The sequence below is a fragment of the Quercus robur genome, chromosome 2, assembly GCF_932294415.1.
Source record: "Quercus robur chromosome 2, dhQueRobu3.1, whole genome shotgun sequence".
Classification (NCBI taxonomy): Eukaryota; Viridiplantae; Streptophyta; class Magnoliopsida; order Fagales; family Fagaceae; genus Quercus; species Quercus robur.
Window position 1 is genome coordinate 1,726,110 of NC_065535.1, and position 70,830 is coordinate 1,796,939.

General features: G+C 33.6%; 7 protein-coding genes across 10 annotated transcripts; 3 read left to right on the forward strand and 4 right to left on the reverse strand.

Moving 5' to 3' along the window:
* Positions 1-5,199: 5,199 nt before the first annotated feature.
* On the reverse strand, positions 5,200-6,390 carry LOC126708836 (photosystem I reaction center subunit N, chloroplastic). The gene is made up of 3 exons (XM_050408803.1): positions 6,042-6,390; positions 5,668-5,793; positions 5,200-5,463 (listed from the first exon to the last, which is right to left on the reverse strand). Exons 1-3 carry the CDS (start codon positions 6,345-6,347, stop codon positions 5,374-5,376), a joined length of 522 nt encoding a protein of 173 aa, XP_050264760.1. The 5' UTR covers positions 6,348-6,390; the 3' UTR covers positions 5,200-5,373.
* Positions 6,391-6,438: 48 nt separating this feature from the next.
* Positions 6,439-14,264, reverse strand: LOC126708808 (uncharacterized). 4 transcript variants are annotated; one of them, XM_050408785.1, is made up of 8 exons: positions 14,099-14,264; positions 13,941-14,000; positions 12,309-12,351; positions 10,819-11,149; positions 9,850-10,507; positions 9,566-9,765; positions 9,217-9,461; positions 6,439-9,085 (listed from the first exon to the last, which is right to left on the reverse strand). In XM_050408785.1, exons 4-8 carry the CDS (start codon positions 11,085-11,087, stop codon positions 8,292-8,294), a joined length of 2,166 nt encoding a protein of 721 aa, XP_050264742.1. In that variant the 5' UTR covers positions 11,088-11,149; positions 12,309-12,351; positions 13,941-14,000; positions 14,099-14,264; the 3' UTR covers positions 6,439-8,291. The 4 variants fall into 4 exon arrangements, with proteins under 4 accessions (XP_050264742.1, XP_050264734.1, XP_050264726.1 ...); XM_050408777.1 differs by having other exon boundaries at positions 12,279-12,351; XM_050408769.1 differs by lacking the exon at positions 12,309-12,351.
* Positions 14,265-16,103: 1,839 nt separating this feature from the next.
* LOC126708844 (glycosyltransferase BC10) lies at positions 16,104-22,429 on the reverse strand. Its single transcript, XM_050408815.1, has 3 exons — positions 21,914-22,429; positions 20,859-21,741; positions 16,104-17,025 (listed from the first exon to the last, which is right to left on the reverse strand). The coding sequence occupies exons 2-3, from the start codon at positions 21,378-21,380 to the stop codon at positions 16,387-16,389; spliced, it is 1,161 nt and encodes a 386-aa protein (XP_050264772.1). The 5' UTR covers positions 21,381-21,741; positions 21,914-22,429; the 3' UTR covers positions 16,104-16,386.
* Positions 22,430-25,112: 2,683 nt separating this feature from the next.
* On the reverse strand, positions 25,113-29,956 carry LOC126708851 (uncharacterized). The gene is made up of 4 exons (XM_050408827.1): positions 29,779-29,956; positions 28,591-28,698; positions 27,228-27,395; positions 25,113-25,453 (listed from the first exon to the last, which is right to left on the reverse strand). The coding sequence occupies exons 1-4, from the start codon at positions 29,878-29,880 to the stop codon at positions 25,331-25,333; spliced, it is 501 nt and encodes a 166-aa protein (XP_050264784.1). The 5' UTR covers positions 29,881-29,956; the 3' UTR covers positions 25,113-25,330.
* A 1,334-nt stretch (positions 29,957-31,290) lies between these two features.
* On the forward strand, positions 31,291-34,336 carry LOC126716169 (uncharacterized). The gene is made up of 7 exons (XM_050417199.1): positions 31,291-31,461; positions 31,981-32,067; positions 32,204-32,329; positions 32,743-32,904; positions 33,189-33,242; positions 33,357-33,503; positions 33,956-34,336. Exons 1-7 carry the CDS (start codon positions 31,291-31,293, stop codon positions 34,334-34,336), a joined length of 1,128 nt encoding a protein of 375 aa, XP_050273156.1.
* A 1,801-nt stretch (positions 34,337-36,137) lies between these two features.
* LOC126716170 (uncharacterized) lies at positions 36,138-48,911 on the forward strand. Its single transcript, XM_050417201.1, has 13 exons — positions 36,138-36,287; positions 38,192-38,278; positions 38,622-38,741; positions 39,739-39,903; positions 40,019-40,072; positions 40,364-40,510; positions 40,873-41,139; positions 46,554-46,640; positions 46,777-46,902; positions 47,316-47,479; positions 47,765-47,816; positions 47,931-48,077; positions 48,531-48,911. Exons 1-13 carry the CDS (start codon positions 36,138-36,140, stop codon positions 48,909-48,911), a joined length of 1,947 nt encoding a protein of 648 aa, XP_050273158.1.
* Positions 48,912-51,396: 2,485 nt separating this feature from the next.
* On the forward strand, positions 51,397-58,397 carry LOC126716171 (uncharacterized). The gene is made up of 7 exons (XM_050417202.1): positions 51,397-51,546; positions 55,163-55,249; positions 55,596-55,715; positions 56,702-56,866; positions 56,982-57,035; positions 57,519-57,665; positions 58,014-58,397. Exons 1-7 carry the CDS (start codon positions 51,397-51,399, stop codon positions 58,395-58,397), a joined length of 1,107 nt encoding a protein of 368 aa, XP_050273159.1.
* The last annotated feature ends 12,433 nt before the right edge of the window (positions 58,398-70,830 follow it).

Below are 70,830 nucleotides of genomic sequence, written 5' to 3' on the forward strand. Positions count from 1 at the left end.
AAACAACTATGAATAAAAATAAATTTTTTTTAAAAAAATACTTATTCAGATTTATCGCTTAGTACATAAGGTGACAGTGACGACACACCTAGAGAAATTACATGTGCCATTATGTGTTTCAGTTTTTGTTGCAGTTTTAATTATCCCTTGTCCTACTCTCGATAAAGACAAAAATCGTTTCGAATTCATAAGGCAGAACACGTGATTCTCTTTGAATGATTGGTGATAGGTGAAGGGGCAAATTTGTACATAAGCGTAAAAGACAATTAACTTAAGAACTAAGAAATTTGATCAAATTAACAAAGAGGACCCAAGAGTGACAAGTGTTGATTTTGGTTTGAAATTATTCTCAAGCATAAAATCCATCACTATCCGGACCAAAACGAAAGCGATGGGAACCCAATACCATACTCCCATACACCATGCTTTCATTATTCAAATCAGGAAGGCAAAATTAACCACCCCACTCAACATTATTTTTTTATTTAAAAAAATTACACGCTAAGAATTGCTGATCTTCAATAACAGTTCCAAAAGTTTGTTAGTTTCAAATCTATTCAAATCCCAACTTTTCAAAAATTGGCAAATCCATTAAAATTGGTTCAATTTAAAATTTTCAGAGTTAAATGAACTAAGGATACCATAAAATTTAAATTGAAACTATCAATATAAGATGGGGTTTCAATTTACCAATTACTTTATTTATTTTAAAAAAACGTATATTTGTTATTTACTTCATTATAGGTTTCAAAGGTAAATAGAATAAACCGTTTATACTTTTAACCGCGAGAGTGAAAAAATAGGAACCGCATAATTAACAGAACGAGAAAAACACAAACACAGAGAAAATCTCAGATCTAAAATAAGATATAAGAAGAATAATCAATTATTTACTACAAATGATAACATAGAGTAATAATCGTCTCAAACCATAGCCAAAATAAAATCCATCACGACGCATTATATATTTTCTACCGTCTGTGCATCACTACCAAACTCTCTCACCTACATAAATATCATATCACTCCCTAATAAAACCAGACCAAAAAAAAAAAAATTAAAACCCTAAAACATACCAAACTAAACATATAAGCAGAAAAAGCCATAAGCCATACGACGACTCAACATCGCGACCAATGATGCAAATGACACGTCACGATCGCGATCGCCATCACGAACGAACGAGCACCTCAGATCCTGAGAGAAGATCCGAAGACGAGAGCAGCAACGGCGGCGAAGAGAGCGGAGGCGACGGATGGAGCGATGGCGGCGGCAGGGGAGGTTGGGCTGGGCGCGGGAGCCTCGACCTGAGCGTGAGCAGCTCCGATGAGAGAGAGAGCTGTGAAGAGGAGAGCCATGAGAGCCATCAACGAAGCCTTGGAGAGAGCCATTGATGAATGAGTGAATGAGCGAAAATCCCTGCTTAGGGTTTTGAGTTTTTGAGAGAGAGAGAAAGTGTTTGTGTTTGGGTTTGTTTATGTGTGTGTTGGTAAGAAAAAGGAATTGTTGTAGCGAGTGCTTATATAGGGAGAGAGGTTACGGGTAGCTCAGCGGTTTACAGGCTGGCGATTCTTCTGAGTTGTGACAGCTGGTTCCCCTTTGTGGGCCCCCCACTACTCTGATTTCTAACGACTCTCTACCACTACTTTTCTTGTGCGCGTGATCGTGAACTTAATAAATATCGTCGTTTCGTGTACAATACAAATACGTGGTTTCGGTTTTAACTAGTCTATTACTTTTTTTTTCTTTTCCTTTTTTTTGGAATAATAATTCAATAATCTTGTTAAGAAAGTTTCAATTTATAGTATCCATAATTAATGTAAGTAGAAATTGAATTCTGAATCTATTATTCAATTATAAAAACTTTATCAATTAAACTAGCTAAAAGCCACAATAATTTAATAATTTCAATAAAATAGATTAGAATTTGAATTATGTTAGTCTCCATTTGAAAAATGTACAGATTAAACTATAATAAGATTCTTTTTTATTATTATCTTCTAAAACTTTTGGCCCATTTGGGAGCACTTGTAATAAATGACTATAAATCAATCAAGATGTTTAAAAAAACCTTCTAAAAAAAATATGTTTAGAAGAAAAAAAATTGTTTTATATAGGTAAGGTTTGGGTCTGATGCCTAGTTGCATTGGACTTGTTGAAATAATAACAAGTGTCGCCATCTCAACGGGTTCAATGCACTGGATGCACTGGACCTAAACCTCACCCTATTTATATTTATATATTTAACAAATAATTTAAGTTTAAATTTAGTTTAAACTCAGCTATTGAATGAGGTTTAAAGTATGTTTTGTATATTCAAAAGTTAGACCCTTAATGTATTCATAACTCATAAGTTTAGATGTTTATATATTTCTTAAAAAAAAAGATGTTTATATTCATGTATGTGTATAGATATATTTACATATAGACTTTATATTGAATTGTATAAATTTGTAAATAAACTCTTAAATATATATATATATATATATATATATATATATTAACAACCGTTAAGACATTAATAATTATATATATATAAGAATTATTATATAGATTTACAAAGAGGTAAAAATTTTAGTACTTGTAATTTTACTAATTTGTGAATAAGCTCCAAACTTGTTTTCAATATGATAATAAACCAAATTTGGAAAAAATTATCATTTTGATGATGAGTTCAAACTCCCTTTTTATTATTATTATTTTAGAAGAAGAATATTTTATTTTTTATTTAAAAATATGAAATAAAATTAAATAAACATTCTTAATTTTTAAAAACTCTATCCCATAAATAAATATTTCCTCTTTCTCAAATTATTAATAACGTGTTGATTTGATTGATTGTTTTTATCGATTCACAGTTCACGCGCTAGATAGACGCGTACGTAGAGATTGTATGGCACTTTTCCGGGAAAAAAGGCTGATTTAACCAAAAAAAACGGCCACAGGGCGCAATCATAGCGATTCCGTAAACGCATAGATATTAGAGTCTCTCACATTCACAAATACCGACCTGTAAATGGACACGTTGATTGTGCAAAACAACAGCTTGTTCAAATTGAGGCAAAAAGATCTATCTTTCACAGCTTACAGGTGTAAGGTTCGGATTTTGTTGTGGGTATTGATTCCTGAGATTCTTTTTATATTATGGTTTCGAGAACCTTCTCTTGGTTTCTATGCCCTGCCTGTGACTTGTATAATGTGTGACAAGTATTTTTTTTTTTTTTTTTTGCTAATTAATGTGTGACAAGTCAAGTACGCAACAATGGTCCATGTTAGCATTATAAAGTAATCTTAAATATGATTCTCAAAAAAAAAAAAAAAAAAAGTAATCTTTAAATAAACCATAATGGCCTTGTTGTGTGTGTGTGTGTGCGTGGGGGAGAATATTTCTATTTTCTAGTGCGCTTATTTTTGTTCCCAATGTTAACTTTTAGACAACAAAAAATTTTTGGCCTAACTCTTCCAATGATCTGTTTGAGCTAATTGGAAGACATTCTAGTTAATAATCACAGTGATAACACATTTTTTACTATGGTTTATTTATTTTTAATCTTTTTTAAGTTTAGCACTTTTATTTTTTAATATTATACTTTACCCCTAAACTTTACTTCTTTTTATACTTACTCCTTGAACTATCCGAATGTACACTTAATCTTCTCTAAACTATACATTTTTCTACCCTTACCCTCATAAACTATACATTTTTTACACTTACTCCCCTAAATTAAACAATCTTTTACACTTACATTCTTAAACTATAAGAATACACATTTACTTCCCTAAATAATTATACATGTGATGGGTTATAAAGTGTTTCACAGGTAATAGTTTAGGGGGATAAATGTGCATTCTCATAATTTAGGAGGGTAGATATTACATGTGTAATAGTTTAGGGGTTTAAATGTGCATTCTCATAGTTTAAAAAGCTAAGCCTAAAATGGAGTGTAGTTTAGAAGAGTAAAGTGCATTCTCATATACGTGTAATTCTCTTGTTTATACCGGTAATCCTTTGAGGGTGGTCTTAGAAATTTTTTTTGATTTATTGTCAAGTTTTAATTTCGTTTTTTCTAATTAATAAAAGAGTAGGAGGTGATTAGTCCGTAAAAACACTACCGAAACTTTCCCAGGTCTGTTTTGATGGGTTTGATCTAAGTTTTTTACTTTCAAATTAAATGAGGTATGTGAGTGCCTGAGTGGTATTATTGACAAACCAGTGTACCATAACCATGGCCTAGGCTGGTGTTGATTTGGGGTTTTGAAATTTGAAAACTTTTTGCAGGTGAAAGAAAAGGAAATGACAACTTTAGTCTGCAACAATATTAGATACATATCTAGTAGTACCTTTTTTTTTTTTTTTTTTTTTTTTTTCTGCTGAGATAAATTTTATTGTACTCAATTTATTGCCTTCATGAGTCATGACCACCTATCATGTGCCTTTAAGCGGATAGTTAAATATTTAAAAAGGGTTCATTCACTTCATTGTCGCAAACATTGCTTTAAAGCTCCCTCAATCAGTGCGTTGGCGAGTCATTCACTTCATTGTACACTCATTTTTGCATACAGAAATCACTGAGATTAAACAAATACAAATCTAATTGAATTTTAGTAAATATGAACCCTTTCAAAAGGTTATAGTGCCTGCAACAAAAGATGAATTCAAATTACGGTGGTGTTCAAAATTGACTTTAAAGTAAAGCTCATTTCTTTAAGCGTGGTTGGCCTGTCAGCTTACAGACCAGCACATTCATTGCCTGAATGAACGGTGAGGTGGGGGATTAGCCATGATGATGATAATGACAACTCTAACAAGGTATGACCATGATAGTTGTTCTATCTGCTAAGATACCAATGCCTGACAGGGCATAAAATGGTAAGGAGACGACAAAGTTTCATATTCAAAATGTACGGTTGAAATGAGTTTTTCTACCATGTTTCTTTAAAATTAGGGAAGTTTTGGTAAAGAACTCTGCAGAGATATACTTTGTTTTAGAGTCACTCATTGTTTAGCAGAAATCTTTCCTTGGCAGTCAAGTTATGATTAGTGATTGGAGTGCAGGAAAGGGTTATCAAGCTTTAATGTGTAATTGGTTTAAAATGTTACCTCTGAACTAACACTACCCTTAAAATCTCTTCAAAAACTGGATCAAAACTAGTTCTTGGGGTGGTAAAGAAGCAATTAAACATGAGATTATGAACACGAAACCGAATTTAGATTTCTCTGTCCATTCGATTAAACAAATATTGGGTATTTGAAAAGAGAGAAATCTGAATTCAGAAAGATTGCAAAACATGGGATGAAGAGTTATTCAACAGAAATTTAGGTACATGTTTGGAGAAAGTACATGGTATTGAAAAAAGAAAGGACTACCCTCTTCACCATTTCCAGAAAACATTGGAACCACACTTGTATTTGTCCTTTCCTTCACATTCCAACTCCAAATCTTCAGAGAGAAATGGCACTTTCTGCATCAACCCAAAACCAATTAATTAGAATCAGTTAAAGAAATACCATTGTAGAATCAAACCAAGAAATAAGTGATTCTGCATGACGCAGAGATCACTAGTTCAAATTTCTCTTTTCTCCACTTCCCTTAGGATCAACACTCACTCATCAAAGAGAATATATATATTAGAAATAAATCATTCCATGTCATTTATGAGTCAAACCTTTTGTTTGGCAAGATCTTGGCAGCCAGTGAAGTTCTCAGGGAATTTACATGAGCCAAATTGAACTGTATAAGCTCGTGCAAAATTAGCACCACTTGTGGCCAGCCTCTTCTTGTCATTTAGCTCCTATTACAACATTCAAGCATACTGTAAGTCTCATATTACAACATTCAAGCTTAGTTTAAGTCTAATATTAGAAAACAATGATGACAAACAAGTAAGAATGCATAAAAGTAAGACAAATCACAGATAAACAACTAAAATGCACTTCCTTAGTTACAAATAAGCAATTCTATATATAAGTAGCAAAAGCATGATGCTTTTTACGTATATGAGTATATCCAATATATACTATAGCTAGAAACATGACAAACCTTGTTAGCTTTGCTCTTCTCAAGGTAATCTTCAATGACCCCAGCATTGGAAAATGAATTGGAGGCAGCAGCTGTGAAAAGGGTGGCTGTCAAGCAAAGCAGTGCAGCCCTTCTTCCTTCACTCCCCCTTGATTCTTTTGATTCAGAAACTTTAGCCTGTTGAGCCCTGATCACAGGCAACTTGTGACCATGCACAACTGGGTATGCAACAGAAGGTGTGGAAGCAAGTTTTGCATTGAGCTCAGATGATCCAGCACCCGAGATGGCATAGTTGCATGCCAAAACACTAGAGTTCATGGCTGCCATTACAGTAGGAAACCAATATTCACTTTCTAATGAGGTAGTGAACAAAGGTGAAGAGATGGTGGTTAATGGGTTTTTTTTGGGGGGAGGGGGAGGGGGAGGGGGAGGGGGAGGGGGGTTATGGATAATTTGATATGGAGTGATAATGAATGTAATAACAGGTTGTGGTGGGAGTGTGGATAAGGTGAGATTGCCTTACTCCTATTGGCAAACTCTGCTCTTCGTGCTGTTTTGGGGTCTTGAATTTCTATGGTGAGCTATCATTTTGGCCCCACTTGGGAATAGAGTTAAGAGTGACAGACCCAATTTACATCAAGGAATGGATAGAATAAATAGACAAAATACACTTAAAAAAAAAAAAAAAAAAAAAAAAAAAAAGCTAGGAGAAGTAAAGCTCACCCTATGTGTTTTAGTGGGTGGGTAGCCACTAGGCCAAGACCTTTAGCAACGTTTATGTGTTTTAAGATGGAAATAATACATTTAGTCTTTAATGTTATATCTCAAACTTAATCTACTGGTTCTATATAAAATAATAATAATAATGATAATTAATCTACTGGATTTTTAATGGGTTTGTTACATGATCTTATTGTCTAATCTCTTTACAGCCTATGGTTAATGGCCCAAGTTTTAGGAGCGGGTTTAATCACAAGAAGAGAAAGGGGCTTCCAAGACGTGGTGGTGAAGAGCACACATTTAAGATTGATGTCACTTTAAAGGCTACAGAAAGAAGTGTGTTGGAAATAGAAGATGTCTTGCATTATGTCAGAACAGTATGTAATGGTCTTAGCAATGTATCCTTCCATTCTACTGCTAATAAGATTTATAATTAAATCATAAGCTATCGATTTGGATTCAAAAGAAAATCTCTTAATCTAAATATATTAAATGATCCAAGTTTGAGATTTTGAAAGGCATAATTACTAATTAGAGACTTAGTTTCTTTTTTATTATTTTTTTAAATACGATAAAACTTCAACTTATGTACTGATCCACTCTGATAATTATTCGTTATCATCAAACCGAGACCCTAAATCTCTTATTAGACAACAAAATTAAAGGCTCAATTTCAATGACATTTTAGTGCAAATTTTTCTTTTTCTAAAGTTAATTAGAACCTTTTTTTATTAGATAATCAAAAAGACAAAATAGATGTGGGCGTTACAGACTCCGTTAATTTAAATTAGTCAAGAAGAATATGCTTCAAAGTCAAGCTTAGGTAGAATTTCTTCATCTTCCAACTAAAGGCCAACATGTTTACCTCTGCAAACTAAACCCTAAATACAAACTGCATGCAAAACAATCTATGTAATCAAACTATCGTATTAATGAATTAATCAATATACATACTTCTGTCAGTTCTGTGATGTAAATCTACATAAAATAAGATCATAAAGTCGTCTATGTTATTATGGATTTTCAACATACTTCCTCCCAACATATTTGCATAAAGGCACCAAGGAAAACAACAAAAATTGTAAATACAAAAAATAAAGCTTAGGAATGTAACTGAAGATAAGAGATGGTCAAAAGCTCAAAAATTCCTCTCATGTCCAAAGCAATTTTTGTACAGATGCCTTCTTTAGAACGGGGTCCATAAATTTGCTCAACCATGAATGTGCAACTCATGTAAAATTAAATTAAACCTCTGATTTCCTCCAATGTCATCTCTCATGATACCAACCAGTCCATTTTCTTTGAAGATGGCCAAGTGTATATGACCCTTGGTGGATGCATTCAAGAGCTTAACACCACCGGCAATGGAGTAGGAATAATCAATACGTGAAACAATTTAAAATGAAGAAATTTGTAAAGTTAAATCTAGTTTGCTTTGATCTGAACTATCCCAGAAGGAAATCTGTATCTATAGAAATTTGTGAAGTTAAATCTAGTTTGCTTCAGTCTGAACTATCCCAGAAGAAAATCAGCATCTATCAACTCATGCTATTACCTTAGTCGTGATAATCTTTTCCGCTTCCGGTTCTTCTTACGTACAGCTGCAGTCTGCATACCCTTGGAACTAGATGGAAGAGCCAGAGTGGGCGACCGCTTGCCAACATTTGTTCTGCCTTTCTTTGAAACCCATTTCAATGGCAGATTGTTTACCACAGTGCCAATGTCACTAGAACCAGTAATTTCAACTAGTTTCTGAAGTTGATCAAGCATCTGGTGAGTCCAGGCAACCGACAGATCTAGTGAAACTGAATCATCCATTGGTTTTCTCCATAAATTCATCAATATCTCTTTAAATGACTGAAAAGACATAGAAGGTTGATAACTTTGATGATTTGCACATAAAGTATTGACCTTAATTACATGCTTGCAAAGGTTTCCTTGAATTGACCATGCACAATCACAGAATGCAAATTCTGATCCAGGATTCCACACAAGACGTGTTAGACTGCTGTCTTTCTGGCTTAAAACCTTGGCAAAGAGTTGCCCATGATCATCCAAGGTGACGGCAGAATCAGGAATCTGCAATGCCCGGTGCCATGATGTAGAAGCAATATATTCCTCCTTCACATTTTGAAAAGAATCACTTTCATCTGCATAGCGGTCAAGCCAATAGCTTGAATGCAGCTCAGTAGTTAGCTTGTGCACCAGCCAGTCGACTCTTTGAAGTGCACCAAGGTGCGAATCATCAAACAGTTTGGCTTTTAGCTTCACATGATAGGCTTCTATGGCACCAGAAGCCTCTTGGCTAGCTAGAGGAAGAGTTCTGATAGTTGAAAGCCACATTTCTGTCAAACAAAAAACAAGCAAAACTTAGATGCAAACATTCCAAGGAAATTTCACACATTTATCTCTTGTCCAAGTTGTGTGTGTGTGTGCAGGTATGTGTCCCACAAAGAGAGAGAGAGAGAGATCATACCAATCTTAGGCACCCAAGAGGCCTTGAAGTATTCCATGAAAGCAGTTTGATCGACAAAATCCTGGGCTAATTCTTCTAAGGCAGCAAGAGTATCAACTCCACCCCAAATGCTGTACACTATCTTCCCCAGCCGTTTAAAAATTTCCCGCTGAACTTCAATGTTACTGCATTTCCTAACAATATTCCTTAGCCATGATCTACGAACACGCCAGAGGGAAAAAAGAACAGGGCAGCAAAATATATCCCTGAAAACCAGTCAATAATATTCATAAACTACTCTATTTTAAGGTTGCATATTATTCCTCTTTTTTGTTTTTCAAAACATAAAGTTAGAGCAAGTGATTCCTGCCTTATGGGATCAATTTCAGCCGCTGCATCATCAATCAAAAACCCACTGACCTTCCATCCAGGCTCCACACTACGGGCTCGACCAAATAAAGCTTTCATCCATTTGGACACGTCAAGCTTTGCAAAGCTGCGTGTGATAACCCATGCAACGGGCAGCGCATGTTGCCTTGAATCAAACACAAGAAGTGTGCTCAAAGGGTACTGTAATCCAACAAATAATAACATAAATATCCTCTCTAATAATTTTTCTATAGCCAGAAAGAATGTGCATAATGAAGTACTTGCCTTAAGTCGCTTTATGCCAAACGTTGAATCGGCTGCGATTAGACTGCGATGGCCAAAACGGATCATTTGTTGCAATTGCCACTCTGTTTGAATCCCCAAAATGAAAGAATCTGCTTCTGAAGTATCCTGGTAAAAGAATATTGACTTTCTATTGCGTTCAACCCACATCTGGATGCTAGCATGGTCATCCAGATCCAACTCATGGGTAGATCGTCTTATAATCATCCCGAGTTTGTGGACATATTGGGAAGCAAGGCTATTAACTTTTGCATTTGAACCACAGTATCGTTGAATCCCTTCTATGTGTTTCTCTAACACATTCTCCTCCGGAATGCCCAGATAGATCATAGACATTGTCTGCTGTTGAATCTCATTACAGATATATGGAATTTTCTTGGCACCAGGGCCTATGGCATCTCTATCAAGTGGCCCATGGCAGACAAAACCAGAATCATTTACATGGCGCCTGTCATTATCATTATATACAAGAAGTGCAAGTGATGGACGAGCATAAAGGCGTTTCACCACAAAATGACATTTGCAGCCTCGCATGGATTGAGGTCTAGCAGCACGATTGCGGGTGTTAAGTCGATATCTTCGACTAGGTAATATACCCCCACCTTCCCCATAATTTTCAGGACCAAATGAACACCAATACCTTCAAGATCAAAAAAAGAAAATAACATTAGAAACTTGAAAACCTTCAATTGAATAAGGATATCTATCATCTTTTATCCATCTAGACCCTTGCTGCCAACATGTCTTATTATATAAGCCCAACCAGAAGGTTAAATAGGTGGGTTACTTTGTATGTGGTGCTCATAAAAAGGTCTCAAACTTCATTATAAATTGATCTCAAATCTCAATGGTAGTCAGGGGAAAAATAACTCATTTTCTAGAAAACATTTATGTCAAAACAAAAGGAGCGCAAATAGTAAATCTTTATTACCAAGCACACTAGAAACTTACAGCCTGTATTCCAAATAATCATCATTCTTGTACTCCTTCAAGCTGCCAAATGATCGTTTCCGCACCCTCTCAATATGAAACCGTGTTGGGCATTCTATGTTAGAGCATTCACCAATTATAAATGCATCCACGCGCTCATAAGGAATGAGGGCAACATCATCTTCACGTTCAGAAGTGCGAAATTTGGTCCAAGTCAAATCAGCCCAACAGAACTCCTCCTCTTCTGGATCTTGCACTGGGATATCAAGTATGGATTCTACTACAGCCATATGCTCTAAATTTCAAGCCACTGATATACCTTTGTACCAGCTTAAAATTAGTACAGCATCATCTGTGAAATAAAGTGCTCAGTATAAGATAAGTTCAACAATGGCAATGAGTAAAAGTGAACCAGTCAAAGCAGGCAAGTTTGCATAGAAAAGACTTTGATGAGACCATTCTACTTGTTATTCTATGCACGCTTTATAACAAAAATAATTATTTTTGCAATGATTAAAGAAAATTATTTTGAAAAGTTGAAGAAGGGCTATCAATTGATTGAGTTAGTGGAAGTCAACCTAGAAAAATTCATTTTCATATGGACTTCAAAAACGAATGATCAGGTACTTTTCTTTTAACATGGCAATGTTACAACAATGCAGCTCAAAAACTCCAACTTGAGTGTAGCAAGATTTTGTCTCAACAATATTAAATTTGTTGAAACCAATTAACTGGAGTTGCAAATGAGTAGAAAAACTAGTTCATGTGAATTTCCTAATTATGACAATGAGGCTTTCAACCCAAACCAATTCATGGTCAAAATACCCCTAAAATGCCCAAGATGATCCAAATACCTCCTAAACCTCTAAAATGACCAAATACCTCTAGACCTCTAAATTGACCAAAATACCCTTGAAATGCCTAGAATGACCAGATTATCCTAAGAACCTTCAAAATGACCAAAACACCCCGAAATGCGTAGAATGAATTCCCAAAAAGACCCTAGGACCCCGAACATGTCCATTATTTTTTATGTATGTGTGTGTGTGTGTGTGTGTGTATTGAAGATGTCTACACAAGGAAAGGTACAACTACAAACACTTTTGCAAAAAAGAAAAGAGAGGATGATCTCTAAGGATAGCATTTTCCAACTACATCTGACTTCAAACATCTATTCTAGTCATATATACTATTGGGGGTTTATTAATGATTATCATTGAATTTCCTTTCACTTATACTAAACTACTATTTTTTAAAATGATTTGCTGCAAATTTATATGGATTTCAATTGTAGAAATTTAACCGAGCTGGCCAGATGCTTGTTTTGGGCAATTAGAAACAAAACAAGTCCCAAAACAAATTAACCTTAACTAGATGCAGGACAGAAATAACAAAATTATTATACAGCTTAAATTGTTACTACCATTTACCATAAACAGCAATTCTATAATAAAAATGCAAAGAGACTCTATTTTACATACTTAATTTTCTTTTAAAGGTTTCAAAATTACTTTTCTCCCTGAACACGAAGAGAAAAATTCTCAGCTTCAGACCCTCCATAGCCGACATCCCAACAAGCGAGAAAAAAAAATAAAAAAGGTTCAATCAGTTCCAACTATTGAAAGAGAAAAAGAAAGAGAGAGAGAGTCCATGGTTATGCAAAATTGGAAGATATTCAAGCTCTTTGTGCTCAAGGACTGTAGATTAGTAATTAAAATGATTAGGCCTGACAAAACCAACCAATAACATAAAAAATAAAAGTGAAGAACGTAAAATCCATGCTATTGGACCATATAATGCTAATTGAAATGAAAAGTTAGGATCAAGTTTCTGCACAATGCCATCAGAATAGTCACAGCCAATACAAAATGATCTAATAACACGCAAAATTAATCAGATTAGTAAGGAAAAACATGAAGCAATTATTCATGAGACCATAGAAAAAAAAAAAAAAAAAAGGGTATGGAAGGCCTGCCAGAAATCAATTATCCAATAAAACATAGAAAAGTAAAATGAATTAATGTCCATTTGGCTAGAGCTTATAAGCTCAACTTTAGCTTTTATGTACAGTTTCTTTAAAACCTCAATTTTTTAGAATACAAATATACTTTAGCATACTTTTAGCAAAAAACTAGATAAGTTGTTCTCAAATAGAAACGAATCGAACTTATCACAAAAAAAAGAATGACAAATACATCTCTCTCTGCATATTACCATTTGAAAAGCTTAGAAGCATTTGAGCAACATTCTTCTTCACCTACTCCTTTTCTTAGAGGTTAACCCATTTGTTTTTCACAACATTAATCTCAATCCTATCTTATGCTTTTGAAAGTTACTTCTCCATTTCCTTTTGACACAATCTCACGACCATTGATGTAGAAATAGTCAGAATATCAAAGGAATTGCTCTATATATTCAAATTCATAATCTACACCCAATTCAACGTCTTCATAATCTAAACGAATAGTTTATTTTGTTTGTCTTAACTGAAATTCAGAGTTTTTTATTTTTATTTTTTATTTTTATTATCAAAAGCATGTTACAAAAAAACCATAAAAACACATAATAAATGAAATCAGTATACTAACAAAGTAGAAAATACTCCAAACAGCAAAACCCAATACTTGAAAGACTTACCTGTGAAAGCTCCATAATAGAATGAGAGAATCAAAAGCTTATCTGTTTGGTGGCTGGGAAAATTAACCGAGAGAGAGAGAGAGAGAGAGAGAGAGAGAGGGTTTTAAGAGTAGGGTTCTAAGAGTAAGGTTCAGATTTTTTGTTTTTATAGCATTTATTTTTCTCTTTTAATTGGAAATTTGGATCTCCATTTCAAGGCCAAGATTTAGTTTAAATAAAATCTACGGTGTAGAATTTGCCACCTCATTAAAAAAAAAATCACACCATGCTCTGCTCTATGTAAGCGGACAGAATTAACACAGACACAGTAGTAAAAGTAAACAAAGCCATGGTTTTAAAATCACAAATTAATACGTAATTCACAAACAATCCCAGTGTATACAAATAAATCCGCCAACTATGAACACACACAGGCACACGTGTAAACTAAAATGCTCTGTAAACTATAATGCTCTATGATTCATTAATTACCAATAATTGAAAGAATAATTGAAGATAGAAGTTACCAGTGGAGTAGTGGACTGAACTGATTGAAATTTTGAAGGCAAAGAAAAAGAACGGAGAACCTTCAGCAAACAATGAGATAGAGAGAGTCAGAGAGATTCAAATAAAAAAAAAAAAAAAAAATAGAGTATAAAGAAAGAGAGTTCAGTTTAGTGTTTACCTGAGAGAAAAGAGAGGGAAGCGAGAGGCAGAGCCTCGGCCACCGACCACCGAAGTCCGAAAGCAGAGGGCCAGAGGCACTGAGAGGCGCCCAAGTCCGAAGCAGAAGAAATTAAAAAAAAAAAAAAATTTGTGAAGAATGAGATGAGAGAGGCGTGTGAGTGTGAGTGTGAGGGTGAGGGTTTAGCCAAAACGACGTAGTTTTAGGTTGGGGCAAAAATGTCAAAACGGTGCAGTTTTATTTTTCTGTATAGCCGCCAATAACTGGTTCAACCATTCCGGTTTTCATGGTTAAACCGGTCGGACCGGCTGATCTGGTCTGGTTTTTAAAACCAATACTGTTCAATATCAATTTGGTTATAACACAAAATACTTGGAGAATCTTAGCTATAATTTCAGATAGGTTAAGGTTAAAAGTTCTTTCACATAATGTAAAGTTCAATTGGGTTCCTAAAGATCTGAATAGGGTTACTCATGTTCTTGCAAAATGGTCTCTTAATAATTACCTAGCTAGTATTTTTGTTTTAGGCTATACTCCTGATTTTGTTGATGTAATTCTTCTTGAGCAGAACCTTAATCTTGATATGTAGCTTTTGTATTTTTGGTTTTTGTATAAAAATGAATACAAAATACTTGACTAAAATTCCCAGTATATAATGTATAGTCTCTTATCTATACGGGGGCGTTTGGCTTGCCGTAATATTATATTACCCTATAATATTACATTAATGTAATCTCAATACAAAAATACAACATTACATTATTTAGAAATGTGATATGATGTATTTTGTAATTTTAGATTATGATAATGTCAGAGAAAATAAAATAAACCAAAAATCTTAATATCACAATATCATAACGTACATCCCATGTGGTCTAAGGTGTTAGCTCAGAAATTTATTTTGATTTATTGTCAAGTTTTAATTTCTTTTTTTTCTAATTAATAAAAGAGTAGGAGGTGATTAATCCGTAGAAACACGACTGAAACTTTCACAGGTCTGCTTTGATCTAACTTTTTGACTTTCAAATTAAATGAGGTATGGGAGTGGTATTATTGACAAAATAGTGTACCATAACCATGGTCTAGGCTGTTTTTTTTTTTTTTTTTGAGAAGAAGGTCTAGGCTGGTGTTGATTTGGGGTTTTGAAACTCAAACCTTTTTGTAGGTGAAAGAAAGGGAAATGACACATTTTTTATGCTGAGATAAATTTTATTGTACTCAATTTATCGTCTTTATGACCAGGTTGTTAAAAACTTGAAAATGGGTTCACTCACTTCATTGTCGTAAACATTGCTTTAAAGCTCTCAATCAGTGCGGTGGCGAGTCATCCACTTCATTGTATACAGAAATCACTGATATTAAAGAAATACAAAACTATATGAATTTTAGTAAATATGAACCCTTTCAAAAGGTCATAGTGCCTGCAACAAAAAATGAATTCAATATACAGTGGTGTTCGAAACTGACTTTCAAGTAAAGCTCATTTCTTTAAGCATGGTTGGCTAGTCGGCTTACAGACCAGCACATTTATTGCCTGAACGAACGGTGAAGTGGGGGATTAGCCATGATGATGACTCTAACAAGGTATGACCATGATAGTTGTTCTATCTGCTAAGAAGCCAATGCTTGACCGGGCATAAATGATAAGGAGACTACAAACGCTTTGTTAAATAAGTTGAGTCATAACCTAACTTCAATTCCAATTAAAGTTTGCCTGTACCAAGACCCTAATCACTAACTATTAAATAAAAAAAAGTGTGGTGTTTTATAGATGAACGCCTTACTTTTTTTCCCCCTAAAAAAGACGTTCATTACAAAAAACTAAAATAAGTATGCTTGAAAAAGAACTCAAGAGCATTGTGCCAGAGGCAAGAGCAATTTGAGATGAGATACCTCACTTTAAAAGTCCACTATACCAGCACATTTAATTATTCTGTTCAAAGGACTTGGAATTGCTGAGCACAAATATAATGCTAATGCACAGTCGTACACAATAGAAGCAGGCTTTGCTAGATCAAAACTCATAAAAATCATATTGCAATACAAAAATGTGAGCATGATGCTAAATGCTAGTTCTCTGTACATCTAAACTTGTTATTGATAGTAGCATTGTCTAAGAACTCAATGTATAAGGAAAAAAAAAAAAACCCAATATCACAATTGAGGTTAAATTTATACCATTAAAAACATGTATGATGCACAGAATTTAGTCTTGCACTCTCCCTTTGAACCTTTTCTGCTGTGGCAATTTTCACTTCAAGATGTGAAATTGATTGTGGATTTTATAATCAGAAGCCCAAAACCTTTGGTGATAATTGTAATAGAGGTTCCAAGGCACTTGGAGCAAATTTTCTGGCAAAGAGAAAACAAATTGAAGAGGCATGATTATTGTAAGTGCAGTTTTTACCTTCAACAATTCTTTTAAAGAACTCTACCGTGACATCTGATCTTCCAAAAGTGGCTGGGTGGGGTCCACCCCTCGACCAATCCACCCAAGTGATGCTTCTATTTGCTAATAGGTTCCCTGCTTCAATGGTTAGCATGGTGGGGAAATAATGCTCATCCACATAACATGCCGGTCTACAGAATTGTTCAAATTTCGGGTAAAATGTAGTATCTCCGACAATGTAGATGGCAAGCTTCCTGTTAACTTCAAACCATTGGGATCCTTTACGCCACTGGGCAATATCTACCTCAGGTGCCATGTTATCATTATAGCGTCCTCTCCCATATGGCCCAGGATCATCAAATGCACCCATGAAGCTATATCCGGATTTCAGTATATAGTGATATATGACACTGAAATTATAGAGAGGAATGCATGATTCAGAAAGGAGGATGAACCATTCATTGGAGATATCAAGCAATGCGTTAGCAAGGAGTCTTCTCTCAGCATCACACATACTCATCCTTCCCCACTCAGAGACCTGCAGGTCCAAAAAAGAAAATGTCTGTCAACCCTTAATTGAAATGCTGAATATAATGCATAAAATTACAAATTCAAATGGAAAAGATGTTCTATAATTAACAAAAAACAAGATGAGAGTTCATAAGTTTGGCCTGAATATTCAATGGCAATATCAACAATATAAAGTAGTCAAACATGGGGTAAAATTGAATCCTAATACAACTATATCAATAAGACAACATAATGGAATTCTTACTGTTTAGATGAGCTAAAAAAAAACAATTGAATCCTAAACATCTATCTATCTATATTCAAGTGATAGTTCAAATCTCCAAACCAAAACCCATCACAAATAAACTGCCATTCACGTGCTACACTGCCCTTGCAATCAGTTACCTCTAGCTAAGCACTATCTAGCTGCTTTTTCATGAAGGGAACACGGATCAAGTTTTCCCTCAAAGCAGCTTACAAGGATGAAAGAAGAACCTGGCCTAGAACTGAACTCATCAGGTGTGCAGCTCAACTCAACTCAATCATCCAACCATGGTATGGCTCCTCTTATAACCTTCTCTGCCTACTCCAGTTTGGGCAAAACAGAGCATTGTTTGTATAATCTACATAGAAAGCTCATCAAGACGTGTGCTATGCACCAGACACAACTTGTTTTTCATCAAAACCCAAAATGTTGATCACTTGTACTTGTTTTTGCTTTCTGACAAGAAACCATTTGCAAAACTGAACTTAGGGACGTGACCAGCTACTTGAGCAAAAATATGTACCCATAAAGCCCTAAATAGGTGTGCTATTGACTTGAACTTGGAAAGCAAATATGAAATTCAAAAATCATTATGTCAAACAAACTTTGACCACCTATAGAGTAACTACGTGTAAAGCCATACTCTCAACCTTTTTCATAATAGAGTCAAATCTCATTAATGAAGCAAACCAGGGTTTCAGCTAAAAATCATAATCATGATTATTTAGACAGGATAGGTAGATACATCAAGCCCTCTTGTTTCTGAATTGGGAAAAGAAACTGATGCGGGAACTTATCAAAAAAAAAAAAAAAAAGAAACTGATGCGGGAGATGCAAGAAAATTATTATTTAGTATTATTTATGTTTGCAAGTCAATTGTATTTTTATGTTTTAGGTCCTAGTAGTTTATTAGGCTATTAATTTGGAAGCAAGGTTATTTTTGTAATAAGGCAATTAAGGTTTTTTAGCCAACTAGAACTAGAGTTTAGCAATCCTTTATAAGCAATCTATTGTTCTCCTTGAGGAGATATTTGATATTTTGATGAATGAAAAAAAAATGGCCGTTTGGTCTGGTGCTGACTCCAGGTCTACCCTAGATGCTGACTCCTAGTAGTTTCCCACTTGGTGCTGATTCCAAGCCAAGCCTAGGTGCTGATGCCTAGGTCATATCCCTTTATTTTATTGTTGTTTCAATTTTGGTGATGCAGGAGATACAAGAAAATTATTATTTAGTGTTATTTATGTTTGCAAGTCAACTGTATTTTTATGTTTCAAGTCCTAGTAGTTTATTAGGCTATTAGTATTTTAATTTGGAAGCAAAGTTATTTTTGTAATAAGGCAATTAGGGTTTTTTGTTCGGTTACACAACTATAGGACAGCTTTTTGGTACTAAGTAGAAAATGACAAAGACAACTTTCTAGTGGTGGAAAACACGGCCGTAATGGGTTTTTTTTTTTTTTTTGGGTGATATTTTTTGTCTCTTTCTTGCGGTGATGCTTCAACAGATTGGTGTTTGCTCTGATACCAAAATTGACACAGGACAACCAAAACAAAATTGAAACAACAATAAATGGATATGACCTAGGAGTCAACACCAAGCGGGGAAATCACTAGGAGTCAGCACCTAGGGTGGAACTGGAGTTAGCACCAAACCAAAAGAGACCAAATAGCCTTTTTTTTTTTCATTCATCAAAATATCTACTATCTCCTCGAGGAGTACAATAGGTTGCTTATAAAGGATTGCTAAACCCTAGTTCTAGTTGGCTAGAAAACCCTAATTGCCTTATTACAAAAATAACCATGCTTCCAAATTAAAATACTAATAGCCTAATAAACTACTAGGACCTAAAACATAAAAATACAATTAACTTACAAATATAAATAATACTAAATAATAATTTTCTTGCGTCGCCCACATCAGACACTTATAACTCAGAAAAACCTTAATTCAGTAAAAGCTCCAGCAATAACAATAGAGGGATGTTTTACTCAATGAGTAATATAAATTTGAGAGACGTTCACTGTCCTATCCATATCTCCACTCCACTACCTACATGAAAAATAAGCACCCCTGATGGTATATAATCAGACTATTGGAACTCTATAAAACCTAAATGACAATGAGATCCCACAGTAAGAATCTTTGTTGGCATCCTTTCAGACCACAGAGAGGCATAGGAGCTTAATGCTTGTCGTACAACATGTTAAATAAGATTGATCCACTTGGGGGACAATGCAGAACTATGTTTAAAATATAATTTTATATGTAACTTTAGTTCTTCAACACAATTGATTACAATAGATTCCATTTGTTAAAACTGATAGAGTCAAGCTTTAACAGAGAAAAAAAAATCAGCACAATTACGCTTGAGTTGCAATAATTACCCTAGATTCTTCTTCTAGTGACTGGGCAGAATTATTTTAGGTGAGATTTTATGTTTAGCTAGACAAGCATCTGGTCTGGCCTTTTTAAAGCATTTAAAGGTGTAGCTTATTTTTAAATCCTAATCAAATTAAAGAAAAAAACACTTCATAGTGTCCAATTTAAAGAACTTTATTGAAAAAAGAAATAGAAAAGTTTACGGAATTTTCCAGTGGCAATTGTAGCTCATCATAATAATATGAGGCAAACCTAACACTTCCTATCATTGCTTGTCTTATTTTGTACATAATCAGGTATTTGATCTTTTAATCAAATGCCTAAACCATCAAAACCTTCAGCTTTTGAATGAACCCTAACATACATCTCCAATATTCATCTATTGCCCCAGTTTTTGACTTCACCTCACCTTCAAGCCTATTTTTAAGAAACAACAGAAACACCTGCAAATTCAAAAAATAAACTGATTGTGGTTTAATGCCATAACCCAAGCTTACATCTGTCTTAGAGAGATCTCAGCCTTATCCCTTGGCCAATACACAATTCATCATGTAACCCAACTCTCATCACTTTAATAAAATGATGTCCATAACACTTGCAAAGGTGAAGTAGTTTCCACAGGCCTTGACCTCGTTTTTAAATACTAGAGATCTACTATTAGTGGGCAAGGAGAACAATAACATGGTGACAGCCTCCTAAATTAGAAGAAAAACTTAAAATTTCATATTAGAGGTATTTTGGCAGTTGTTTAGTGTGGAATTTAGCAGTCCTTCAGTTACACTTTTTTTTAATCTTAGTTTTATCAAGTTTTGTCAAATTCATTCTCATTTTAACTCAAGTTGGGTCCTGTTAGTATGCAATTTCTTGTGTGTGTCTCTCATGGCGTACCCATAAGACTTCTACTTTCGCAAAATCCTTATGCTAATGGCAATAAGATTTCAACGAATGATATTCAGCCAGCATCAGTCCAAAAAAAAAAAAAAGGCTATATGGAGGCACAACTTTCTAGCCTCTACCTCCATCCTTGAGTGTAAACCATATAAAAACAAATCTAATCTGCTTAAGCAACCTAAATTCATATAAAACAATATCAGGTGGTAAAGTGAACATGATAATGATATTGAATAAGAAAATGTATGATTTTTATATCCAATGGAGAATTTCCAGTAGAATATGCAAACTTTCAAAAAGGAATTCAGCACAAACATCACCATACCTGGCTAGGAATCTGTCTCTGATAAAAAACTGATGAAGATGGAAAATTGGCATGGAATGTTGGCAATGAATGAACATATATCGAAAAAAGCCCTTCGTGTCCCTTCAAAAACCTCTCCCACAGAGGTGCCAGTGGCAATGGTCCCTTAGTCAAAAACATAAATGCAACCTTGGGAACTCTCCGAAAAGGATACTTCTTTCTCCGAGGCACAATAGACGCCCTCCAAAACAGTTCCTTGTCACTCATAGTATGGATTAAATTCGATGGAGGCCTAATCCATTGCTGAAAACTATTAGGTTCCTCATAGCATGGCTGGAATGAAGACTTAACCGTTGTCACTACACTTTGAATACCAAAACGCCGAATTGTATATATACTAATGACCGAGAAGGCAATGCACAGAGCCAAAAACAGCATGAGTATCTGAAACAGCCTTAGCGGCAAGGCTTTAGAGTGGTTTGTTGTCCGGTTTGTAACCACAGGGTCCTTGTCTTCCTCTAATGGCACGACTCTGGATTGCATATTGAAACTAAAAGTACACTAAAATTCAAGTTCCGGGTATTCGTTTTCTTCACAAAACCCAATCCAAAACCGCCTTTTCCTTCACGTTTCCTCTAATGGCACAATTCTGGATTGCACACTGATACTAAAAGTACACTACAATTCAAGTTCAGGGTATTCTGTTTTTTCTCAAACCCCAATCGACAAAAAGCCTTTGGGGATTGAAAACCCTTCCAAGACTCAAAATTTTGGACAATTATTAACCTTTCCTTCACAACTTATATGCATAACACAAAACTGTCTAAATTTTACCACGTGGGTATTTGCCTATTTGACTGACTGACTTTCTTCAATCATCAACGGAAAAAACCGTCTGGCAGATCTAGAACAAAAACTACAGTACTCAGAATCAACTTTGAACAAATATTTTGACAAAAAAAATAAAAAATAAATAAAAACAAGCAAAGAGCACATGAGTTTTTAAGAACTACCAAACACACTTCTTTTTAAAAATATATAAGATCTGATCCAACAAACGAATAGAGCAAACGTACCAAGAAAGAAGAAGTTATTGTTGTCCAATGAAGTGCAGATCACGAAAACAGGAATATGAAGGTTTTGACTTTGATTTTTCAAACCGAGTGCTTCGAATGGTTTGCAGAAAATTGTGTTGTGTTAACGTGAGTGTTGGGTCACAGAGACCTTTGGTCAATACTGAGCAGCATGTGAGGATGGTTAATGCACAAGAAAATAGGAAAGTCTGGTAGAAGTGGCTATATTTGGCTTTTGGATAGTATATAAAAAGAGAGAAAGAGAGAGAGAAGAGTCCAAAAGAGCAGGGAGCCTTAGAAAAAGAGAGAGACAGCAGTGTGTAATAGGTTAATGTTTTTTTTTTTAGGAGACGAACTCTCAGAACATGAATTTCTCGTGGAATCTGATGGGTTTAGAAAGTATATAAGGTAATGTCTTTTTTATTATGTTTTTGAAGGGGAGAGAGAGAGAGAGAGAGAGGGAAGGAATTGCTGGATTTTGTGTCGGGCGTGATTATCTTTCCATGTTTGTTGCTTGCTTGTAATGTGAAGTCAGTATCTTTGAAGTTGGGTAAAAGGGCATGGATTATGATCATGACCTTTTGTTTCTAATTGTTATAATTTTTTTTTATATTAAAATAATTATTAAAGTTTAAGATTGTTACACACCAAATATTATGGTTTCAATATTTTTAAATTTAAATTATTCAATCAAACGTTGAACTAATCCCCAAATCAAACCTGAAAAATATAGTGTTTAAATTAATATGATTTAAAAGTGTAGGGTTTAGAATAAAAAAAAAAAAAGTTTAGGGTTTAATTTAAAACTAAAAATAATAATAAAGTTCAACTTGAAAGTTTTTTTTTTTGAGAGAGAGTTTCAACCTATGGCGTCCGCTCCTGATAATTGCTCTTTATCATCAGACCAAGATACCAATCAGTTTTTGGTGTAGGCGGAGATTGAACCCTAGATCTCTTATACAACCACCAGAGACTTTACCAGTTGAGCTAACTGGAACCCACCAATTTGAAAGTTGAAACTGTGCTAAGCTTCAGAAAAAGCATCTCTAAAATATAAGGTTTATATGTAATTTACCATTTAAAAAAAAAAACAAATGCCTTTGTTTTTGTTTTAATTTTGTTTAGGAGAGAATTTTTTTTAGTTACACCATTTAGAAGTGATATTGAACCTTTAATGACTACGACAAACAAATTGCAATTCTATTTCTAACTCTTTCAAGCAGGCTTTGCCTTTGCTATACGTAACCAATATACTTACCAATCCCGCAAAACACTGGACCTATTCCTCTTTACATTCATGCATCATGCATTGCAAAGTTGGAATTAATTGGTATTAGCTAGGTGGTAGATTTTTAATTTCTCGATTGAGAGAGGGAAGATTTTTTTTTTTTTTTTTGGCCAAGTGATTGAGAGAGAGAAGAAGAAAGAAGAAAGAAGAAAGGACAGGGAAGTGCATAAATGATAAATCATTAATTGAATTAATAGCATTAATAGCACCTACACATTAATGCCTACTTCTTTAGCTTCCTTTAGCATGGAAATCAAATTAATAACAGACTAAGAGTATCCTCATCAAGTGTGCCCAATGCCAAATATTTGGCATTTGGCATACCAAACACCAAAAACAGACCCTCATGAGGTGTGCTAAATGTCTCAAAATTTTGAGACATGCTACAATACTCTTTCAAATATGAGAGCATACAGACAAAAATGCTATAATTTCTTTTGATTATTTTATTTACTTTTTTCTCTCCTCCCAACACATATCTCTCTCTCCGTCGGCAACACAGCTCTCTCTCTCTCTCTCCTCTCTGGTCTCCATCTCTCTATTGCTCCCTATTTCTTTCTTACTTTCATTTTTTTTTTATCTCTCACTCTCTTCCTCTCTCTCTGCATTTCGGTATTATCGCCGGAGATCCGACCCGATTCATATCGACAAGGCTGAGATCAGGCAAAAACTTTGATTTGCTCTCACTAATTCGTAGAAAGTGGCTTCTAAGGATATGAAGACGAGTGAAACCTAGAGCTGCCGATCTCTCCTCTCTCCACACCTCGCTGATCTCTCTCTCTCTCTTTTGGTGGTTGTGGCAGTGTTTCTAATGGTGGTTGGTTGTTTTGATTGATGGTGGTTGGCTATTTTGGTTGAAGGTGGTATGTTGATCGGGTTGTGGGTGTGAGATTCGGGATGGTCTCAGATTGGGTTATGGGTTGTGGGTGTGAGATTGAGTTGTGGGTGTGAGATTTGTGGATGTGGATGGGTCTCATTAGCGCCATCGCCAATATTGGTTGTGGTGTTTTGTGTGTGTGTGTGTGTGTGTGTGTGTGTGTAGAGGCTGATTGTGGTAGGTGGTTGATTTTGTGGGGGTGGTCAGTGGTTGTGGGCTGTGGCGGTTGATTTGTGGGTGTGGATAGTGGAGGATTTTGTGTGTGTGTATGTATATATATATATATATATATATATATATATTTGTAAAAGTTTTTTTTAAGATTATTTTAATGTATTGGATATGTTATTTTAATGTATAGAATTGAAGAATAAAATATCTGATAAATAGTATATTGTAAAATGATGTGCTAAAATGATAAAGTAGGTTTTTGATTTGTCAAAATGACATTTTTTATGAGAGAGCTTATGCGAATGATCAACCAACAAACCAAAGGCTTTTGGAATTTTCTAACAAAAACTATGTTGCTTATTCAACATTTTTGTTGGTTACTTGAATTTGAAAGTCTCGGGAGGCATTTACTTCGTGTCCCATCATTTGTCTTAATTTTATATCATGCTTTTAAGAGAAAAGCACCCATTTTGGTCAAACTTCATTGTTTAATACATGAGTAACAAACATGGCACGTTATGAAGGCAATTAATACTCTTATTCGGACCTCAAAATCATAGCATATCAATCTAATACCTAATCCTTAAAGCTCTTTTTAAGGCTCTCTTTTTTTCTCCTCTTTTTTTTTTTTTTTTTTTTTTTCAACTACAAACAGTTTCTTGACAAACATAGCGTTTTTAGTTGGGAATGTGGCCAGGGCCATTCTCAAATCTCAACAATTTAGGCATTTATATGTTTTGTAAAGAAATCCATTACTCTAGTTAACCCCTGGTCCCCTACCATCACCAATCTAAATCACGTGGATGCCACCTGCTGAACGTAACCATGTGCACAAGTTAAACAATACAACATCGGAACACATTCACTGCCTCCAAAACCATGACCATATGGGGTGATTAATTCACAATCAGTTAATAGCCCTAACCAGTAAATTTATGAACAAATCCAAGTTCAACTCACATCAAGCCAGTTGCGGATATAGATTCATTGCTACTTCGTGTTTAGCATCCAAATGCTTCCACATCATCCAGACAAGAACAATTATATGTACCATGACAAAATGTGAACATTAGAGTACTACTCTCTACTTCACTACATCAAAAGTTGAACGGAGATTGGAAATCATAACTGGGCACTCTCCCTTCTCATCATATTCTGAAAACTCCCCTGCTGACAAGTCGATGTCATCAAATTTAGTCCCTTCAATCTACAAAATGAATAGGGGCAGTAAGTTGACATAAACAAAGAAAAAAATGGATCAGGTAGTTTTAAATTTTAAAAGTCTATAAGAATAATCAAGATTTCTTTGTGGCGTGCAAAATTGCCAAGAGCCTTGTGGCTTAGTGGCACTGCTCAATCTACTCCGTGGGAGAACCTGGGTTCAAATCCCCCCTCCCCCACTTATGCAAGTAAAAAAAAAGAGGCAAGATACTGATAAAGCCATCCAATGAGGTAAGTGCAGTTTGATCACAGCAGAAATCATTTAGTAATCGAAAATTGAAATAAGATATACTCATACAGCCATCCAACGTTAGTGCAGAATCAAAGATGCAAAGACATAACACAGGATGGAATATACAACAACAGTATATTGAAAACTGGGCGACACTAGATTGCCAAGCAGTGCTATTTCTGGTAAATGCCGAAGTCTAGGACCAGCTTGGTTGCATGTCTAGTTCTAGTTTAATTGATTGAAAACTTGAACTAGACATTTCCAAATGGCCTTTGAAGATCACCCACTTTAACATTGTGCGATGTTGGAAACCCTTTTCCTTTTGGAATTTCAAAGTTTCATTAAAGTGTTGCTCAGTAGACCGTTCTAATGAGTAACATTCTCCTGATTTCAAAGTTATTCTTTTTTTTTTTGATAGATCTGATTTCAAAGTTATTCAATCTCTTATTTTTTGCTTTAGTTCTATTTTTCCTTCTTTCTTTTCCCACTGTGTTTCAGGTTGTGGGGGAGGGGGAGTAGAATTGGGGCATAACAGGCCACCTGTGATTTTGCATAATGGCCAAAAGAACCAGCATCAGACTGGCAAATTCTCAAGGGGTAAAATTCATTAGCAAGATCATCAAATATTCAAATGCATAATTGACATTATCTGAGAACGAGCCCAAAAATGGTTTAAGGGAATTCATCAAAATAAATTTTATTGCATACAACGAAGTGTATTTATAAATGCATGGAGTGACTTTTTAGTGTAATTTTTGGTTTCTTATCCATTTGTGACTTTTTCAGTAAACAATTCCACAAATCTGGAATGTGTAATATGAGAACATAAGGAAAGTTCTAAGACATTAAAACTCAAAACCTTAATCAAAATAAGCTACATTTAAGAAGTCAACTTATAGATATGCAAACTAATTCAAAAGTGGAAGAAATTTGGGAAGCAGTTTATGAAAATTTGAGAGAAAAACAGGTTTCCATCCCGAAACAATATAGCCATTAATAAATTTAACAGAATTATGCATAAAAGTTTGGACCAGAAATCCAAAAAAGTGAATAATGCGAAGTGCAAATCTCTTGGAACCAGCTAAAATCACTATAGCGCCCCTTCCCCCCCCCCCCCCCCCCTGGCGGCCAAAAAAAGAAATAAAAAAAAAAGAACACTCAAGTTATGCTTCCTAATTACATAGAAACTCAAATAATAAAATGCTCAACATAACAGCCAAACGGAAACAAGGCAAGTAAGTCTAATGAAAATTTTGTTAGAAAGCCAGAATCAATGCAAGGGAATATTCACCCCCTACAAGGTCTACTTTAATGTTCAACAACAAAGCATTTACCAGCCTTATCTAAACCAAAATATTCTTAATTCTTTTTTTCTTTTTGATTAGTAAGAATGATTTTATTATATAGAGACTACTTCATGTACGAGGAACACAAAGTCGCCTAAAGAATTATTTGCAAAATGGCAAGGACTCTATAAATGATGCAATAGAATGGCTAAGTAAGAGAAAAAAGGGTGACTGAAACTTACAGATTCAGCCTTCCATCCACTGCAAAATACATATTCCAGAGGCTCATAACCCCTGCAGTCAAACTGCATCAAGGGGGCATACTTCCCAGCTTGACTTGCTTCGTCAGTCAGTGGTTTACCTTGACCAGGGATCATTGTTATAGTTCCATCCCTCCCACAAAACTTGCACTGTAGGGAGAGAAAAAGTCACTAAAATATTCCAGCACCAGAAGACAACTGCTTGATAATCAAACAGAAATGGAAGAAAAAGCTAATAACAATTTGAAGCAATGCATTAAAAGCAAACAATATAGCCACTAAGCTATGCAATAAAAATCTTATCTTATGACATGACACAAGCGCAAGTTAATTGTACCAAGTTGATTCAATATATACCAGCTCTTAGACAAAGTTGATCATACCAAGTAAGGCTAGTAAAAATAAAGAAGACAGGAGGAAAAAGGTAAAATATAGAGGCTGCTAAGAAGGGGAAAAAACTAGAGTCTTTAAAAGCTCATTGAGCCACATGCAGCTTATCTTTCTATCTAATCGGCAAAGGGTCTGAGCCCCATGAAGCACCTGTTGTCATCCTTCAATGAATAGAAAGTTATTAATATTTATAGGCAAATGGGTTATTATTCCATGACCTGATATGTGAGGTCTGTGAAAAAGTTATCTTCCAGACTTAGAGATAGAGTACATCGTACAAGAGTGATTTCAAAATTTAAGCAGGAAAGGGAGAAAAATGTGAGGAGAGAGATTATGTGATACAAGAGGAGAACATATCAAAGAGCCACTGGCACCATGACATGTGAACAGACTCAACAGAGGCTGGTGATGGAAACAAGACTATGATTCTCCCCCACATTTATGCATGGAAATCAAATTGATTTGATTCCTCCTCCAATGTGTGGTCATTATATCAACAAAGACAAAATAACACCCCAACACTCACAAACCCACATAATTAAACAAAAAGATTGATGTTTTATAAGATTGAAAGATGAAATAGAGACAGACCATCAGAGCTTTCACAGAATTAATCCTATAGGCCTAGACTAAATGAGCCCAAAAATATGAACTCTAAAGGGGTATGAGAACCAAAGAAAAAAGAAAATCAAGGCTTAGAAAATTAATATTATCATCATATAAGACACAAAGAATACGAAAAAATCCCATGAACTGAGTACATTATTTCTTTCAAATTAAAAATTGTTAAAAGAGAAAAACATTATAGAGCTAGAATTTTTTCATTTTTCTTCCCTTTCCTATAATTGGCAAGCAATCGGTGAGCATCTGGGCTAAGTATTGCAATAAAACCTTTTACAATATAATCCAAAAATTATTTAGAAGAACATATCGTGGATTGAGGATGAGAGATAACCTTCTGCATGAGATTAGTTGTTGCCTTGCCAGCTGGGAGAGCAACAGTTTCACTCAAGGTCACACAAGTTTCTTTCTGGCTCACCTCTCCGCACCTCCCACATTTCACCTACAAAAATTTAAAAATATTAAAAAAAAAAAAAGCTTCATAATAATCTTTTAGGAAGATAGTGATAATTAAGGAATGCAAGAATTACTCATGAAACAGAAAACCACAACAGGTCTAGATCCAACTAATTTAAGCCAAACAGCATCACAAACATCACATAAACAGAACAATGCACACATATAAACCCACATTCATATTTTCTCCCCATGCATACATGCATAAGTTTGAAACAAGAAATCAAAGAAACCCAGCAAAGAAAAAAATGGGATAATGTCAATTAGTGATTAACCACCTATGGTATAGCCCGTTTGGACCTCACATACCTGTGGTTTAAAAAGTAGCATTTTAGTGATTTTACCCACCCGAGGTTAACTCTATTATTAGCTTCTGTAAGCCACCATAGTGCTTGCCATTAAAAAAAAAAATGAGGGATAAATGTAGATCATATATTGACATAACAAACACTAGCTGACTATTGATAATAAGATAACAAGAAGACACACATTACAAGCTGATTCACCATAACGAATGCGTTGCGTAAGTTTGCAACTGATGAACACTATGTATGGATTTGAGTAGCAGTTAATTACAACAACAACAAACAATCTCTAGTCCCAAAACTTTGGAGTCAGCTATGGAGACTCGACAAACTGATCAAGGTCGGCCATATGTATGAGTAGCATTTTACAATGATCTCATATTAACATAATAGTTTTATATTTATGGAATGATAAAAAAATAAAAACCCATACTAATGAAATAATGTAAATGACTATGGAATTCATAAAAATGACAACAATAGCTTTACAAGGTTATGAATATTAAGGAAAAAGAAAACATGAGCCTAATGTGATTGGCTGAATTTACACTTTGAACCCAACAAGAAGGCAATTGTGAGTTACAAGCTAAACTAAAATCTATGATTGTCAATTGTCAATTGTCAAAAGCTAAAGTCCATCAGAGTACATATTTGTAACCATAATTTGTGCATTTGAAGTGAAAGAATTAACACAATGAAGATATTGGACGATTAAAAGTAAAACTAGTCAAGACTAAAATCCCAAAGAAATTGAAGAAGACCTTAAAGAGGTAAGAGAAGTTTGGGTCGTCACAGCCACCTTGGGGCTGAAGGTTTGTGAGATTCTCAAGCTCCGCAGTGATCTTCAGAAGGTAGTTCACCATTTTTGGATTGGGCGTCAATTTCAAGCTCTCTCTCTCTCTCTCTCTCTCTCTGCTCCGGATTTTGTTACTTTATACTGATTACTGAATGGTTCTGTTATGAAAGTGGCTGGAGATTTGGGCTTTTGTTTTGACGGGCAGCACATGAATAGAGCACTTTGGATTGGGCTTTCACTTTCATTCTAGAGCCTAGCCCATGCATACAACTTGGGGTTTGTAAAGAGCCTTTATTTGTTGTTTGATAAAGAGAAACTCGTAGAGACGCGCCTAAATACACTCAAATCTATAACATGCTTAAGTGTCATTTTATAATTGGATGCATCTAAATTTACTTTATGTAAGTGTTGTAATTTAATCACAAATTTACACCCAAATATGTAGTGAAATTTTGGTTGTGTCTGTAGGCAAATTGATAGATAAAGGGTTCAAACCCCAAATACCAAATATTATAGAAGGTGCCAATAGACTCAATAACATTGTGTTATTATTCAAATCTTGATTTACAAAGAGTTTTCTTCTTCAATGACATTCTCTATTTTTAACATCTTGTTATTATTCGAATCTTAATTTACAAAGAGTTTTCTTCTTCAATGACATTCTTTATTTTTAATTTTAGGAGAATTTGAATTTGGATCCCTTGTCATTGAAAATAATAATAAGAAGAATAATAGGCCTTAAGATTATCCTTATACTACCCAAAAAATAGAAAAAGAAAAAAAAAGTTGGTCACCAAAATGTATTAAAGGTTTAATTTTACTATCTAAAAAAATGGGTTTTCAAATGTAAATAGGTACAATTTAGCTTTTAAAATTTCTAATTGTATCAACTTGATGCTTCTATCTATATGCAAGTTGAAGAAATTGTGGACATAACATATGAAGTGTTGACTATTTAGGAACAAAAAGAAAAATTATAAAATTTTGATTCTAAGTCATGACTCATGTTGAATCGTTGTTTTTAATATGATATTTTTCCTTGATCAAAAGAGAGTTTATTATGTGGATTTCAATTAACTCAACTAGTAAAATCTCTTATTATTAAACATGAGATATGGTTGTTAGTTTTTACGTCATTTACTACATGCTAAACGTGCTTCAGGTTCTTTTGTAATGCCTAACGCATTGGACCCTGCTTGTGTCATGTGTAAGCCTTTAAAAATAATGATTTGATACAAACACCTACAATATCTAAGGCCATTGAGGATTCATTCAAATCTTCTTCTAATATTAATGTTGTATTTTGAAATTGGAAGATGTAAATGAAAATTTGATGGTTGGAAGGTGAATCATGCAAACTTTGTGCATGGATACTGGATATATATATCATCTTTTTCCCATTAGCATAATACCACAATGTGCTTCTAAAGTTCAAATCATATTTTACGTTAGAAGTTTATTGCAGAGATAGATAAAAATGAGAACAAGTTTTTCTCATGGTTTGGGATTCAAAGGCATGGTCTTTTTTTTGGGAGTGGCTCTCATTTGTTCTCGAGTGGTGGAGGGTAAAACATTTTCTAAGCAAAAGGTTTTGGAAGTTGAAAGGAAAATAAACCACCTGAGAAGGCATGCATTAAAAAGTATAAAGGTATACACTTTTTCTTGTTAAATCTTCCTTCCTTTGGTGAAGTCTCTCTTAAGTTCATAGACAGACTAGTTGAGAAGTGCTTCTAGAAGCATTCTATGACCTTAATAGTGTTTAAAAAAAACAGAGGGCCACTTTGGAATATGTTCGCTTTATTTATTGTTTCAAAATATGAATCATGCAAGTAAGAAAGAGAAAACATGAAAACAAAAAGAACTAAATTCACAACCATTTAAGTGGAAGGAAAGTAAAGCTATTATTTTAATTTGTAATATTCCTAGCATTAATCTTATGTGGAGTCATTGAAAATATATTTAATTTCAATTTGATCTATTTCATAGTTTAGATTAAATTTGACAATATAAAGGGATACTAAATGTCATGTCATTTAATTTTAAATAACATGACAGTCTGGACACTATTAAATTACTAAAATTAAAATCTTGAGCATGAAATGAAAGTAATAGAGAGAAGAGGTTGAAATTGAGATGATATTGTTCTTAATTAAACTAGTGCATGTAGAGTGCAGATGGAGATATTATTGATTGCATTGACATTTACAAGCAGCCAGCTTTTGATCATCCCGCTTTAATGAATCACACCATCCAGGTATACCAATTTTTTCTTTCTATATTTATATAAATCTCTTACTCTTTTCTAGCTTTGATTTAGATGATATTGTCACATTAAGATTATACACTATTGTTTACACTCAAAGTCTTTAATTCTTTACTTGTTATATCAGATGACACCCAGCTATGATCCAACCGAGACTAAAACAAGAACAAAATGGGATGAAAAGCACTCTTCCATGACCGTGACTTCACAACTATGGCAAAAAAGTGGAAGTTGTCCCAAGGGCACAATCCCAGTTCGAAGGATTCGAAAAAATGACCTACTTAAAGCTTATTCAGTTGAACACTATGGAAGGAAGAAACCAAGCTTTTCGCATCAAGTTGCTCAGTCAAGCGACAGTCAGAATTCAAACTTTCAACAAATGAATCACTCAGTGAGCCTCACTTAAAAATTGTTTGTGGGAAATACTTGTTTCACACATACACCTTGTTGCACACATCTTTACACACTTGAAATTTGCATTGAAATCCTGACCTGAAGTGAGGATTTTGAGCTTGGAAAGCGTGACTTCATGTCACGATTTCAGTGCAATTTTCTCGTGTGTAAAAGTGTGCAACAAGTTGTGTAATAAACATTGACCTATTTTTATTCTACTACTTTTTATTTTTGCTCCTTTGCTTTTCTCACTCAGCATATTATGTGAATCAGAAGGCAGTATTGATTACAGAAGGTTATAGCTACTCAGGAGCTAAAGGAGATATCAAAGTTTGGAATCCTAACGTTGAGGCTGACGATGAGTACAGTACTTCTCAAATTTGTCTCTCCAATGGCCCTTACTATAATTTTGAAAGCATTGAATCTGGATGGGCGGTAATTAGCATAAACACTTTAAATTTCTAGAGCATCTTTCATTGCTATGACTAACTACACTAATGCTACATATATAGTTGTATTATACAAATTACCATGTCACACGTGAATCTTTATATATCTGGAAAATGTTAAAGCAATTATCATTTGAGAATTGACCATAACTTAACAACAAATAAATGTGATTGGTGTCATATCAACAATATAATATACAAACATTTGAATTTTATGCAATAAATTTATGGTATCCACAACTTTAATCTATAAGTATTTTACCTTTTCAGGTAAATCCGAGTATATATGGGGACAGACAGACTCGTTTATTCGTATATTGGACGGTAAACGTACAGCAACCATAAGTTAAAATAACATGAAGCTCTGTAAATTTGAAATGATATATTTTTGAAGGAATTTTCTTTCAATTTATACTTCTTTTCTGTGTGCAATAATAGGCTGATGCTTCAAAGACAACAGGTTGCTTTGATCTCACTTGTCCTGGTTTTGTTCAAACCAGTGATATAATTGCTCTTGGCGCAGCAATATATCCAATTTCATTGCCTGGTGGACTCCCATATCAAATAACCATTTACATATTTAAGGTTAGCAAATGAATGTAATTCACTTTCAAAATTTGGTAAATTACAACTTGATTCCAAAAGTTTGATGGGAAATATAGTGAATTTAATCTTAACCAATCTTCTAACACTTCTCTCATGCATGGGCTTAAACTCCCACTTAATATAAGTAGGGGCCTAACATCTAAGATTTTTAACCATGTTTTGTTATCATGATATATTACCATTTGATTTCAAAAGTTTAAGTTAATAGTATAATATTAATTTAAACACTTGATCGATATTAATTCTATTAGAATTAACATACCAATTGAAATGTGTTCCATAAATTGAGTGGAAACGTAACTCAAATTCATGACTACATGCTCTTATATACCATGATAATTAAATTACTAATTGCGCCAAAAGCTTAAATTATGAAGAATCGTTGAATTTAATCATTTAACAAATATTCTAACGATTGCTTTTGACTTTAGGATCCCAGCACAGGCAACTGGTGGGTGCAATATGGAGAGAAAATCAACATTGGTTATTGGCCACCTGATTTATTCAAATCTTTAAGCTTTCACGCAGAAACTGTGGATTGGGGAGGTGAAGTATACAGCTCCAAATTGCAACATGCTCCACACACTGCAACAGCTATGGGAAATGGAAACTTTCCTCTTCCTTATCTGTGCAATTCAGGCTGCATAACACGAATGCGAATTCATGACAATTCTCCAACCTTGAAGTTCCCAGATTGGGTAGAAACTTATACGGATGAGTACAATTGCTATGATGTTATGTATGTTGGAGATTACATTGAAGATCCTGAATTTTTTTATGGAGGGCCTGGTAGAAATTATATTTGTCCTTAAGGACTTGTAATGACTAGTAGAAGGGAATGGTTAATATAACAAATTTCTTGTGCTGATTAATCATATGTAATATATCGAAGTTGAAGTACAATCAAAATCTAAATCAAATCCAAATTAGCTTCTCATTAAAGTTTAATTTTGCACTAAGCGTCCATTCTATTTTTCTTAATTTTGATACTGAGTAACTCATTTATAATACTCAGTGCAAAAGTCAAGATAATGTACACATTCACTTAATTAGTAAATGTTTCCATATGAATGCATTACAACCTAGCGATTATGATTGTGTTATATCAATATCCAAGACTACCATTTGTAATTTCATAAACATGCATTTAATTGGAAAAAGTGCAACTCTTTCCTTCTCCTACCACATTTTAATTTTTTGGGCGGTAATTGTTCTCTCACACTTCACACATGTTGATGTAGACTCCAAACACATTGTGTGATTTAAGTCCATAATTTCACACATGATTTTCACATTTTTTATTTATTGATATCCATATTTAAAACATGAAATGGGTGATGAGTACAAACAATATACAATAAGAAGTGTGTGAAAATCAATGCCCCTTTTTTAATTCCTAAACTAGTGTTTTTAGAATGCAGCCTAAATTTGTGCCAAGAGCCTTGTAGTTTAATTAATACCTCCTAGTATTTTTGTAGAAAATATTCAAGATTCAAATCTCCTCCCCTCCGTTGTTGTAAGTTGTAACTATCAATTAAAAAAAAAAAAATTGCAACCTCAGTTTCCAAAACCCAAAGCGAAAATATAACTCTCCTAATTTGGAATTTCCTTAATTAAAAGCATAGTGACAAGAAAAATGCTAAAAGCCTAAAAGAACTGCAATCAATTTTAGTATTACAAATGAGTTACAAACTATCATGATAATAAATGTGATTGGTGTCATTTCGATGATATAATAAATGAATGTTCAATTTATATATTTATGATTGGTGGCACATTAGTTTATGTAATAGAGCGTATAGGATCCTAGATTTCTAATATCACAAAACTATCATCAATTGATTACCAAATTAGATTGAGGAGTATTTATTATTTGGATTTTGTTAATGAAATCCTAGATTCATAATATCATAAAACTATCATTAATTGTTTGCCAAATGAAATTGAGTATTTATTATTTGGCTTTTGTTAATGAAAACCCTAAAAGCAGTGATAAATATGCATTTAATGCATTATTAAAGGCCAAAATATACTCTTAGTCCCTCCATCCCATTTTGTTTGGTATGTTTAGAAAAGGAAAAAAAGTTAACAAATGCCTTAAGGGTATTAGTTAGAAACTATTTTAAAAAATATTTAATGGGAAAATGATAAAGCAATTAATTTTTTTGCTGAATTTTTATATTTCCTATAAAAACTATGTCAAAACTTTCCTAAAATTTTCTATTAACAATTGCTCTAAAAGCACCCATTAATAAAATCCTTTAAAAAAATTCAGTATTTTAAGAGCATGTCATTTAATGCATTGTCAATCTTAATAAGTAACTTAATTTAGCAAGGGTCGAAGTTTAAGTCTTCAGAAGAGAGCTTTACATACGTATACACTTAGATTAGACTAGAGTTAAATTCTATCTTAGATCAAAATTTGCCAAAGGAACCCATATGGAAAAATGGAAGCTTTAGAAGGATAGAATATCATCGAAAACTATGCAACATTTCATTAAGAATTAATGTTTTCCTTCTCTAAGCCAAACTGACTTATAAATCTCTTATGGTTTCTTGCTAGACTCCATATGTGTAGTGTTTTTGTTTGAGAGAGACAAAGAAAGAGAGAGTATGGAGAAAAGAATTACTCTAAGGCTTTTGTTTGTGATAGCTTTGCTTGTTTTAAGCAGTGTAGATGTAGAAGGTAAAGTTAGAAAAATTACATCAGAAGTCAATAGAAAATTGAAGCTTCTCAATAAGCCAGCAATCAAGAGTATTAAGGTAAATTTTTTTTTCTACTAAACTTTCCACTATCCTCCTATGCAAAGAAGCAAAGACACCAAAAATCAATTGGTGTCTTGGCTTGATGATTAAGAGAAATCATCACAGAATATATTATATATGTCATGGGTTGAAATTGTGTTGTAATTATCAACCAAAAAAAAAAAAAAAGGAGCATAGACACTTTGAAATTTTCTCTGTGTCTTTGTTCGACACGTCAAGGGAAACTCCTACATGCATGTTCATGTTGTATGTAGGAGGAAAATTATATCTAAATTTTGATTTTATTTCTAAATAATTGGATAATTATTATTTATTTTAAACTTAAAATAACCATAAAATAGGCCTATTAATGTCTAAAATTGAGCTTTTTATAGAAACAATCACACATAGACATACAATAAAAAGGGAATGAGGTTCTAATATAAAGACAAAATAACAAGAATCACTCAAAAGTTATGGTAATAGAACTATCTAACGATACATATTAATTAATTGTGATATTCCCACTGTCTCATACTATTATTTTTCAAGAATTTTTGTGTCTCGTGTCATGGCGTGTCAATGCCTATGTTTCTATTCTACATACCTATTATAAACATTTAGGGCATGTTTGCTATGCAGTAATTAGATCTCATGATAGAATGGTAATTCTTGTGTAATGGCTATTCAGTTATTTAGTTGCATCTTCATTACAATGAATAATTATGACTTAGGATTAGCTATTACATAAATTGAGGAGTATTTATCACTCTCTAAAGAGAGTTATTCCTTAGTGGTGTAACAATTTTTTAATTAATATATTTTAAAAAATACAACATTTCCATATGCATCATCTTTTAAAATATTTCCACATGTACAACTAATTTTACAACCAAAAGTATGAACTATGAATAGGAATTCTACGACATATTTTATTCCCAATAATAAAGATTAATATTATTTATAATAATAATAATAAAAAAGATAAATATTCATATCGTAATCTCCCTTTAATGTACCAAACATGCCCTAAATTATATGTCTAACCTCACTCTCTCACATAGGTTTTGGCCAAAAGAAAATTACTTGGGATAGTTCCATAAATTTCCTTAATTTCTAATCTATGCCAAGATTTGGTCGAACCCAATTCTTTGCCTCCATTTCACAAATTTCCTTCAAAACCATGCCATTTGAACACTATGACATATAAAATTGAAATCCTCCATAGGAAAAATCTCATTCAGGGATATACCCATGTGGCTTTGTCACATTGAAATATCTTATCCATACAATTTTTTTTTTCATAAATTAGAGATTGTAACCTGAAGCAATTCATACCTCATGGTAAAATGTGGATTGTGGCATAGATTATAAATGTCAATAGGCCATTACATCTAGGGCGGAAAACATCAATGGGCCAAAATGCCTATAAAATTTATCTTTTTCTAACCGTATAGTTTGTATAACTATCATATATAATTAGCCATGAAATGCTATAAAAGTCAAATATAGCACTGAAGTAACAAAATGCAGATTGAAAGTCGTCTTGTTGATTAAAGTTTTATGTATGAGATTGCATCAATGCTAGTTTTCATTATCGAGAAATTTTTGTTATTATTAAGATTATATTTCCTTGATCTAATAGTGTATATAATTTCACATCATTTAAAATTTTTAAATGGCATAGCATAAGATACACCATTAAATTTGTAATATTTAATCCAAATCATAATTGGATCCATTTTAAATGAAAAGGATTCTAATGCTATTAACCAAGTATGTTAAGCATTGCCTTAGAAATTTTTCATTTACTTTTTTGTTGCCTTATTGGTAAATGATGTGCTTCAATTTTGAATAAAGCTTTCTATCTTTTAATTTAAAAAAGGGGGTTGCTAAGTATTTGTGGTTCTTACTTCTTATAGAGTGAAGATGGAGATATTATCGATTGTGTTGACATCTACAAGCAACATGCTTTTGATCATCCTGCATTAAAGAACCATAAAATTGAGGTGCATTTTCTTTCATAACCTTATTCTCTCTTCATGTTAGATTATTTATTCAAAATATACTTATATGTGTGTGTGATGCAACAAAATGAACTTATTAGTGAAGTTATAAGAGAAACTCTAGGGCATCTAAAATTATTAATTCCTTCAATGCACTTCTTGAATTTGACTCAATTATACATATTATTCACTTTACTTTCTTTGATTTTCTTCAATACTTAACTAAGCTCACATGCATACTTACCATTCTAATGATTCACCGTTCAAAATCAATCATTTCAACAAGTTGTAATAAAATGTGTGGTTGTAAAAGAACTTATAATACAATGTTTCATGTAATTTGCAGATGAGACCGAGTATTAATTTTCCATCTGACACTACTACAGCTGCTAAAAACGAGTCATCCCAACGAGTTCTATCGCAAATTTGGCACAAAAGTGGAAGTTGTCCAAAGGGAACCATTCCCATTCGCAGAATTACGAGGAAAGAATTATTGAGGGCTGCCTCCATCGAGCACTTTGGAAGGGAAGGCCCACGGTCTTCTTTTGTTGCAAACACAACAAATAACCAAAGTAGTCATTTTGTATACCGTAACAATGGCACAGAAGTCAACGTCTTTCCTTTACCCGACCACTCGGTAATTATAATTTATAAGAGCCTATATATATAACTATATATATATATATATATATATATATATATATATATTCTTTTTCTTTTTCTTTTTTTGCCATAGACATCATATATAGTTCTGTGCACTAGCTTTGTGCTAATGCCTAATGAACATGAGCTCAACACAATTAGATTGCACTTTTTTTTTTATAATACATTTTGATTAGATATTATTTATTGTCATAGATATTTAGTTTATAATTTTAAGGTTAATTTTTTTTTTTAACATTTCATAGATGAAATAGTTATACATAAAAAAAAGTTATTGAGTGTTGTAATATTAACAAGATTTATAGACTAGGTGTAACTTGAATTTGACTATTAATATGTGTGTGAGTAGATTTAAAGATGCATGCAAACACATCAACGAATGATTTTGAATTTTTATAAAGGTTTTCTATGGAAGATATTATCTCGGAAAAATATGTATTATTTTGTAAAGGTGTCTTCCCGATTGCCTAAAAAGATTTTGTCACAGTATCTATTCTAATGTTGCCATAAAAAAAAAATGGAAAAAGAAAGTATTCGACATGCAAGTTTGTTTCAAAATATTTATAACTTTTTTAATAATTGAAATCTTACAATCAGTTAATAAAAATTTTCAGTGAAGAAAGAATCCAACATGCAAGTTTGTTCCAAAAGATTTCATGTTTTTTTTTTTTTTTTAAATTACAATTTTTTTTTATTTTAAATAATTGAAATCTTGCAATTAGTTAATAAATATGTTCATGTTGAAATTTGTCATTTTTTAAAATTATGCTGAATTTTTTTTTTTTGTGATGCTTGTGAACCAGACTTCATATCTTATTACATTGGGATATAGTTACGTTGGTGCTAGAGGAAATATAAATATATGGAATCCAAGAGTTCAATCGCCCGATGAATACACTACTGCTCAAATTTGGCTTAAAAGTGGCCCTGGAGATAGTTTTGAAAGTATTGAAGCAGGCTGGATGGTTGGTTCATTAAACAAAACATTGACCCCATTTTCTAGTACATATTTAATGCACATGGTATTAGTCACATTTTTTTAACCTCAAAATTTGATAATATTGTTTTCTCTTTTTCTAGGTCAACCCAAAGTTATTCAGTGATGCACAACCTCGAGTATTTATACGATGGACTGTAAGTACATTTTTGCTAAGCCAAAGAGGGGAAATTGCAATCTCAATTATATTTTTGACACTTTATGTGTGAGTTTTCATAAAGATTCATGTAGCTCAATTGGTACCCTGTGGTATTTTTAATGAAGAATTCCAAAATCAAATCCCCCTCCCCAATTATAACTATCAAATTTATCCAAAAAACAATTGTGAGTTTACACTAACAATCTTAGTTTTCCTCTGGAAACAAATATTAATTAGTTAACAATATATTTTAATTTATTCTTTTATTCTTTTTTACTTTTTTGCTTAGCTGGATTCGTATCAGAAGACAGGCTGCATTAACCTCATTTGCTCTGGATTTGTACAAACTAGCCAAGAGATCGGATTAGGTTCAGCTATTCAACCTACGTCACAAAGATGGGGAGACCAATATGAGGTCGACATCCAAATTAACATGGTAAAATATATGAATGAATCTCTCTCTCTCTCTCTAAACTTTATAGTTCTATTTATATATAGAGAGAGAGAAGAATAGTTCAATAGATATGATCAAATAAAGCCAAGAGTTTTATATTTTAAATGACACTTTTTGGTATTTCGGTATTTCCAACACAAAACCTACCCCACCTATTGAATTATCAAAAAGGAAAAAAAAAAAAAAAAAGATTTGATCACATAAATGAAGGGAATTATGAAAAAGATTTGTGCTCGACTTGTGTGTACAATTCTTATACATAAATATACCATTTTTTTTCCTTTTCTCTTTGAGTAAATAATGATATGTAATGGTTTGTTTAAAATCCAATGTTTTTGTTTTAGGATCCAAATCAGAGAAGATGGTGGCTAATATTTGGAGACGATGTGATAGGGTATTGGCCGTTCGAAATCCTAACATATATGCAACAGAAAGCCATATTAGTTCAATGGGGAGGGGATGTTTATAGCAAAAACGTGAAGGGAGTGAAACCCCACACTACAACAGCCATGGGGAGTGGAGATCATGCATCTGCTTTGTTGGGAGCAGCTTGTTACATTAATAAACTTAGAATCTTGGATTATTCTCTCCAATTGAAGTACCCTGAATGGGTACATACTGATTCCGAGGAACCCTATTGCTACAGTGCTCTTAATTACCAAAAGAGTCTTGCATTTGAGCCTACGTTATTATTTGGAGGTCCTGGTCGAAGTCATTATTGTCCATGAGAGCAACAAGATATATATGTTGATGCCAACATTTTCTAGCAATAACACATCAATAACTTAGCTGATGCCTTCCACACAAAAGGTGTGGATAATTATATCCTCAATTGTGTAATTGTGTGGCATTAAGCAATTTTTGGCATTTCATCTTAGCATTTGAGAAAAAAAGGGGTAAGTTTCAAATTAGTTTCCAATCTTTTCGCTATGTGTTAATTTGGTTCCAAATGTTTTAAATGTATTATTTTAGTCCCTAATTTTTTTTGATATTGTGTCAAATTGATCCTTGCAGTTAAGTGATAGATAGAAAATATTGATGTGGTTAACAGTTAAAATAAAAAATAATTTTTTTTTCCAACTCAAGTGTCCTTGTTCAGAAAAGAGTTTGTGTATGTTCCAATTAGCTAAACCAATAAAGTTTCATTTCATCAAATAAAAGATCTAAGGTTCGAACCCCATCTACACCAAAAAATGATTAATGTTTTAGCTTGATAATAGAAACATTCATTATAAAGCAGACATTATATGTTGAAATTTTATTGTATCTAAAAAAAAAAAGAGTTTGCTATCAAGTTTCTCATCAATTGTGTTTTTGATACAACAAATATTGAATTGTACAAGTAACAATTAAGGAGAATTCCAAACTTTGGGTATTTTGTTTAGTTTTTTTTTTTTTTTTTTTTTTTTTTTTTTTTTTTGAGAAGATGCCGTAAATAACTTAATATTAATAGATAAATAGACTATGAAAAGGCACAATTGAAAATGCATTATTGAAAAGTTACCATTGAAGAGTCCCAAGACTCAACCTTCAAAATATTATCAAAACGAATGTGCATCTTTTGTCTCAAGGTCTCTATCCCAGTCCTTGCTCCACCACTCAATAGAAGACATGCGCGTCTACTTAGGATTCGTTTGGTACACTAAATGTAGATTACATTAAGAATAGTAATCTTTCTTTCTAAGAATAAAAGATATTGTAATGGAATAACTATTATTATCCATAAGTTTGGTTGTTACATATGGATATGGAAAGCTTGTAAAATATGATGTATAAGGAAACTTTATATTTTTGGAAATATATTAATTTTAAAACTTATTATATGCACCAAGAAATAACAATTACATTCATTTTAAAAAGGAATAGTTATTTTCAATTTAAAGAATAGTTATTTCAATATAATAACTAATCCATGTAATAAATATGCAACCAAGTGATTTTTTTTTTTTTTTAGAGAGTTTCAATCTATGACGTTCGTTCCTGATGATAGCTCTTTTATTATTAGACCAAAATACCAATCGATTTTTGGTGTAAGCCGAGATTGAACCCCAAATTTCTTATTCAACCATTAAAAACTTTACTAATTGAGCTAACTGGAATCCACGCAACCAAATGACTGAATTGCTATTACACATAAATAATTATTCCATTACAGGAACTATTATAACATACCAAACATACCCTTATTGTTTTCTACTCTTAACACACTAACATCTCTGAGTAGGATTAGTTTCCGATTAGTTAGCCAACTAGGAGCAAGTCTAGTGCCACAAAAATTTCTATTACTTTTGCCATAACTTGCCTGTGTGGCATATTGTAAGTGATGCAAATAAAATACTGGTATATGTGAGTCTATAATTCCATCACTCACTCACGAGTCACAATACTGTAAAGTTGTAGAATTAATTCAGGTACTATACTTACTCGCCCACTAGTGGTAACGTTAGTCAGAGGAGATCAAACGTTCCAGTCAAAACTTAAAAGCAAAAATAAAAAAAGTAATAAAAAAGACGTCACAATCACATGGCTCTTTTTTTTTTTTTTTTTTTTATTCAGCCCTTGGTTGTGAATGTCTGATCTGATCACGTGCAAAGCCTTTTCACACCTCTTGCGCTTTTCTTTCAGCTCCAGCTAGTTGTTTCCGTCGTGAATTTGGATATTTTGATTCTTGGTTAATCAGAGCCATATAGCAAAGAGACGTTAACGGGATTTAAATCTTAAAGAGACGTTAACTCAAAATAATATATATATATATATATATATATAGACACGTGTCATTTGTTGAGTGGAGGAGCAGGGACGGGGACAAAGACCTTGAGGCACAGGATGCGAATTCCCTACATCCTATCATGTTTGGCATGTTTTAGAAAATTTATTTTTTTTAAGAGAAGACCATTTAATACATTGAGTATTAAATTTTTTTAAGAGAACACCATTTAATGCATTAAGTTTTTTTTTTATTTTATTACAAGATAGAATTTCTACTATAGCATAATCTAAGTGTATATGTGTGTGAAGCTCCCTTCTGGAGACTTAAACCCCGGCTCTTGCCCTCCACACCCTATAAGCATCTATACTTGTAAAGTAACCACCGCTGCGCAGTGGTATACATTGAGTATTAAGTAACTTAATTTTGGCAAATGTACCTATATGAAAGTTAGTAACTTTTGAAGGATAGAATTAATACGATTGAAAATTGTGCAACATTTTATTAAGAATTAAGGCATATTTGGTAGACTGTAATAGGCACTGTAATGTAACAAGGATAGAAAACATGTAAAATGTTGTTTTCATTTTCTAATTTTCAAAAGTCAATGAAAATACGTATTTAATTTAATGAATCTATCTCATTTAATAAGTTAGTATTAGAGTTCAAATCTTAGCAACAACATATTTTAGTATTTTCAAGCTCTCTCTCTCTCTCTGCTCCGGATTTTGTTACTTTATACTGATTACTGAATGGTTCTGTTATGAAAGTGGATGGAGATTTGGGCTTTTATTTTGATGGGCAGCACATGAATAGAGCACTTTGGATTGGGCTTTTACTTAAATTTCAGAGCCTAGCCCATGCATACAACTTGGGGTTTGTAAAGAGCCCTCATTTGTTGTTTGATAAAGAGAAATTCGTAGTGACGCGCCTATATACACTCAAATCTATAACATGCTTAGGTGTCATTTTATGATTGGATGCATCTAAATTAACTTAATGTAAGTGTTGTAATTTAATCACAAATTTACACCCAAATATGTAGTGAAATTTTGGTTGTGTCTGTAGGCAGATTGATAGACAAAGGGTTCAAACCCCAAATACCAAATATTATAGAGGGTGTTAATAGACTCAATAACATTGTGTTATTATTCAAATCTTGATTTACAAAGAGTTTTCTTCTTCAATGACATTCTCTATTTTTAACATCTTGTTATTATTCGAATCTTAATTTACAAAGAGTTTTCTTCTTCAATGACATTCTTTATTTTTAATTTTAGGAGAATCTAAATTTGGATCCCTTGTCATTGAAAATAATAATAATAATAAGAATAATAGGGCTTGAGATTTTCCTTATACTACCCAAAAAATAGAAAAAGAAAAAAAGTGTTGGTCACCAAAATGTATTAAAGGTTTAATTTTACTATCTAAAAAAATGGGTTTTCAAATGTAAATAGGTACAATTTAGCTTTTAAAATTTCTAATTGTATCAACTTGATGCTTCTATCTATATGCAAGTTGAAGAAATTGTGGACATAACATATGAAGTGTTGACTATTTGGAAACAAAAAGAAAAATTATAAAATTTTGATTCTAAGTCATGTTTAGGGTTGTCCACCGAAACCTGTACCCAACCAACCCAAGGCAAACCGTCTGATCCGTACCCGAAATCAACCGACCCGACACTGATGACGATCGGCAACGGGTCTCAACCTCCAGAAACCGAGACCGGCGAGTCGGTTGACGGGTCTGCTCTTCAAAATCCGATTCCAATCGATCTGACCGCCTATATATCAGAAACACTCACCGATTTTCTTAGGTATGAGGATTTTCAATCATTTCTCGATAGATCCGTTGAGATCTTGTGAGACCTCTTCAAGATTTAGTGAGTACCTTTAGAAATCTTGCTTGATCCGGCCATGTTTCAGCCAGATCTAGCAGATTTCGACCAATTCCGACCTGATTTCGGCATTTTTCGTCTTCCTTGAGTTCGACCGACCACCGACCAATTCGTACTCAATATCTGAGTAGCCCAAACTGACTCATCTTACGGTCGGCAGCGGGTCTGGATGTTGGAGACTCGACATGGTCGGGTCGGTTCTGGGTTGGGCACAAACCCGACCCAGACCGACCCATGGATAGGTCTAGTCATGTTGAATCGTTGTTTTTAATATGATATTTTTCCTTGATCAAAAGAGAGTTTATTATGTGGATTTCAGTTAGCTCAACTAGTAAAATCTTTTATTATTAAACATGAGATATGGTTGTTAGTTTTTACATCATTTACTACATGCTAAACGTGCTTTAGGTTCCTTTGTAAGGCCTAGACACGCATTGGACCCTGCTTGTGTCACGTGTAAGCCTTTAAAAATAATGATTTGATACAAACAACTACAATATCTAAGGCCATTGCGGATTCATTCATATCTTCTTCTTAAATTAATGTTGTATTTTGAAATTGGAATATGTAAATGAAAATTTGATGGTTGGAAGGTGAATCATGCAAACTTTGTGCATGGATACTGGATATATATCATCTTTTTCCCATTAGCATAATACCACAGTGTGCTTCTAAAGTTCAAATCATATTTTACGTTAGAAATTTATTGCAGAGATAGGTAAAAATGAGAACAAGTTTTTCTCATGGTTTGGGATTCAAAGGCATGGTCTTTTTTTTGGGAGTGGCTCTCATTTGTTCTCGAGTGGTGGAGGGTAAAACATTTTCTAAGCAGAAGGTTTTGGAAGTTGAAAGGAAAATAAACCACCTGAGAAGGCATGCATTAAAAAGTATAAAGGTATACACTTTTTCTTGTTAAATCTTCCTTCCTTTGGTGAAGTCTCTCTTAAATTCTTAGCCAGACTAGTTGAGAAGTGCTTCCAGAAGCATACTATGACCTTAATAGTGTTTAAAAAAAAACAGAGGGCCACTTTGGAATATGTTTGCTTTATTTATTGTTTCAAAATATGCATCATGCAAGTAAGAAAGAGGAAACATGAAAACAAAAAGAAGTAAACTCACAACCAGCATTTAAGTGGAAGGAAAGTAAAGCTATTATTTTAATTTGTAATATTCCTAGCATTAATCTTATGTGGAGTCATTGAAAATATATTTAATTTCAATTTGATCCATTTCATAGTTTAGATTAAATTTGACAATATAAAGGGATACTAAATGTCATGTCATTTAATTTTAAATAACACGACAGTCTGGACACTATTAAATTACTAAAATTAAAATCTTGAGCATGAAATGAAAGTAATAGAGAGAAGAAGTTGAAATTGAGATGATATTGTTCTTAATTAAACTAGTGCATGTAGAGTGCAGATGGAGATATTATTGATTGCATTGACATTTACAAGCAGGCAGCTTTTGATCATCCCGCTTTAATGAATCACACCATCCAGGTCTGCCAATTTTTTCTTTCTATATTTATATAAATCTCTTATTCTTTTCTAGCTTTGATTTAGATGATATTGTCACATTAAGATTATACACTATTGTTTACACTCAAAATCTTTAATTCTTTACTTCTTATATCAGATGACACCCAGCTATGATCCAATTGAGACTAAAACAAGAACAAAATGGGATGAAAAGCACTCTTCCATGACTATGACTTATCAACTATGGCAGAAAAGTGGAAGTTGTCCTAAGGGCACAATCCCAGTTCGAAGGATTCGAAAAAATGACCTACTTAAAGCTTATTCAATCGAACACTATGGAAGGAAGAAACCGAGCTTTTCGCATCAAGTTGCTCAGTCAAGCGACAGTCAGAATTCAAACTTTCAACAAATGAATCACTTAATGAGCCTCACTTAAAAATAGTTTATGGGAAATACTTGTTTCACACATACACCTTGTTGCACACATCTTTACACACTTAAAAATTGCATTGAAATCCTAACCTGAAATCAGGATTTTAAGCTTGGAAAGCGTGACTTCATGTCACGATTTCAGTGCAATTTTCCCGTGTGTAAAAGTGTGCAACAAGTTGTGTAATAAACACTGACCTATTTTTATTCTAATACTTTTTATTTTTGCTCCTATTCTTTTCTCACTCAGCATATTATGTGAATCAGAAGGCAGTATTGATTACAGAAGGTTATAGCTACTCAGGAGCTAAAGGAGATATCAAAGTTTGGAATCCTAACGTTGAGGCTGACGATGAGTACAGTACTTCTCAAATTTGTCTCTCCAATGGCCCTTACTATAATTTTGAAAGCATTGAATCTGGATGGGCGGTAATTAGCATAAACACCTTAAATTTCTAGAGCATCTTTCATTGCTATGACTAACTACACAAATGCTACATATATAGTTGTATTATACAAATTACCATGTCACATGTGAATCTTTATATATCTGGAAAATGTTAAAGCAATTATCATTTGAGAACTAACCATAACCTAACAACAAATAAATGTGATCGGTGTCATATCAACAATATAATATACAAACATCTGAATTTTATGCAATAAATTTATGGTATCCATAATTTTAATCTATAAGTATTTTACTTTTTCAGGTAAAATCCGAGCGTATATGGGGACAGACAGACTCATTTATTCTTATATTGGACGGTAAACGTACAACAACCATAAGTTAAAATAACATGAAGCTCTATAAATTTGAAATGATATATTTCTGAAGGAATTTTCTTTCAATTTATACTTCTTTTCTGTGTGCAATAATAGGCTGATGCTTCAAAGACAACAGGTTGCTTCGATCTCACTTGTCCTGGTTTTGTTCAAACCAGTGATATAATTGCTCTTGGCACAGCAATATATCCAATTTCATTACCTGGTGGACTCCCATATCAAATAACCATTTACATATTTAAGGTTAGCAAATGAATGTAATTCACTTTCAAAATTTGGTAAATTACAACTTGATCCCAAAAGTTTGATGGGAAATATGGTGAATTTAATCTTAACCAATCTTCTAACACTTCTCTCATGCATGGGCTCAAACTCTCACTTAATATAAGTAGGGGCCTAACATCTAAGATTTTTAACCATGTTTTGTTATCATGATATATTACCATTCGATTTCAAAAGTTTAAGCTAATAGTATAATATTGATTTAAACACTTGATCGATATTAATTTCTATTAGAATTAACATACCAATTGAAATGTGTTCCTTAAATTGAGTGGAAATGTAACTCAAATTCATGACTACATGCTCTTATATACCATGATAATTAAATTACTAATTGTGCCAAAAGCTTAAATTATGAAGAATCGTTGAATTTAATCATTTAACAAATATTTTAACAATTGCTTTTGACTTTAGGATCCCAACACAGGCAACTGGTGGGTGCAATATGGAGAGAAAATCAACATTGGTTATTGGCCACCTGATTTATTCAAATCTTTAAGCTTTCACGTAGAAACTGTGGATTGGGGAGGTGAAGTATACAGCTCCAAACTTCAACATGCTCCACACACTGCAACAGCTATGGGAAATGGAAACTTTCCTCTTCCTTATCTGTGCAATTCACGCTGCATAACACGAATGCGAATTCATGACAATTCTCCAACCTTGAAGTTCCCAGATTGGGTAGAAACTTATACGGATGAGTACAACTGCTACGATGTTATGTATGTTGGCAATTACATTGAAGATCCTGAATTTTTTTATGGAGGGCCTGGTAGAAATTATATTTGTCCTTAAGGACTTGTAATGGCTAGTAGAAGGGAATGGTTAATATAACAAATTTCTTGTGCTGATTAATCATATGTAATATATCGAAAAGTTGAAGTACAATCAAAATCTAAATCAAATCCAAATTATCTTCTCATTAAAGTCTAATTTTGCACTAAGTTTCCATTTTATTTTTCTTATTTTGATATTGAGTAACTCATTTATAATACTCAGTGCAAAAGTCAAGATAATGTACACATTCACTTAATTAGTAAATGTTTCCATATGAATGCATTACAACCTAGTGATTATGATTGTGTTATATCAATATCCAAGACTACCATTTGTAATTTCATAAACATGTATCCAATTGGAAAAAGTGCAACTCTTTCCTTCTCCTATGACATTGTAATTTCTTGGGCGGTAATTGTTCTCTCACACTTCACAGTTGTTGATGTAGATTCCAAACACATTGTGTGATTTACGTCCATAATTTCACACATGGTTTTCACATTTTTTATTTATTGATATCCATATTTAAAACATGAAATGGGTAATGAGTACAAACAATATACAATAAGAAGTGTGTGAAAATCAATGCCCCTTTTTTAATTCCCAAACTAGTGTTTTTAGAATGCAACCTAAATTTGTGCAAAGAGCCTTTTAGTTCAATTAATACCTCCTAGTATTTTTGAAGAAAATATTCAAGATTCAAATCTCCTCCCCTCCATTGTTGTAAGTTGTAACTATCAATTTTTAAAAAAAAAAAAATTGCAACCTCAGTTTCCAAAACCCAAAGCGAAAATATAACTCTCCTAATTTAGAATTTCCTTAAAAGCATAGTGACAAGAAAAATGCTAAAAGCCTAAAAGAACTGCAATCAATTTTAGTATTACAAATGAGTTACAAACTATCATGATAATAATTGTGATTGGTGTCATTTCGATGATATAATAAATGAAGGGAAATGCTAACGAGTGCCCTAAGGGCACTGGTTAAGAATCCAGTTAACGAAAGTTTTTATGGGAAAAGGAAAAAAAACAATTAATGTTTTAACAGCTTTTTTCATTTCCCATAAAAATGATGTCAAAAATTTTCCTAAAATGGATTGTTAACGAGTGCCCTAAGGGCACTCGTTAGCATGACCCATAAATGAATGTTCAATTTATATATTTATGATTGGTGGCACATTAGTTTATGTAATAGAACATATAGGATCCTAGACTTCTAATTAATATCATAAAACTATCATCAATTGATTACCAAATTAGATTGAGGAGTATTTACTATTTGGATTTTGTTAATGAAATCCTAGATTCATAATATCATAAAACTATCATTAATTGATTGCCAAATTAAATTGAGTATTTATTATTTGGCTTTTGTTAATAAAAACCCTAAGTGCAGTGATAAATGTGCATTTAATGCATTATTGAAGGCCAAAATATACTGTTAGTCCCTCCATCCCATTTTGTTTGGTATGTTTAGAAAAGGAAAAAAAAGAGTTAATAAATGCCTTAAGGGTATTGGTTAGAAACTATTTTAAGAAACATTTAATGGGAAAATGATAAAGCAATTAATTTTTTTGCTGACTTTTTATATTTCCTATAAAAGTTTTGTCAAAACTTTCCTAAAATTGTCTATTAATAATTGCTCTAAGAGCACCCATTAATAAAATCCTTTAAAAAATTCAGTATTTTAAGAGAATGTCATTTAATGCATTGTCAATCTTTTATAAGTAACTTAATTTAGCAAGGGTCGAAGTTCAAGTCTCCAGAAAAGAGTTTTACATACATATACACTTAGATTAGACTAGAGTTAAATTCTATCTTGGATCAAAATTTGCCAAAGGAACCCATATGGAAAAATGGAAACTTTAGAAGGATTTGAAAACAGTGCAACATTTCATTAAGAATTAGGGTACGTTTGGTACACTGAATGAGGATTACTACAAGAATTGTAATCTTTATTACTAGGAATAAAATGTGTTGTAATGTAATAACTAAACATATTCATTAGTTTGGTTGTGAGTTATAAAATTAAAATGAAACTTAACATTTATTTTAGGAAATTTCTTACTTATACAATTATATCTCCTTAAAAAATTTTATTTTTAAATTTAAGAGAGATATGTGTTAGTTTTATGAATTTTTATTTTTATAATTGTTAGATGTATATGGAAAGTTTGTTTATTTGGAAATATATTAAGTTTTGAAATTATTGCACTTACTAAGGAATAGCTAATACAACCTTTTAAAGATGAATAATTATTCCTCATTTTGAAGAATAGCTATTCATAAGGAATGATTATTCCTTGTAATAAAAATATAACCAAACTAAAGAATAATCAAACCATAGGAATAACTATTATATTACAACGCCTATTACAGTCTACCAAACATACCCTTAATGTTTTCCTTCTCTAGGCCAAACTGACTTATAAATCTCTTATGGTTTCTTGCTACTCTCCACATGTGTAGTGTTTTTGTTTGAGAGAGACAGAGAAAGAGAGAGTATGGAGAAAAGAATTACTCTAAGGCTTTTGTTTGTGATAGCTTTGCTTGTTTTAAGCAGTGTAGATGTAGAAGCTAAAGCTAGAAAAATTACATCAGAAGTCAATAGAAAATTGAAGCTTCTTAATAAGCCAGCAATCAAGAGTATTAAGGTAATTTTTTTTTTCTACTAAACTTTCCAATATCTTGCTATGCAAAGAAGCAAAGACACCAAAAGTCAATCGATGTCTTGGCTTGATAATTAAGGCTGTGTTTGGTTCATGTAAAATATTTTCTGGAAAATAAATATTTTCCGGAAATGCTATTTTCTTGAAAGGAAAATATTTTCAAGTGTTTGGTTGTATTATGAAAATTGTTCTAGAAAATATTTTCATGTGTTTGGTAACATTCTGAAAATACTATTTTCCACCACCACCCACACAAAACCCACCACCACACAACAGGAAAACCACCAAAAGACCACCACCCACGCCACCACAACAACAACAAAAAAATCAGAGATCAAAGAGAGAAAGTAAAAAATCAAAATCACCCAGAAATGTAGATCGGTTCGTGGATCAATCAAAATCACAGAGAGAGAGAGATCAGTTCGTGGCGCGAAGGCTCTGGGTCGCCGGCGAAGTCGAAGGCTCGTGGGTTGAAGGCTCTAGGTCAAAGATCAGTTCGTGGGTTCGTAGATCGGTGGGTCGAAGGCTCTGGGTCGAAGATCGGTTCGTGGGTTCGTAGATCGGCGAAGTCGAAGGCGTGATCTGGGCTCTGGGTTTGATGGCGAAGTCGAAGGCTCTTCTCTCTCTCTCTTTGCGCGTGAGTCCGGAAATGGTTTGAAGTGAAAATTTTGACTGAAACCAATTTCTGGGTCATAGCCATTAAAACACACGGTCAACTGAAAATATTTTCCGAAAAATTTATTTTCCATGCGCAACCAAACACCCGCATTTACAGAAAAACATTTCCGGAAGTGATTTGAAGCCAAAACAAACACAGCCTAAGAGAAATCATCACAGAATATATGTCATGGGTTGAAATTGTGTTGTAATTATCAACCAAAAAAAAAAGGAGCATAGACACTTTGAAATTTTCTCTGTGTGTAGGAGGAAAATTATATCTAAATTTTGATTTTATTTCTAAATATTTGGATAATTATTATTTATTTTAAACTTAAAATAACCATAAAATATGCCTATTAATGACTAAAATCTATCTTTTTACAGAAACAATCACACATAGACACACAATAAAAAGGGAATGAGATTCTAATATAAAGACAAAATAACAAGAATCACTCAAACGTTATGGTAATAGAACTATCTAATGATGTATATTAATTAATTGTGATATCCCCACTGTTTCATACTATTATTTTTCAAGAATTTTTGTGTCTCGTGTCGTGGCGCGTCAGTGCCTATGTTTCTACTCTACATACCTATTATAAACATTTGGGGCATGTTTGTTATGCGGTAATTAGATCTCATGATAGAATGGTAATTCTTGTATAATAGCTATTCAGTTATTTAGTTGCATCTTCATTACAATGAATAGTTATGACTTAGGATTAGCTATTACATAAATTGAGGAATAGTTATCACTCTCTAAAGAGAGTTATTCCTTAGTAGTGTAACAAATTTTTAATTAATATATTTTAAAAAATACAACATTTCCATATGCATCATCTCTTAAAATATTTCCACATGTACAACTAATTTTACAACCAAATGTATGAACTATGAATAGGAATTCTACAACATATTTTATTCCTGATAATAAAGATTAATATTATTTGTAATAATAATAATAATAATAATAATAATAATAAAAGATTAATATTCATATCGTAATCTGCCTTTAGTGTACTAAACATGCCCTAAATTATATGTCTAACCTCACTCTCTCACGTATGTTTTGGCCAAAAGAAAATTACTTGGGATAGTTCCATAAATTTCCTTAATTTCTAATCTATGCCAAGATTTGGTCGAACCCAATTCTTTGCCTCCATTTCACAAATTTTCTTCAAAACCATGCCATTTGAACACTATGACATATAAAAATGAAATCCTCCACAGGAAAAATCTCATTAAGAGATATACCCATGTGGCTCTATCACATTGAAATATCTTATAAATAAATTTTTTTTTTTCATAGATTAGAGATTGTAACCTGGAGCAATTCATACCTCAAGTAAAATGTGGATTGTGGCATAGATAGGCCAATACATCTAGGGCGGAAAACGTCAATAGGCCAAAATGCCTATAAAATTTATCTTGTTCTGACCGTATAGTCTGTATAACTATCATATATAATTAGCCATGAAATGCTATAAAAGTCAAATATAGCACTGAAGTAACAAAATGCAGATTGAAAGTCGTCTTGTTGATTAAAGTTTTATGTATGAGATTGCATCAATGCTAGTTTTCATCAAGGTTTTCAGACCCGGATCGTTCATTGAACCGTAAAAGGGAGGGGTTCAAGGTTTTTGAGGTCGAACTGAGGTCAAACCAGGGTCGAACCGGGATGACGTCATAATTAATTTAATAATTAATTAAAGCCTAAATATAGATATTAAATTTATAAAACTAGCAAAATTGACAATATATCTATATATGTGAGGGAAATTTAATGATTTTCAAGCATATATTTAATAATTAAATAAGAAAGTTAATAAAATAAAATAATAACCATGAAAACATTAAAATTTATGATTAATTTTTGAAGTAAAGTTGAATATCTTTGAAGAATTTTAATTATAATTTTTTTATTCCTTGTAAGAGATGGATAATTTAATTAAGTAGAATAAAATTGTGTTAAGTTGTTTTTTTTTTTTTTTTTTTTTTTTTTTTTTTTTTTTTTTTTTTAAATTGCTAAGGGGTTGGACTGCACGGTTCTCACCGGTTCGTGCGGTCCAACCCCGGTTTTAGCAGTTCATGGAATTAACAAAAAATCCGGTTCTTTATGCTTAAAAAACCGGTTTCATCTCGGTTCCCGATTTTCACGGTCCGATCTCCTGGTCCGGTCCAGTTCTGAAAACTATGGTTTTCATTATCGAGAAATTTTTGTTATTATTAATGTAGGTACCAAGAATTTTTGCCTTTAGCTTTGGCTTTTTTGGCTTGATTGCCTTGCCTTGCCTTGGCTTGAATTCTTAATCCCACATTGGAAAGATGACTTCATTCTTTCTACCTTATAAGGTATGAATCAATGAGAAAGAGTACCACTAACTAGTGGTACTCTTTCTCATTGGTTCATATCTTATGTTAGTGGTACTCTTTCTCATTGGTTCATGTCTTATAAGGTAGAAAGAGGGAAGTCATTAGTGGTACTCTTTCTCATTGGTTCATGCCTTATAAGGTAGAAAGAGGGAAGTCATCTTTCCAATGTGGGATTAAGAATTCAAGCCAAGCCAAGCCAAGGCAAGGCAATCAAGCCAAAAAAGCCAAAGCCAAAGGCAAAAATTCTTGGTACCTACAATTAAGATTATATTTCCTTGATCTAATAGTGTATATAATTTCACATCATTTAAAATTTTTAAATGGCATAGCATAAGATACACCATTAAATTTGTAATATTTAATCCAAATCATAATTGAATCCATTTTAAATGAAAAGGATTCTAATGCTATTAACCAAGTATGCTAAGCATTGCCTTAGAAATTTTTTCGTTTACTTTTTTGTTGCCTTATTGGTAAATGATGTGCTTCAATTTTGAATAAAGCTTTCTATCTTTTAATTTAAAAAAGGTGGTTGCTAAGTATTTGTGGTTCTTACTTCTTATAGAGTGAAGATGGAGATATTATCAATTGTGTTGACATCTACAAGCAACCTGCTTTTGATCATCCTGCATTAAAAAACCATGAAATTGAGGTACATTTTCTTTCATAACCTTATTCTCTCTTCATGTTAGATTATTTATTCAAAATATACTTATATGTGTGGGTGATGCAACAAAATGAACTTATTTGTGAAGTTATTATAAGAGAAACTCTAGGGCATCTAAAATTATTAATTCCTTCAATGCACTTCTTGAATTGGACTCAATTATACATATTATTCACTTTACTTTCTTTGATTTTCCTCGATACTTAACTAAGCTCACATGCATACTTACCATTCTAATGATTCACCGCTCAAAATCAATCATTTCAACAAGTTGTAATAAAATGTGTGGTCGTAAAAGAACTTATAATATATTGTTTCATGTAATTTGCAGATGAGACCAAGTATTAGTTTTCCATCTGACACTACTACAGCTGCTAAAAACGAGTCATCCCAACGAGTTCTATCGCAAATTTGGCACAAAAGTGGAAGTTGTCCAAAGGGAACCATTCCCATTCGCAGAATTACGAGGAAAGAATTATTGAGGGCAGCCTCCATCGAACACTTTGGAAGGGAAGGCCCACGGTCTTCTTTTGTTGCAAACACAACAAATAACCAAAGTAGTTATTTTGCATATCGTAACAATGGCACAAAAGTCAACGTCTTTCCTTTACCCAACCACTCGGTAATTATAATTTGTAATAGCCTATATATATATATATATATATATAGATATTTCTTTTTCTTTTTTCTTTTTTTGCCATAGACATCATATTTAGTTCTGTGCACTAGCTCATGTGCTAATGCCTAATGGACATGAGCTCAACACAATTAGATTGCACTTTTTTTTTTATACATTTTAATTAGATATTATTTATTATCATAGATATTTAGTTTATAATTTTAAGGTTAATTTTTTTTTTTTTTTAACATTTCATAGATGAAATAGTTATACAAAAAAAGTTATTAAGTGTTGTAATATTAACAAAGATTTATAGACTAGGTGTAACTTGAATTTGAATATTAATATGTGTGTGAGTAGATTTAAAGATGCATGCAAACACATCAATGAATGATTTTGAATTTTTATAAAGGTTTTGATAATATCTCGGAAAAATATGTATTATTTTGTAAAGGTGTCTTCCCGATTGCCTAAAAACATTTTGTCACAGTATCTATTCTAATGCTGCCATAAAAAAAAAATGGAAAAAGAAAGTATTCGACATGCAAGTTTCTTTCAAAATATTTATAATTTTTTTAATAATTGAGATCTTGCAATTAGTTAATAAAAATTTTCAGAGAAGAAAGCATCCAACATGCAAGTTTGTTCCAAAAGATTTCGTGCTTTAAAAAAAAAAAATTACAAATTTTTTTATTTTAAATAATTGAAACCTTGCAATTAGTTAATAAATATGTTCATGTTGAAATTTGTCATTTTTTTTTAAGTTATGCTGATTATTTTATTTTTTTTTTATTTTTTTTTTTGTGATGCTTGTGAACCAGACTGCATATCTTATTACATTGGGATATAGTTATATTGGTGCTAGAGGAAATATAAATATCTGGAATCCAAGAGTTCAATCGCCCAATGAATACACTACTGCTCAAATTTGGCTTAAAAGTGGCCCTGGAGATAGTTTTGAAAGTATTGAAGCAGGATGGATGGTTGGTTCATTAAACAAAACATTAACCCCATTTTCTAGTACATATTTAATGCACATGGTACTAATCACATTTTTTTAACCTCAAAATTTGGTAATATTGTTTTCTCTTTTTCTAGGTCAACCCAAAGTTATTCAGTGATACACAACCTCGAGTATTTATACGATGGACTGTAAGTACATTTTTGCTAAAGCCAAAGAGGGGAAATTGCAATCTCAATCATATTTTTGACACTTTTATGTGTGAGTTTTCACAAAGATTCATGTAGCTCAATTGGTACCTTGTGGTATTTTTAATGAGAAATTATATGTCTACAATATTTTTACAACAAATCTTAAGTGGTAGGTTATTACTGGTTGTTATTGTTAGGGCAAAAAAGTAATCTTAGTGTTAGTTTCAAATTTGAACCAATAACAATTAACCACATGTGATTTGTTATAAAAATATTGTAAAAATGTTGTAGACGTAGCATCTCTCATTTTTAATGGAGACATTCCAAAATCAAATCCCCCTCCCCAGTTATAACTATCAAATTTATCTAAAAAACAATTGTGAGTTTACACTAACAATCTTAGTTTTCCTTTGTAAACAAATATTAATTAGTTAACAATATATTTTAATTTATTAATTTATTCTTTTTTACTTTTTTGCTTAGTTGGATTCCTATCAGAAGACAGGCTGCATTAACCTCATTTGCTCTGGATTTGTACAAACTAGCCAAGAGATTGGATTAGGTTCAGCTATTCAACCTACATCACAAAGATGGGGAGACCAATATGAGGTCGACATCCAAATTAACATGGTAAAATATATGAATCTCTCTCTCTCTCTCTCTCTCTAAACTTTATAGTTATACATATATAGTAGAATAGTTCAATAGATATGATCAAATAAAGCCAAGAGTTTTATATTTTAAATGACACTTTCTGGTATATTTTCAACACGGAACCTACCCCACCTATTGAATTATCAAAAAGGAAAAAAAAAAAGAAAAAAGATTTGATCACATAAATGAAGGGAATTATTAAGAAGATTTGTGCTCGACTTGTGTTTACAATTCTTATACATAAATATGCCATTTTTTCCCTTTTCTCTTTGAGTAAATAATGATATGTAATGGTTTGTTTAAAATCCAATGTTTTTGTTTTAGGATCCAAATCAGAGAAGATGGTGGCTAAAATTTGGAGACGATGTGATAGGGTATTGGCCCTTCGAAATCCTAACATATATGCAACAGAAAGCCGTATTAGTTCAATGGGGAGGGGATGTTTATAGCAAAAACGTGAAGGGAGTGAAACCCCACACTACAACAGCCATGGGGAGTGGAGATCATGCATCTGCTTTGTTGGGAGCAGCTTGTTACATTAATAAGCTTAGAATCTTGGATTATTCTCTCCAGTTGAAGTACCCTGAATGGGTACATACTGATTCCGAGGAACCCTATTGCTACAGTGCTCTTAATTACCAAAAGAGTCTTGCATTTGAGCCTACGTTATTATTTGGAGGTCCTGGTCGAAGTCATTATTGTCCATGAGAGCAACAAGATATATATGTTGATGCCAACATTTTCTAGCAATAACACATCAATAACTTAGCTGATGCCTTCCACACAAAAGGTGTAGATAATTATATCTTCAATTGTGTAATTGTGTGGCATTAAGCAATTTTTGGCATTTCATCTTAGCATTTGAGAAAAAAAGGGGTAAGTTTCAAATTAGTTTCCAATCTTTTCGCTGTGTGTTAATTTAGTTCCAAATGTTTTAAATGTATTATTTTAGTCCCTAAATTTTTTTTATATTGTGTCAAATTGATCTTTGCAGTTAAGTGATAGATAGAAAATATTGATGTGGTTAACAGTTAAAATAAAAATAAAAATAAAAAAAAAATTTTGCCAACTCAAATGTCCTTGCTCAGAAAAGAGTTTGTGTATGTTCCAATTAGCTAAACCAATAAAGTTTCATTTCATCAAATAAGAGATCTAAAGTTTGAACCCCATCTATACCAAAAAACGATTAATGTTTTAGCTTAATAATAGAAACATTCATTATTAAGTAGACATTATATGTTGAAATTTTATTGTATCTAAAAAAAATAGGAGTTTGCTATCAAGTTTCTCATCAATTGTGTTTGTGATATAACAAATATTGAATTGTACAAGTAACAATTAAGGAGAATTCCAAACTTTGTGTATTTTGTTTGTTTTTTATTTTGTTTTTTTTGTTTTTTTTTTTGAGAAGATGCCATAAATAACTTAATATTAATAGATAAATAGACTATGAAAAGGCACAATTGAAAATGCATTATTGAAAAGTTACCATTGAAGAGTCCCAAGACTCAACCTTCAAAATATTATCAAAACGAATGTGCATCTTTTGTCTCAAGGTCTCAGTCCCAATCCCTGCTCCACCACTCAATAGATGACATGCATGTCTACTTAGGGTACGTTTGGTACACTAAATAAAGATTACATTAAGGGCAGTTTGGTATGCTGTAATAGCTCCTGTAATGGAATAGTTATTTATGTGTAATAGCAATTCGATCATTTGGTTGCATCTTTATTACATGAATTAGTTATTACATTGGAATGACTATTCTTTAAATTGAAGAATAGCTATTCCTCTTTAAAATGGGTGTAATAGCTATTCCTTAGTGTAGGGGCGGTTTTTGGAGCCTAGGCCCAGCAAGTAAGTGGTTCTGGCCCAAAAGTCCCCAGACAATGAATTTGTAGAGAGCAGGTTACAGAACTAGGCCTAGACGAAGTGAACGTCAGTTAGATGTATGCCATGCAGCATATTGAACGTGAGAATATTCCATTTTAGTTCACAAGGTATCGATCCGAGGAGACGTATAAGTGCACCTCTTGCTCTTGGTTACAGACTATAGAATTCTTTCACCTCTCTCTCTCTCTTTCTTTTTTCTCAATTCTCCGATCCCCTCTTCATGGGGATTTCCTTCTCTCATATAGCACCCTCAAATTGATAAAGGTCTTACACTTATTAACCATCTGGACTTTCACTTGAGTGCCTGTCCCATCGGACATCCACCTTATCTTTTTGTGAGTTGCACTAGCCAAGATAACACTATTCACCTGTCTTCTCTACATTAATGCGGCTGGAAAAGTAGCTTCCTTGCATTTAATGCGGCAGCTATGGTTGCCTCCTGGACGTCTAACATTTTCCTCTTGCTTGGGATGGTTCCTCACTGTGTGCAGGGTGTACGTTGGACTCCCATTTGGCTTGTAAATTTCACCCCTACACTTAGTATATATATAATAGGTTTTAAAATTAATATATTTCCAAAAATATAGAGTTTCCTTATACATCATCTTTTACAAGTTTTCCATATGTAACAACCAAACTTATGAATAGTAATAGTTATTCCATTACAATGTCTTCTATTCCCAGTAATAAAGATTACTATTCTTAAACCTAATGTAATCTACATTCAGTGTACCAAACTTACCCACTTGTGATTTGATCGAAATTTAAATTGTCTGCATGTGGTTTGAAATTTAACACTTTACCTACTTGAGATTTGACCAAAATTTAAGTTGTCTATCTGTGATTTAAAATCCTATGATACAAGTGTTCCATTGGATTTTTTTGATCTTGCATTTTTATATTTTTTGTTATTTAGAGGAGAGAGACATAAAAGTGAAGCAAAATTACATATTTAGCCATGATTTTAACAGAAGTGGGTTACGAACTTACGAAATTCTAACTAAGCTAAGCTCAAGTTAATAAAGTATCAAATTTCAAATCACAGGTAGGTAACTTAAATTTCGGTCAAATCACAAGTGAGTAAATTGTAATTTACCCTTAAAAATATTTTATAGATGAAATAGTTATACACTTAAAAAATTTATTAAATGTTGTAGTATTAACAAAGATTTAGAGTAGGTGTTTTTTAATTAATAATATGCGCGTGTAAAAATTTTCATGTTGAAATCCGTCTTGTTTTTAAATTATGCTGATTTGTTTAGTGGTGCTTGTGAACTAGGCCGCAGATCTTATTACAATGGGATATAGTTATATTGGTGCTAGAGGAAATATTAAATGTCTGGAGTCCAAGAGTTGAATTGCCAAATGACTACACTACTGGTCAAATTTGGCTTAAAAATGGTCCTGGCAACAGTTTTGAAAGTATTGAAGTAGGCTGGATGGTTAGTTCATTAAACAAAACATTAAACCCATTTTTCAGTTCATATTTAAAGCCCATTATATTAGTTACAAATTTTTTGTCAAATTTGTTAATATTGTTTTCTCTTTTTCCAGGTCAACCAAAAGTTATTGTGTGATACACAACCTCGATTTTTTGTACGATGGACTGTAAGTACTTTTTTACTAAGCCAAAGATGAAAAATAGCATTCTCAATTATATTTTTTATACTTAATGTGTAAAATTTCCACTGTTTTAAAACTTGGACCAAACCAGTTGGTTGGTCCGGTTCAACCAAGAACAGGACCTAGAATTAGTTTGGTAAAAACCATGAAAACTGCCTGTTCAACAAGTAAATACCAAAAATGGAACCTACTTTCGATTTTTTGACCGATCCAATTTTTAAAACCATTAAATTTTATAAAAGCACAAAATACAAGAACACAAACAATCTTAGTTTTCCTTTGGAAACAAATATTAATTAGCTAGAAATTGATTTTAATTTATTTGTTTATTCTTTTGTACTTTTTTGATTAGCTGGATGCGTACCAAACAACAGGTTGCATTAACCTCATTTGCTCTGGGTTTGTACAACTAGTCAAAAGGATGGAATAGGTACAGCTATTCAACCTACATCACAGAAACAAGGAACCAATATGAGATCATAATACGAATTGACCAGGTAATGAAAATACGAAATATCATTTTTTTTAATGAATATTTTTTCACAAACTCCTCACACATTCTTACAAAAGAAGGAGGGGAGGGATATATATATATATATATATATATATATATATATATGTATATATATGATTTTTCTTTAATTACCTCCCCTATATATATATATATATATATATATATATATGTGTATATATATTATTTTTCTTTAATTACCTTCCCTCCCCCCCCTTATATACATACATACATACATACATACATACATACAAATGCTAGTTTTTTGTTTTTTTGAAAGAGTTTCAACGTATAACATTTGTTCTTGATGATAGCTTTTTATCATCAAATATCATCAGACCAAGACATCAATCAGTTTTTGGTGTAGGCAATCATTGAAAGCTAGATTTCTTATACAACTATCAGAGATTTTACCAATTGAGCTAACTGGAACTCATCACACAAATACTAGTTGATAACCCATGCAATTCATGGAAATTTTTTTAACATAATATGTTTTTTTGTCATTTATTTTTTCTCTAATTATGAAATTTGATAATTATGATAGTTATTAATAAACATTTAATATGATTTTGTAAGTATATGAAACTATATATTCTACAATTTAAAGAAAATATAATGTTTTAAGATTTTAATAGAGGGTTTAGATATTAATAGAATTTAAATTCAACTATAATATATATATATATATATATATTATTTTTGAGAACAAGGTAAGTGAAGTTTTATTAGAAAATTAAGACAAATCAGATTGGAACACATCGTCCAAATCCTCAGGTAGATCTTCTACCCATACATCAATGTTTACAGATAAAACTGCTCTCCTAGCTATGTGAGATTATGATACCTCAAAAGTTTGTGACATAATACTATGAGGTTAACCAAAAATCAAACTTTTATTTTATTTTATATATATTATAAATAAATAAAGGAGGTCAAGAAAGTTTGAATATGAAACTGCTCTCTAAATTTGATAGAATAAGTTATTTATACGTGTGGAGAAATAGGGACTCAAACATGCATGCAAGGCAATGCAACACGGCCCCTCTTCAATTAACAACTCATATAAGAGAAGCAGAAAGAAATATCTACAGGAGATAGATTAAGGAAAGTTGTGTTCTAGGAGTTATTGTTGCCCCCAAGTGTCTATCACCTTCTTGCGACAAGTGAATACCATCTCTTAGTGACGTGTTTGATGAATATTAAAGATTTTTATTCTTCCACAAGTTCTCATAAAAAAATTCAAAATAAAAATGTGAAGAAAATACAAAAAAAAAAACCATAATATAAATAAATAAATAAAGGAGATCAAGGCAGTGTAATATGAACTTCCTCTTTAAAAGCAATAATATAAAATTTTCATACGTGGTTATTATGCAACACGACCTCTACAATTGACAACCCATATAAGAAAATTAGAAAGAATATTTATGGGGAATACACCAATTAGTTGCATTAATAATTCTAAAATAGTAAAATAAAAAGAAAATGAAAGAAAACATTCGAAGGCATATGATATAAGAAATATTGGCGATAATCGAGAAGCATACTAAAATCAAGTAATGGAATAACTATAAAGCCATTTTAACTTTTTGATCTTGAATCTATGGTTTGCATATTATAAAGCAAAGAATAATTTCAAGGAATGATTGAAATTATTCATTAAGCAAGAGGAATACCAAATTGAAGAAAAAAAATACCAAAAATGATATTAATAGAAGTTGTGGGGCCCAATAATTCGTGGGCCAGGCCCATTTACTCGTTGGGGCCCAAAGGCCCAGGCCGAGGAAAGTCATAGCCCAGGATCAGTAATACAAGTACAGAATAGCCTTGAGACACAGCCGAGGACGATTCAGTCCTCGGCATGTCCGAGATCTCACAGGAAGGAGGGGCAAAAATGGTATAGAAACAGTTTGGGAAAAAATCTAAAATATCTGTGTCAATAGAAAAGGGTATGCTGGAAAGTACAACGACCAGGGAAAGCTGCCCTTACTGCCATTCAATACTCTGCACCTGACAGAGCCATACTCTTCAACTTTTACAACCACCCCTAACCACTTGGGGTATGGGCTGATGGGACAAGTATCAGTCTTGGAATGCCGATCCTACACGTGGACGAAGGATAAGGAACACAGGCTAGTATAAAAGGAAAAGTAAGCAATCCAGAGAAGAGGCTGGGAAAAATGGCCAAAAACCAGAGCCTCCCAGACCGCCTCCAGGAGAAAGACTCCTAGGGCGAAGACGACTTAACCATGTATGAACACCACGAAAAACCCACCGTCTGGTGACCAAGGCCTAGCCTTTCAAACTCACGCTCTACAAATGATATTGTTTGGGCCTTTTTACGTGCGAACCCAACACCGTTGCGGGTCGTTACGAATCGTGTCCTTACAATTGGTGCCGTCTGTGGGAAAGGCTTGTGTGTTGGCATAGACGGTAGGTCGAGACAGTTCCCTTGTCATTTCTAACAGCCGGTTATAGTGTTCTAGCGTAGAGTTCCACTAGGGACTATGATTCTTGACTAGGGGCTACGCTTTGTAGCGTCAATCGCATGGATGGTTCTGGGGGCTTGGCCGAGGCGCCAATCCCCCTAAAGCCAAGACCCCATGCCAAAAACCAAGTTTTGAAGGAAAACTGAGTTTTGGACAGAACCAAGGTATTGCATGGTCCTCGGACTCAAACCTATGGGGAAACCAACTACTTAGATGAGAAAAACTGAGTTTTGGACAGAACCAAGGTATTGCATGGTCCTCGGACTCAAACCTATGGGGAAACCAACTACTTAGATGAGAAAACTGAGTTTTGGACAGAACCAAGGTATTGCATGGTCCTCGGACTCAAATCTATGGGGAAACCAACTACCTAGATGAGAAAAACTGAGTTTTGGACAGAACCAAGGTATTGCATGGTCCTCGGACTCAAACCTATGGGGAAACCAACTACTTAGATAAGAAAACTGAGTTTTGGACAGAACCAAGGTATTGCATGGTCCTCGGACTCAAACCTATGGGGAAACCAACTACTTAGATGAGAAAACTGAGTTTTGGACAGAACCAAGGTATTGCATGGTCCTCGGACTCAAACCTATAGGAAAACCAACTACTTAGATGAGAAAACTGAGTTTTGGACAGAACCAAGGTATTGCATCGTCCTCGGACTCAAACCTATGGGGAAACCAACTACTTAAATGAGAAAAACTGAGTTTTGGACAGAACCAAGGTATTTCATGGTTCTCGGACTCAAATCTATGGGGAAACCAACTACTTAGATGAGAAAACTGAGTTTTGGACAGAACCAAGGTATTGCATGGTCCTCGGACTCAAACCTATGGGGAAACCAACTACTTGGAAGAAAAACTGAGTTTTGGACAGAACCAAGGTATTGCATGGTCCTCGGACTCAAACCTATGGGGAAACCAACTACTTAGACAAAAAAAAAAAAAAAAAAAAAAAAAAAAAAAAAAAAAAAAAACTGAGTTTTGGACAGAACCAAGGTACTGCATGGTCCTCGGACTCAAACCTATGGGGAAACCAACTACTTATTAATATCTATCGAGTTTTGGACAGAACCAAGGTATTGCATGGTCCTCGAACTCAAACCTATGGAGAAGTCGGCTACTTAATAAAAGTTCTAAGTTGCTCAATCCTCGGCTCAAATACCAGAAAAAGGTTAAAGCTATGAAAGTTGTTAGGAAGATGGTGGAACACCCTATTACTCAGCAACTTGGAGGGGCTGTTCATTTTTGGGTTATATATCTTCGGATGATTACCTCCTACACCGCACCGAGCATTCAGTTGTCATCTCGGCTATTTCGGGGTAAGTGTTGTTTTCTCAGGTCGGCATTATTGTGCCAAACAACTCTATTAAATTCATGATAATATCTTTCCATTTGCAAGAGTTTTGACCCTAAGTGTCATTTGTTCAAGTCGGTATTATTGTGCCGAACAGCACTCGTAAGCTCATAATAGCGTCTTTTTCCTTGATAAGGGATTTCGGCCCTAAGCATTGTGCTCTAAGGTCGGCGGTATTGTGCCAGACCGCCCCAATAAGCTCATCATAATATCTTTTCTTTTTCTTCTTGATATGGGTTTCAGCCCTAAGTATCATCTGTTCGATTTAGTATTATTAAGTCGGATAGTTTCTATGAACAAAGAGTAAGATCTTTTTATTAACTAGGATTTCGGTCCTAGACATCGGTCAAAGTGTAAAAATGAAAAGAATTCACAAGATAGTATATCTATTCACGGCGTAACCATTTCAGAAATAAAGAGATAGAGCATGTGAAATAAAGCAATAACGACTTTTATTAATATAAAGAGGTATTACAACGTACAAAGAAGGGCTTAAACAAGCCTATACAGAAGGTGGATTACAAAAATAATAAAAAAAAAAAAAAAAAACAACAACAATATGACGAATAAACAGTCAGATGTCTTTTTAAACTCGTCTCCGAAGTCCTTCCAAACTTTGCCCCAGTAGCGCCCATATTGAGAGGAGGACCTTCTTCAGAAGAAGAAGGAGGAGATGAAGAGAAAGAAGGAGGAGAAGAAGAGAAAGAAGGAGGAGAAGAAGAGGAAGAAGGAAAAGCGTCAGGATGGATCTGGCGGTGGAAAGAAGAAGAAAGAGAGGCAAAAGGAGGCACCAGTGAAGGAAGAGAGGAAGAAGCAGGGACACTTTGTCCCTGCGTCAGTCCTGACTCCTAACACGCTGGTGCCGTGTTAGCTATGCTCGTAAGAGAGCGGCTGGTACTGATAATGGGTGATCCCAGCTCAGTCGCGCCAAAAGTTTGACGCGACGAGCCCCTGCTTCGGATTTTGGCTGAAAGGAGGGTAAGAAGGATCTTGAGTCTCTGCCATCCCTGCCCTGATCGAGCCATTTCTAGCTTCATAAGAACATGGTACTTCTGAGAAGGGTATGGTTCCTTCATTACTCACTCCTATCTCGAACGTATTACACTTTAAGATGTAACTAGCAGATAAAGAAAACTCTGGAGGTGGCTAAGGGTTTCTGGTTTCAGAAGGATTGAAAAGGTCTCTATATGAAAGAAATAACCTCATGCCTTTCTTCTTATATGAAGGGCAAAACGAAAGGTATTTAATCTGTCCAGATTTCCAAAAAAATCTGTAAACTAGAACATACCCGTTCCACTTCCCCACACCGTCAAATACCGTCGAATTTGAATGGTCTCGTAAAGGGAAATCATTAAAGGCGCGTTTTGGATAATCAAACAGCAGGAACGCGTCATGAATGAAATCAGAGGAATGTCTCGTAGCCCGGAATGTTTCCTGGGTAGATGAAGAGACACCAACATTAATGAATGACAGAATTAAACGAGCCCTAATAAAGGCTTAGCATTATCAAAACCCTCCTCTCCAACCAAGAGGTCGAACAGCAGGATTTTGAGGGGCTATTGTGGGGCCGAATAATTCGTGGGCCAGGCCCATTTACTCGTTGGGGCCCAAAGGCCCAGGCCGAGGGAAGTCATAGCCCAAGATCGGTAATACAAGTACAGAATAGCCTTGGGACACAGCCGAGGACGATTCAGTCCTCAACATGTCCGAGATCTCACAGGAAGGAGGGGCAAAAATGGTATAGAAACAGCTTGGGAAAAAATCTAAAATATCTGTGTCAATAGAAAAGGGTATGCTGGAAAGTACAACGACCAGGGAAAGCTGCCCTTACTGTCATTCAATACTCTGCACCTGACAGAGCCATACTCTTCAGCTTTTACAACCACCCCCAACCACTCTGGGTATGGGCTGATAGGACAAGTATCAGTCTTGGAATGCCGATCCTACACGTGGACGAAGGGTAAGGAACACAGGCTAGTATAAAAGGAAAAGTAAGCAATCCAGAGAAGAGGCTGGGAAAAATGGCAAAAAACCAGAGCCTCCTAGCCCGCCTCCAGGAGAAAGACTCCTAGGGCAAAGACAACTTAACCATGTATGAACACCACGAAAAACCCACCATCTGGTGACCAAGGCCTAGCCTTTCAAACCCACGCTCTACAAATGATATTGTTTGGGCCTTTTTACGTGCGAACCCAACACCGTTGCGAGTCGTTACGAATCGTGTCCTTACAGAAGTAATTAAAAAAAATGACATTTTAATTAAGAAAATAACAGAGAATATATGACATGTTAATTGAGAATTTGTAATCGACCCTAAAAAATTTGGAGTTAATTTTTTTTTTTTTTTTTTGTTAATTAAAATTATTGGTTGGATGTTCTTCATTCACATAACATAGATATGATCAATTAAATATGGGAAATAGAGTTTGACTTCTGGGTACAATTCTTATGCATTTATACACCGTTTTCCTTTTTCTCTTTGATTAGATGATGATGATATGTAATGGTTTGTATAAAACCCAACGTTTAATTTTGTTTTAGGATCCAAATACCAGAAGATGGTGGCTACAATATGAAGACGATCTGGTGGGGTATTGGCTGCCTGAAATCCTGAATTATTTGAAACACAACATGATAATAGTTCAATGGGGAGGGGATGTTTATAGCAAAAACATGAAGGGAGTTAAACCCCACACAACAACAGCCATGAGGAGTGGAGAATATGCGTCTGGTTTGTTGGGAGAAGCATGTTTCATTGAAAATGTTAGAATCTTGGATTATTCACTTCAAGTGAAGTACCCTGAATGGGTACATAGTATGGCCGAGGAACCCGATTGCTACAGCTCTCTTAATTACCAAAAGAGTCTTGCGTATGAGCCTATGTTCTACTTTGGAGGGCCTGGTCGAGGTCTTTATTGTCCATGAGAGAGCAAGAAGATATATATTTATTGATGCCAACATTTTCTAGCAATAAAACCTCCTTATTCTCCTTTTATTGTCCATGAGAGCAAGGCGATGTATGGTTTTTTTTATTATTATTTTTTTTTACAAGATAAAAATTCTACTCTAGCTAGTCTAATGATCTAATCTAAGTGTATATGTGTGTGAAATATTAGAAAACAGAGAAGAATATGAAATTGATGAATTCTCTGTATATTGAAATTGAATAAAATAATGGTTACAATGCTCTATATATACACACGGGTAAAGGGAAAAGAGGGAAGTAAAAGAACTAACTAACTAATTACCCTCCAAAACTAACTAACAGAGCTAACAACCTGTCACGCTGTCACGTGCTGATTACATGCCAAGTACTAAAAACTATATACAATAATACAAAGCTACATGTCGTATTGAACTAACTCTGCTCACTACCGTTTATCCTTTCTATTCTTCTTTGTAGCATTTTGACACTCTGCAACTGATCTTGATTTGCTTTCTTTACACTCCCCCTCAAGAGGAAATGGGGAATGCACATTCAACACATTCATCTTGGATAGCAGATTGTGAAATTGATGTGCACTAAGTGCCTTTGTCAGCATATCAGCAAGCTATGATTGAGTCCTAATGTGCAGCAACCTTATTACTCCTTGAACCATTTTGTCTCTCACAACATGGCAGTTAATCTCTATGTGTTTTGTGCACTCGTGGAACACTGGATTGACTGCAATGTGGAGAGCAGACTGACTATCACTGAATAGTAAAGCAGCCTTAGAGTGATCAACTTGTATATCTCTTAGCAAACTAAGAATCCACACAATCTCACACACTGCTACTGCCATAGAACGATACTCAGCTTCTACAAATGACCTACTTACTGTGTTCTCTTTCTTAGACTTCCAAGAAACTAATGAATCTCCCAAGAACATGCAGTAACCAATTACTGACCTCCTCGTATCAGGGCAAGCAGCCCAATCTGAATCAGCAAAGCCTTTAAGATGTAATTTAGATGCACTTGAGAATAATAACCCTTGTCCTAGACTACCTTTGAGGTACTACAACACCCTATTTGCTGCAACCTGATGTGGTTTCCGAGGCTTTGACATAAATTGACTCAATTTATGAATAGTAAAGGTTATATCAGGTTTTGTGATTGTAAGATACAAGAGCCTGCCCACCAATCTTCTATAAGAGCTTGGATTTGTCAACAATTCACCTTGGTACTTACTTAACTTCAAATTGTGTTCCATGGGGGTTTTGGCTGGTTTACAACCTAGCAAACCTGCATCATTTATCAATTCCAGAATATATTTTCTTTGACACAAATGGATGCCTTTCTGTGATCTAGCTATCTCAAGCTCAAGGAAAAACTTCAAATCTCCAAGGTCTTTTAGTTTAAACTGCTGATCTAGAAGAATCTTCAGTTCTGCCACAGACTTAGGATTATCACTTGCAATCAAAATGTCATCTACATACACCAATAAAGCAATGAAAGACGCTGGTGTTTTCTTGGTGAACAAAGAATAATCTGCCTTAGATTGTTTGAATCCCAACCTTAATAAAGCAGTAGAAAACTTTGCAAACCATTGTCGTAAGGCTTGCTTAAGGCCATAGAGAACTTTTGTAATTTGCAAACTACCTCCCCCTTGCTATGGAAGCCAGGTGGTAAAGTCATAAACACTTCCTCATGCAAGTCACCATGCAGGAAAGCATTATTGACATCAAGTTGGGAAAGAGACCACCCTTTCACAGCAGCAACAGCCAACAAACACTTCACAAAGACAAGCTTTGCAACAGGAGAAAAGGTTTCTATATAATCAAGGCCCTCCTTTTGAGTATAACCCTTGGCAACCAACCTAGCTTTGAACCTCTCCACAGTACCATCAGCTTTATACTTCACCTTATACACCCATTTACAGCCTATGGCCCTTTTACCAGGGGACAAAGGCTGAAGGGACCAAGTATTATTAGCCTCTAAGGCCTTAATCTCACTCGCCAAAGCCTCCCTCCATTGAGGATCAAGAACAGCCTGATCATAATGTTTTGGTTTAACTATAGAAGAAATGGCATTGCAAAAATGTCTATGGTGGGAAGAAAGGTTAGCATAGGACAAATAGGAAGAAAGAGGATAGGGGGTACCTGAGGAAGAAGATGAAGCAGGTGGAGCTGTAGTAGATACCTGATTGCAGTGATAAGCCTGTAAATAAGTTGGTTTAGAAGAAGTCTTAGTGGATTTCCTAATAGGATTTCTAAGAGGAGGAGCTGGCACAACTGGCTCAGCATTAGACACAGTAGCAAGCACAATTGCTGGCTCAACAATAG

What these genes read in the sequence shown, in the direction of transcription:
- LOC126708836 (XM_050408803.1), bottom strand. Translation starts at nt 6,347, where the DNA reads ATGGCAGCCATGAACTCTAGTGTTTTGGCATGCAACTATGCCATCTCG. An exon ending in AGAAGAGCAAAGCTAACAAG is followed by an intron (nt 5,794 to 6,041) that starts GTTTGTCATGTT and finishes ATGTTGTAATAG; the next exon opens with GAGCTAAATGACAAGAAGAG. An exon ending in AAGATCTTGCCAAACAAAAG is followed by an intron (nt 5,464 to 5,667) that starts GTTTGACTCATA and finishes GGGTTGATGCAG; the next exon opens with AAAGTGCCATTTCTCTCTGA.
- LOC126708808 (XM_050408769.1), bottom strand. Translation starts at nt 11,087, where the DNA reads ATGGCTGTAGTAGAATCCATACTTGATATCCCAGTGCAAGATCCAGAA. An exon ending in TTGGCATAAAGCGACTTAAG is followed by an intron (nt 9,766 to 9,849) that starts GCAAGTACTTCA and finishes GTTGGATTACAG; the next exon opens with TACCCTTTGAGCACACTTCT. An exon ending in GCTGAAATTGATCCCATAAG is followed by an intron (nt 9,462 to 9,565) that starts GCAGGAATCACT and finishes ACTGGTTTTCAG; the next exon opens with GGATATATTTTGCTGCCCTG.
- LOC126708844 (XM_050408815.1), bottom strand. Translation starts at nt 21,380, where the DNA reads ATGCAATCCAGAGTCGTGCCATTAGAGGAAGACAAGGACCCTGTGGTT. An exon ending in AGAGACAGATTCCTAGCCAG is followed by an intron (nt 17,026 to 20,858) that starts GTATGGTGATGT and finishes TTGGACCTGCAG; the next exon opens with GTCTCTGAGTGGGGAAGGAT.
- LOC126708851 (XM_050408827.1), bottom strand. Translation starts at nt 29,880, where the DNA reads ATGGTGAACTACCTTCTGAAGATCACTGCGGAGCTTGAGAATCTCACA. An exon ending in ACTTCTCTTACCTCTTTAAG is followed by an intron (nt 28,699 to 29,778) that starts GTCTTCTTCAAT and finishes AAATTTTTGTAG; the next exon opens with GTGAAATGTGGGAGGTGCGG. An exon ending in CAACTAATCTCATGCAGAAG is followed by an intron (nt 27,396 to 28,590) that starts GTTATCTCTCAT and finishes CTCTCCCTACAG; the next exon opens with TGCAAGTTTTGTGGGAGGGA.
- LOC126716169 (XM_050417199.1), top strand. Translation starts at nt 31,291, where the DNA reads ATGAGAACAAGTTTTTCTCATGGTTTGGGATTCAAAGGCATGGTCTTT. An exon ending in ATGCATTAAAAAGTATAAAG is followed by an intron (nt 31,462 to 31,980) that starts GTATACACTTTT and finishes TAGTGCATGTAG; the next exon opens with AGTGCAGATGGAGATATTAT. An exon ending in GCATTGAATCTGGATGGGCG is followed by an intron (nt 32,905 to 33,188) that starts GTAATTAGCATA and finishes TTACCTTTTCAG; the next exon opens with GTAAATCCGAGTATATATGG.
- LOC126716170 (XM_050417201.1), top strand. Translation starts at nt 36,138, where the DNA reads ATGGAGAAAAGAATTACTCTAAGGCTTTTGTTTGTGATAGCTTTGCTT. An exon ending in CAGCAATCAAGAGTATTAAG is followed by an intron (nt 36,288 to 38,191) that starts GTAAATTTTTTT and finishes TACTTCTTATAG; the next exon opens with AGTGAAGATGGAGATATTAT. An exon ending in TCGACATCCAAATTAACATG is followed by an intron (nt 40,511 to 40,872) that starts GTAAAATATATG and finishes TTTTTGTTTTAG; the next exon opens with GATCCAAATCAGAGAAGATG.
- LOC126716171 (XM_050417202.1), top strand. Translation starts at nt 51,397, where the DNA reads ATGGAGAAAAGAATTACTCTAAGGCTTTTGTTTGTGATAGCTTTGCTT. An exon ending in GTATTGAAGCAGGATGGATG is followed by an intron (nt 56,867 to 56,981) that starts GTTGGTTCATTA and finishes CTCTTTTTCTAG; the next exon opens with GTCAACCCAAAGTTATTCAG. An exon ending in GAGTATTTATACGATGGACT is followed by an intron (nt 57,036 to 57,518) that starts GTAAGTACATTT and finishes TTTTTTGCTTAG; the next exon opens with TTGGATTCCTATCAGAAGAC.